The sequence below is a fragment of the Dipodomys merriami genome, unplaced genomic scaffold (genome assembly GCF_024711535.1).
Source record: "Dipodomys merriami isolate MVZ:Mamm:240054 unplaced genomic scaffold, mDipMer1.0.p SCAF_108, whole genome shotgun sequence".
Classification (NCBI taxonomy): domain Eukaryota; kingdom Metazoa; phylum Chordata; class Mammalia; order Rodentia; family Heteromyidae; genus Dipodomys; species Dipodomys merriami.
The window spans coordinates 4,026,807-4,098,895 of NW_027202360.1; the positions used below are offsets into that span (position 1 = coordinate 4,026,807).

At 38.6% G+C, this 72,089-nt stretch overlaps 1 pseudogene; it reads right to left on the bottom strand.

Annotated features, from left to right (window-relative positions):
• Positions 1–35,731: 35,731 nt before the first annotated feature.
• On the bottom strand, positions 35,732–35,828 carry LOC138815183 (U6 spliceosomal RNA; annotated as a pseudogene).
• Positions 35,829–72,089: the final 36,261 nt, after the last annotated feature.

Below are 72,089 nucleotides of genomic sequence, written 5' to 3' on the forward strand. Positions count from 1 at the left end.
AAGCAAGATAGCAAGCTAGAAAATTTGGTGTGTATCTCTGATGCCATTGATGATGGGAAGCCTAAAAGGACAGATCAGGTGCATGTTTTTGTGGAAAGGGAAGCACTATCCTAAAATTAACCACAGATATGATGCCGGCCTGCAAGAACAATATACCCCAAGTTGAAATCCCAACATTTTCCACAACCAAAATAAGTATATACATTAACATCCGAAAACTTAATAAATCTGTTCTTTGTTCTAATATCAGCTTTGTCTGATTATCATATGATATGACAGAATAATTTCTTCATTAAACTTATGATAATTTAAAAAGACCTAGAAAATTCTTTCTCGCTTATTAAGTGCAAATGAATGGCAAATTGCCTCATTTCTTACATATTTGACTACCACTATAAATTTGTCATATGATTATTATTAATAGTAATATATTCTGATTTATTACTTTACTTTGTAACAGTTTTTAAACTTTTTGCTTTTCGGCTGAAGTTGAAGCATTTAAATAGTATCTTCAAAGTATATTCCTTGGATATTTAGGGGAGTTTTTTACAATGTTTTTAACCAATAGCTTCTAAGAATTCTTAATTGGTATATTATTTGGTTTATTTTTAATTTCAAATTAATTTTATTGTAACGGTAATGTACACAGGGGTTACAGTTACATAAATGAGGTAATGAGTACATTTCTTCAGGAAGGAACATTGTTATATATTCCAACGATATTTTTGTACACTCAAAACAAGAACTATTGATGCTTTTGCTGTTGCCATTGATCAATGGGTACTTTTGCTTTTTTTGTTCAAGCATTTTTTAATATAAAATTGATTTACAGAGCGTTTACACTTAATTAAGTCAACTAAAGAGTATACTTCATTTTCTTTTCTTTTTTTTGGGGGGGGGGTCAAGTTGTGGGGCCTGAAGTCTGGGCCTGAGCCCTGTCCCTCAGCTCTTCAGCTCAAGGATAGCGCTTGAGCCACTTGAGCCACAGCACCACTTCCGGCTTTTTTCTTTTTGCTTTTGTGGTGCTGAGGAATCGAACCTAGGGCCTCATGCTTGCAAGGCAAGTGATCTACAACTGAGCTACCTTCCCAGCCCCTACTTCATTTTATTTTCTAAATTTCAAATTTTGAGCTTAAATGTTTCTTTTTGTTTCTTTAGAGTAATTCTTTTTTCAAAGTTTAGAATCAGTTAATTTAATTTTGCATGATTTTTACACATGTAAATTATTCAGACACATATATTTTGCTTTTATGATATTTAACATGTGGCTATTTAAAAATTAATTTCTTAATTTTATATGGTTAGTGAATCTAAATATATTTATTTTCTTATAGTATAAAAATATTTGTCCAGGTAACAAATACTTACAGTATTTTCAAGAAGCACATACTTTACTAAGAAAGGCTTCATTACTTGGTCACTTTTTGGAAGTACTTTTATTTGAATTAAAAAAAAAAAACTTTGAGCTCGGCATGGTGATTTGTGAAATCCATTTTCTAGCTATGGTGGGAAGTGTAAATAGAGTTTGTAATTCAGGAGAGACTGGGAAACTATGAGACCTTAGTATAAAACTATTCAGAGTGAAATTATTATGGATATAGCCATCCCTAGCGTTATATACAACACCTCGCTATCATATTCTAAATCTTGAGTTAAAACACCAGTAATATCAAACATTTGTTAAAATAAAAGGACACATGTTTCAAAATGTTTATTATTTAAAACTTATGGGCTGGGAAGGTGGCTCAGTGGTAGAGTGCTTGCCTTGCATGCATGAGGCCCTGGGTTCGATTCCCCAGCACCACATAAGCAAAAAAAAAAAAAAAAACAAAACCCACAAAACTTATTTGCAAAAGTTCTCATGTCTTCTATTAATTTTCAATTTACTTCATCTATTAAAATCCAAGTATATTGTGACTATTTACTTTCTACTAAACTTTTAAATACTACGAGCAATATTATTATTTCATATATTAACATACTTTTACAGTTTGTGATAATTTCCTCCGTTTAATATGATAATATCAATATTGAAAATGTGTGTATGTGGTGTGTGTGTGTGTGTGTGTGTTTATGTGGTTTTTGTGTGTGTGTGTGCTTTGTGTGTACTTTGTAATGCTTGGGAGTTCACACCATTGCTTCACATATGCAAAGCCAATGGTTTACTACTGAGCTATACTGTCTAGTTATAATCCAAATAGTGTTTTAAACCATGACTTTCATTCCTAGTATGCTTTTTCAAAATTATATATGATAACATGTGATCCATATTCTATCCACGCTAGCAATTTTTATTGTAATTTAGAATATTTCCACTTCCAAACTCTTGTGTTTGTTATTGATAAAGTTTTACTTTGCTTCTTTCTCTCTTCATTCCTTTTCCCTTTAGAGTTTAACTATTCTCTCTCTTATTTCTTTGAAAATTATCATATTCCTATTAAAACATGCATATACAACGCTTTAATTTCTATTTTAATTTTTCCCATTTCCACTGATTTTAGTACAAGCTATTAGATGGATTAAAAAGAAACTTCTCTCAGGACACTTTATTTTTCTCCTTCTCTTCTCTGAAGTCTTTCTGGTTTTTGAAACACAATAGCAATCACATATAGCTACTATGTGGCCCATCATTCTTTCTCCTCTCACTTTCCTCTGTTGTACAGCTCAAGTTATCATTCAGCTTTGTTATGCTACACTGTTATCTAAATCTTAACTAATTCCTGAGTTAATTTTAGTTGTTTCAAGTAGTCTCTGAAGACATTTTTCTATATATAATATCTGGGGTCTTGTGTTTTTTGAAGGTACAAAATATGAGTGACTATCAAACATCTAGATATCTCTGTAGAATATAGGTCCACCTGCTCAATAAACTCCTATGTAAATTCAAGTAATACAGGTCAGTCAGAACAATCTTGTAAAATGGTGTAGCTTCAGCCTTCATACTAGCTTTGAAAACCTATGAAGGTACAATTCACTTCCAAAGCACTAAAATGTATACAATAAAAGGAGATAATATATTGCAAGTGAATTACATGTGATCCTAAGCAGATTGCCAGTGTCTCACACCTGTAATCCTAGCTAATCAGGAGACTGAGATCTGAAGATTGCAGTTCAAATCCAGCATGAGTAGGAAAGTTTCTGAGTCACTTATCTCTAATTAACCACCAGAAAACTGGAAGTGGTGCTGTGGCTCAAGAGGTACAGCACAAGCTTTGAGCTGAAGAGTAGAGGGACAGTGCCCAGGCATGGAGTTCAAGCCCCACTACCATCAAAAGAAAAAGAAAAGAAAAAGAAAGAAAAAGAAATATGATCTTAGCCACCAGTTCATTGCTAGAATAATTTCTGCTCTCTCAACATGGCCTTTTTTTCCCCCAGTTAAGTCCATAGTCTTATATATGACTTGCTTGGAACCAGAATTATTCTTGCATTCTAGTTTTTACAAATTTGCATGATTAGCTACCATGATTTAGAGCTAGTAGAAGAAAGAGAGTGGCCTCATCCTTCATGTTCCATTTAGGAGTAATGCTTTCTCTACATCACTCCCATAGGTCTAAATACTGGCCTTGGCTTTATTGTTTCAAAGTTGTCTTATTTGCAGAGTCTTCTATAGTTTATTGAACCATTATACTTAAACACAGAACTTCTCTTTCTCCTATTCCTATTGTTTCTCTTTCTGTTAATTTATGTACACTTGGGTAATAATGAACAAAACAAACACTGACAAAAAATATTTCTGAGAACCTACTTCCCACTTAAAATTGGTCTTAATTTACAGAGCATTTAGGAAATTTGAACTTAATGTACTCCAGGATAATTCATGTTTTTTTTTAATTGTGAAAATGGTAGACAGAGGGATTAGAGTTACATAAGTAAGTTAGTGAGTACATTATCTAACGAACATTGTTACCTCCTCTTTTGTTTTTCCCTGCCATCCCTTTTCTCCCCACCTCCCCAACTCTCCCCTTTCATCCCCAACTAGTAAAGTTCATTTTCAACATAGTGTCTTGTTCATCTCATTGTAACAATGGGTCATACTGTGTACTTCTTTCAGCATTTTATTTCCCTTCTCCTCCCCACATTAGAAATTTGTATATGCAAGTTGGAGCTCACCGACCTCAAATACATTGGAAACGGGTTATACCATGGAGGAAGAAAATAGAAGAGAAACAAAAAAATCACATAATACATGGTAGATTGGTAGTTGGGGTGGCTTTGCTAGGGCATGTTAGCTTGGTGAGGAGAGGAAGAAGTCTCGAGCCACACTCAAACAGATAATGAGAAATGAGACAACCAATGGCTGAAGAATTTCAAGAACAAAGGCAGGGACTTATAGGTAACCTCTAGGGGCAGTGAGGGCAGCAAGGCTGGGCATGTGGTTGTCATGCCTCCCTAGAATGCCCTTGGAAGTGAGGGCCAACTCTGCTGTGGGCTAAGCCTGGCTCTTGCCTTGAAGCAGGCACCAGGCAGGAATTGTCAGCACAGCTTCAGCCTGCCCCAAGGAGGTGGCCTGTTATGGGTGCTGTAGCCTGGGCAGCTGCTAGGAGGCTATACTCAGCAGGGCAGAGGAAACATGGCTGGTAGGCTCCGCTCCAGCCCAGCCAAGCTCAGGGCCACTTGGGAAGTTCCAGCTCTGGATCAGGACCAGGAACTGCTCCTCAGACAATAGGGCCTCTGGGGACCTGTGCAGTGGCCGCCACGTGTGGGTTGTGAACCTCCTTAGAATGGCCGAGGAGTCTCAATGGAGAGGTGCATTTGCTTCTGTGCCTCTCCCATCTTCTGGATTCCTGCTCTCCTCCTGCCTCCTGCCATGTGCAACTACAGGAGTCAATTTCTCCAATCCACTGAGAGGCAATCCCGGAGATGTTCACAGGACTTTCCAGCTGCTTCACCATGCATGCAGGGCTCACAGGGTGCCATCCTCCAGGCAAAGTTTACCACCATTTCAGCTTGGCCGCCCCTGTCTAAGGACCACAAACTGCATTCTTACACATAAATCCAGGGGTACACAAGGCCATCCTGCAGTCTAAGGCATCCTTTCCTTCCTCCTGCTCAGGTGTGGAGCAGCTGTGGAGCCAACTCCAACATCATGATTGATTATCTGAAAAGAAGAGGAAAAAAGCTTCATTGTTCCAGATACAGCTGCCCCTGGGGTTCTCTGTGTACACTAGCCTTGTGCTTAGCTAAAGATCCCCAAAGACCACCGTGGAGCCAGTTGTCACGTGACCACATTAGGGTCATTTATTGCAAGGTCGAGCCTGGACTCACAACTGTCACCATTGCAGTGGGTCAGAGTTGAGATCCCCGACCCTTCTGTTAACTGGGTAATCTTATAACAATCTTATTGGCTAGCGAGTGCAGGCTAAGCAATAAGCAATGATTTGTGGAGGAGAAGGGGAAAAAAAACAAATCATTTAAATAGGGATACAGGTGGACCCATTGCAACAATGAGATGTACAAATTCTTATGGAGAAAAACTAACTCTACAACTTTGGTGAGGGGAAGGGGGGAGGAGGATTCGAAGGGGGAGCAGGGGGACAATGGGAAGGGATGGGAGGGGGAAACAAAGGAGGAGGCTACAATGCTTGATAAGAAATGTACTCCTTATCTTGCCCATGTATCTGTAGCTCCATTGTACAGTATTTTCACAATAAAAAGTAAAAAAAGATAAAAAATTAAAAATAATCTGTAGCTTTAGGTATTTCCTGTCATCCGCTGAAGGCTATTGCTAGGGGAGTTATGGGCAGAACTTTATTGTGACATTTCACGGTTTTTCCAGGAACCTGAGTTCTGACTTTCAGTAAATGTCTACTTACAATGGGTACTTTCAGTAAAGGCCTTCACAATGGATAGTTTCGTAGTATTCGGTGTCTAAGTCCAGAATGCCTGTGCTTTGGCAAAGATCTCTCACTCGGTGTGTGTGTGTGTGTGTGTGTGTGTGTGTGTGTGTGTGTGTGTGTGTGTGTGTGTGTGTGTGTGTCTGTGTCTGTGTGTGTCTGTGTGTGTGTCTGTGTGTGTTGTGTGAGAGAGTCAGACACAGCTGAGGTTTGGGGTAAAATTCTCCTTCCCTTCAGCATTGAGTTTTGGTATCTATTGTTTGTCCCACCTCCCCAATTTTGAGTTCTAAAGTTGTCCTTCTAAATACTTTTATCCTTTGATCTTCTTGATATTCAGATTCCTAAGGTCTGCTTGTGAACTTCAACATTTGCTTCATGATGGTGATGCCTTTCTTCCATCTTTTATGAAGCCATTTGCTTGTCTTTAAATACCCACTAACAATAAAGCACAGCATGCAGTGGCAATTGCTGTTTGCACTCTGCAACCCCTGTTTCCTGGTGATTTTGCGACCCTTACCCAGGAACCCCAATGCCTGAGACGTTCACAACTGGCACACAAACAGGGACCCTGCAGTGTTGAATACAGGAAGGGATATTCAGGTAAGTACTTTTAATGACATGGTGATGGAACAAGTTAAGTCTACTCCGTACTTACATATGCTAAAATATTTACTTGCAGCTTATGGTGTAACTATGTCTTCTTTTGACATAGAAATGTCTATTAATGTAGTTAGGGAATAGAATCCTTGGTTCCCCGTTGATGGGGCATTAGATGTTGCTAATTGGAAATGAGTAAAGTATTGTAGAATGAGATGTTCGAGAAGGGGAAAGGAATCCTGTTAGATTTTTGTCCATTTGGGCTATTTTACATACCCTTTTTAAAGATTTAAATGAGAAAAGATTAATAGCGGACTTAAAGAAAGAGGCAGCGCCTTCTATTGTAGGTTTACTATTGGACTCGGAGGTTAAGGACGCAATAGATAAGGCTGCATCACAATTAGGAGAAAAAACAAGAGGTAAAGAAAGCTGAAAATGAACAAACTGAAAGCGTAAATAGAATGTCTGAGCAAATGGAATTAATTTTATCAAGATTACTACATATGGAGTTAGAAATTAGCAGAGTGAAAGGCTAATCTGAGAAGGTGATAGTAAAACAGCCTTCCACTCCTCAGCTTGCAGAAGCAATTTTTACCGCATCACTCCTTCACAAAACAGAAGGCTCAGTGAATTTGATGAAGAAATGCCTATTTTTTCTTATCCTGTAATTTGACCATCTCCTATGAATGGTATAGCTCAACCAACCAGATATGAGGGTGTTGTTGTCGATGATATTGGTAAACTTAACAATCAGTGGCTTATGGTCCTCAGTCTCATTATGTTAAGGGATTACTTAATAAGCTTGCCCGATAATCTTGCTCCCGAGGATTGGAAGATGCTTTGTAGAGCTTTGCTTAAGGAACCTGAATACCTACAATGGCAAATGTAGTTTACTGAGTTATATACAGAAAGGACTAGACAAAATGCACAGAGCAATAATCCATGCCTGCAGATCATAACCTGTCCTGTGTTGAGTGGAACAGAACCATATGCAGATGCTCATATGCAATTGAACTCTCCTGAAGAGATCCATGAGCATTTATGAGACATAGGTATTGAGGCATGGGGGAGGATTCGGCTGGTAGGAGAGCGTTATGGCTCCTGGACTAAAGTAATTCAAAAACCTAATAATTTTTTATTATTTTTATCACGATTGACACTGACCTTGGAACATAATGTTGTGGGAGAAGCTGCACAGCAACAACTACTAGGCATGTTGGCTTATGAGAATCCTAATGAGGACTGTAAACGAGCCCTATTGCCTATTAAAAATAATCTGGGGATGTAAATACATATTTAAGGGCGTGTAAAGACAATACATCCGAATCCCGGCGTTTGCAGTTGTTTGCTGAAACTATGCCCACTACCTGGTATGCTTTACAACCATCTAATCTAAAATGTTTTGGATGTGGTCAAATGGGACATATAAAGAAGAACTGTAAAAAGGATACTGATGTTAACAAGAGAGGACCAGGAATTTGCCCTAAATATAAAAAGGAAAGCACTGGGCAAGAGTGTGTAGATAAAAAATAGACAATAAAGGAATTCCGATAAAAATGCTTACCCTATGCAGGGAAATTCTCCATCTGGCCAGCCCTGGGACCCAGGATTAATAACCAAGGGTAGCCAACCATTTTTCTTCCTCGTCCCTGCCACAACCCACAGCACCGCAATGGACATGCCAATTCATTCATCTACTGAGAGGCATATTGGTTTAAAACATGCTTGCATGTAAGTATCAATTATGGTCATTCAAAAATGACAGATGTCACCCCCCCAGACATACTAAAATCATGATTTCTAAGTAAGATAGGATTTCATAGTGGTACAAGTGTTGAGATATATGGATGAGTCTAATGTGTATCTTGCACTGAATTAGGCAGGAAGATATCCAATATCATATGGGATAAAAAAAATGCTAGTAAGAAGATATTCCCTTGAGAAAGATATAGGAGGCTGACAGAAGTATGGAGAAATTCAGATAATTTTGAAGGATTTAGAAATGCAAGCTCAAGTATGTCTCTTTAATTGGAAGGGCAAAAGAAGGGGAAGAGAAGAAAATAACTGAAAGCAGATCATTGTCCCAACGTAGAGTATAAAAAAATCATAACCTATAACTTCCAAGTTAAAAAGAGACCAATATAATTCGTCCCACTTAATTTAGATACATGCAAAATATTTACTTTGCTTTTTCCCACTTTAATGCTCCAAAATAAATGAAGACTTATAAGAAACGTTATGTAATTGTCGTTACTTCAACCTGAACACTAATTGTGATGAGCCCTCTTTTTCTCAATATGCTCTTGGAAAATACTCCCTAAATTGATGGTGTTGTGACTGATTAGAGAGTCAGTGTAACAGGTTTCTACTTGTATGATAATCCCAGAATAGTTTAATGCAGTTTTTTCTCAAGGTATCGAAGTATATTGTCTGACGCTGTACTTTGAACACACCTTCACACCTGAGCACATTATTTGAAATTGTATATCAGCATTTCCTTGGCACATTCTATTTTGTGCCTTTGTTTTTTTGCATGTTCCTTTTGATTACTCTATTTCTATTTCATCTGTAAAAACTGCTAAGAACATTGTTCAGCTACCACTTCTTGTTTGCAAACACCCATTCTATTTATGAAGGTACTTTGTCCATGTTAACCAATAGGGTAGTACTCACTCTCGGATAAAAGTTCCACAGTGTAACTCTATGCCAACATTAGAAGATGTAGAATTTAAGGCATTTTGAGACAAACAGTGATATTTGAATTGAAAGTCTTCTTAGAGACATTTTCTTGGAGCTCATTCATTCTTCTAAGGTCAGAATAAAAGCATTTGTTCCCAAATTTTAAAATAAAAAGGATCTGTTGAATTAATGGATCTAGAATTTTATGGCTTCACATTCATATCTCAAAATTTCATCAATATGAATTACATCTCTACCAGTTCACCAAAACACTGTTCTTATTGAACTTGTCTATGTCCTTTTAGTTTTCAAATCCAAATAGCATATTTCCTTCAATGTTTCTGTAACAGTTTTGACCTTTTCTTCCTGCAAATTCTTTCTTTTCTTTTCTTCTGTAAATCTGTTTCTATTGCTTTTTTATTTCCTTATCTCTTTCTTCCAATCTTGTCCACACTGGTGCTCACATTGCTACACTTATGTCATAACTTTTCTTTTCTTCTTCCCTTTAATAATGCCCCCAATTTTATCATTCTTTTTCATATTCATGGTCATGGATATTTTGATGATATCTAAACAGATCAATCTTTGCATCTGTTTAATATAAACGTTAGAACTATCAGAGAGTTTTTTCCCCTAAGTCGATCATTTTCACCTGTAATCCTTATCACCAAGAACATGACTAACACATTTGCCTGGCCATAGATGTAGAACCCTTTAGATTTCTTGTTACCCTTCTTCTCCCACGCATTATGTAAGATGAACGATCAAGGTTTTCTCAGTTTCTGTTACTAATTTGATTTCGTTTTTTTGTTTTTATTTTTGTTGGTCATGGGGCTGGTACTCTAGGCCCGTGTGCTGTCCCTGTGCTCTTCAGCTCAAGGCAAGCACTCTACCTCTTGAGCTACAGCACTACTTTCGGGTTTTCTAGTGGTTTTCTTTTTACTTTCCTAGCGAGTCCATTAAACCTCCCTCTTGAATTTGGTTGTTATGAATACCCAACTTCTATGTTAATGAGGACAAACTCTAATGTAAAACTTTGTCTCCAAAAACCAGTCCAAGAAGCTGTGATCACAAATATTTGACTATACTTTTTTCTTTTTTTAAAAATTGAAAGTCTTCTTTTGTCTCAATTGCCAACAAAAATAAGTATTCCACCACGTTTGGGTTCAATCGTTTCTAAACTCAAAGATATATTTTGGTAACAAGATGCTTAGAGGAAACCAAAGTCTACTCCACTTTTTATCTTTTCTCTTAAGTCTCTCCTTAGTTATAATATCAGGAAAAGTGAAGTTATTCTTTGCAAAATTATTTCAATTGATTATTTTTCTCTTGGTCTTGCATTTGTTCAACAAGATGTATCGAGGAGAAAAGAGTTAAATCATCCATACCTTGGATGACAGTGTCTGTTACAAAGGACAATGCTTCTATGTCCTACTTCTATCTCCTCCTCTTAGCTCGTTCCTGATTTCCAATGAATCACAGCTTCTTGGCTTCAAGTTTAGTGAAGCTGAAGGACTATATGGCCTCCCCCATTGCTCCATCTTCATTGTTTCTCATTTAAAACTCTTTTAAGTTGACTCATTCAGATGTGTAATTTATTTTCATGTCTTCATTCAATCTGTTCTTCATCATAGTGAGGCAAATAGGCTCTGTAAAATCACTTTAGGTAGCTAAAATATTAAGAGAATCTATATCAAAAAGTTTTGGCCTCTCTACACTTTTGAAGCCAATATGCTTAGCTCGGGTTCTAAAAAGAGTTTTCTTACATTTTTCATTTCCTCAATTCTTTTCTGATCCCAAAATTTTTTGGCTTATGCAATAAGAGAAGTATTCACTATCTCATCTTAATAAGGATATTATTTTTGTGAGCCACTTAGAAATGTGAAATCAGTGGTTTGAATTATCCTATCAGATTTTTTTTTCTTTGTTTCAGTGCTTCATGTGCAAAGACATTGTGGAAAGAATTACAAACAGAAAAATGTAAGCCCAATACATTCTTTCATTGTTCAGGACACTTTCTCTTAAATATTTTGACTCAAAATATATTTTTCAGAGAATTACAGTTTGGTAATTAAAGGTCAATTCACAAATTTTGATGTCTGTTTTTTTTTAAAGAACTTTGAATTTAAATTCCACTCAACCTTGTTTCACAAACTGAAAATATATTTCCTGGGGTAAGGACATTTTCAAGGGAACCTACAGGATTTCCAGCAAGTTTTCTGAGGTTTATTGGCTTGTTGGTTTGTTTGTTTAATGAGCCATCTTCACCCACATTGCTCTCTCTCCACCAAGTCTCCATGGATTTCTTTGCATGAAATCCTCTTTTCCCAGGCAATTTAAAATTTTCTTAATAGGCTAAGTTGTTAAAAATGCTGAAGAATTAAAATTTACCTGTCATAATTGTAAAACTCTTTTGAAATTCCTTTATCAGAATCGTGAATTCACCAATCCTAATTCCACCTTTTCCATCAGAAACAGTTAACCTTGTTTTCATGATATAGTGTCCATGCAACGATTCTTTTCCAATGGCTTTGTTATGCATATATATTACAATATAAGCTGAAGCAGAGCAAAATGAACTCCAAGATATGAAAACAAAGGCTTTTTTTTCTTTTTGCGGTTGCTGTTTTTAATGTAGTATATGATATCTATTTTGTTTTGGGTTTTCTCCCTATGGTTTATCCCCCTGATTTTGGTACCCTGTATTTTGTGTATACATTTACCTTAATTAGGGAATGGAAGAGGAAAAACAAAATGGTGAGAAAAAAGACAAAGGGCAAACCAATGGAATAGCAATGCTCACAAGACAATATATGGGAAGTGTACATATCAACTTGTGAGAGGTATTGAGAAGAAGGAAAACTGTGAGAAAAATGAGGGAGGAGGTAACAAGTATGAAAAGTTATGTATTAAGTACTTTTCAATTACTGACGGGATCATTGCAAGATATTGTTAAAGCATGCATAGATGCCTCACCAGCAGTCACTCAAGGAATGGCATATGCTGCAGCAATGAAAGGAAAACCATTCAGTGCTTATGAACAAAAATTACATAAGACGCGACCTCAGGCCAGAAATGGGGTCTGCTTCTCATGTGGCCAGTCAGAACACATGAGTAAAGATTTTCAATTAAAGCAAAATAAACCTAGTAACAATAAAAAGGGTAAAGTGCCTGGACTTTGTCCACCATGAAAGAAAGGCAATCATTGGAAAAATGAGTGTAGATCAAAATATCATAAGGATAGAATTCTCCTAACAGCAGAAGAAAAGGACACAAAAAACAAGAAGAGGGATGTTCCCTCAGCCCATTAAACGAAAGAGGGGACACACCTACTGTTACACAAAAATCCCCTAAGGGATCAGTTCCATTAAATCCCTTGTCTCCTCCATTTACAGTATGGGATTTGCCAAGAGCTACTCCAGGAAGTGCAGGGTTTGATCTGGCAGCAAAAAGAGATTACATCATCTCTATCATGCATGATGTTCAGCTAATAGAAACTCAAGTTTATGGTTCTGTAATTGAAGGAACTGTGGGCTTGATAATTGGTAGAAGCTCAAATTATAACAAAACTTTGAGGTATTACCCAGAGTAGTTGATGCAGATTACCAAGGGGAAATTAGTGTAACGGTAAGGTCTTTAAAAAATATGCAAATACATATGGATCAAAGATTAGCTCAAATCTTAATTTTAAATTATGTCCATCTTCCAAATCAAATCCTAAAACAAGGTCGAGGTACAGGAGGTTTCAGTTCCACAGAAACTGTGGCCTGGGTACAATCTATTTCTAAGGATCGACCCATGAAAACTATAAAAGTGGATAGAAAGCCGATAAAGGTCTCTTGGACACAGGGGCAGACCCAACATGTATTTCAGGAAAAGACTGGCCCTCATCCTGGCCAATTATGAAGACAGAATCTACATTAATGGGATTGGGTATGGCTAACAATGTTGCTCAAAGTTCAAAAATTTTAAAGTTGGAGTGTGAAAATAGATTTGGAAACTTTCAACCTTATATTATATCTTCTTTGCCCTTACATTATGGGGCAGAGACATTTTGCAAAACATTGAACTAAAATTCGTTACTTCAGATTCCTTTACTGTACAAAATTTTTCATAGGTGCCGCTGATGAGAAGTTTGCTGATGCAATATCATGGAAATATGATCAGCCTGTGTGGGTTGATCAGTGGTCCCTAACTCAAGAAAAGATACAGGTTGTAGGACAATTGGTAAATGAGCAAATACAGAAAGGATATTTAGAGAAATCCAATAGCCAATACAAAAATTGGAATACTCCAATTTTTGTAATTAAAAAGAAATCTGGGTAATGGAGGTTGTTACAAGACCTCAGAGCCATTAATAACACCATGTATGACATGGGGGCTCTTTAGCCAAGACTTCCATTTCCTGTGGCTGTTCCTAAAGGACATTATATAATAATCATGTATTTTCAGGATTTTTTAAACAATAAAATTGTATCCTAATGATTTTCAAAGATTTGCATTTCATGTGCCCTCATGTAATTTGAAAAGGCCCTGGCAGAGATATCAGTGTAAGGTCTTGCCACAAGGCATGAAAAATTCTCCTACATTGTGTCAAAAATTGGTGGATAAAGCTTTACAAAAAACTAGGGAAGAGTTTTCTAATGCTTATATTATTCATTATATGGACGGTATTTTAATAGCTGCTGAAAGTAAACATTTAACAGAACAAACTTTAACAATTAACCATTGAGCAATTAACCAACTTTGGTTTGCTTATTTTCCAGATAAAATTCAACATAATAAACCTTTAAATTATTTAGGAAAAATAATACATCATGTCACAAAAATGAGTATTAGGCTAGATAAATTAAAAACATTAAATGATTTTCAAAAATTACTACGAAATACAAATTGGGTTAGACCCTACTTGAAAATTACCACAGGAGAATTACACCCATTGTTTGAAGCCTTAAAAGGGGATTCTAATCCTAAATGTAAGAGACAATTCACTCCAATAATGTTAGAAAATTTTCATTGGTGGAAGAAAAGTTACAAGCAAAAGTGGTCCAATTGGACTATAATAAAGACTGGGATATTATAATATTAAAGACATCTTATACAAGATGTTTATGGCAAGATGGAGTCCTGGTGTGGCTTAACTTGCCTCACAGTCAGACAAGAATGATAGCTTCTTATGTATATTTGTGCAGCCAACTCATTGTCAAAGCAAGGAGTAGGTCCTGAGAGTTACTTGAGAAAGAAATGTATAATATAATTATAACTTATAATAAAAAACAATTAAAATATTATTACAGAATGATGAGAATTGGCAATTAGCATTATTAAATTATACAGGACAAATAATATTTCATGTTCCTCAACATCCTTCATTAAAATTTGTGGAAGAGGTAAAAACCATTTTTCCATTAGTGGTAACAACACTTTTCGAGGGAGCTCTAAGAGTTTTTACTGATAGGTTCTCAAATGGAACTTCAGTGGTATACATTCCAGACCACTTCCCTATTATTAAAAGGGATCTGACATTTCAGAGCAACAGACGGAAATTATTGCTGTAATTTTAGCTTTAACCATATTCCCCAGCAGCATAACATTTACACAGACTCTAAGCATGTGGTTAACTTATTTCCTGCCATAGAGACAGCTCTTTTATCAGGACAATCAAAAATTATAGACTTGTTACAACAGTTACAAAAATTAATTCAACTTAGAAAAAAAATATTTATTGAACCCATAAGAGACATACAAATTTACCAGGTCCTCTTTCATTTGGAAATAGGATGGCTGACTTATTAACTAGAGAAACCATCATGCTTTATTTGTAATTAATCACCTTAATACTAATCAACAAAATCTTACACTTTTGCAAAAACATTGGAGCTAAATTGGATTTAAAGTTCAGCCAAAAGTTAAAAGATTTGCTCACAGGCACCTGGAAAGGGCCTGATGTATTAATCACCTAGGGAAGAGGGTATCCATGTGTGTTTCCACAGGAGCCGAGTCACCCATCTGGAATCGCAACCGACTTGTGTGCCCTACAAAAATAAGAGAAACCCAGGGAAAAAAAAACAAAACAGAAGATGCAAATGAAGAAAGCGATGCCAAAGCTCAAAAGTCTTCATCTTCACCTTTCTCCTCAACAGGCGAAGACAACAAAAGAAGCTCAACCACCAACCTGGGAATAAATTAAGAAGCTCAACCATTCTGTGGAGGAGATTGTTGTTTCTATAGGAAAGACTATCACTGTTGAAAATACGTTTCTTGCTATGCTTGCCATTATTGCTGTGCAGGCAGTGTCTGTTTCAGGAGAACAATACTGGACATATGTTCCTAATCCTCCTCTTCTACATCCTGTGGGAAGGGGTGGGGGGATGAGGATATAATACAAGTAATGACAAATAATAGTGACCTGCTAGGGGGTTTGGAGGACTATTCTAATTCTCATATGACTTCTCAAAGAATTAATTATGAAGGAATGATAGATACCACTCCAATTTGCATAACGCTATCAGGAGAAAATCTCCACGGGTGTTTGCCTATAAACTATAGAACTTTTTTGACTGATCCCCTTGATCAATCCAATGATAAAAAGTTCAAAAAATGATTGATGTGGGAAATTGGCATGATGACATTAGGCTTTCATACTTATAACGAATCCTTTTTCATTCCCAAGAGGAATATACATTTAGGTAACTGCCTACAAAAATATCATGACAAAGATCAGTTTGGGGATGTATTAATTACCTCACCGAAATGGTGAGAATGTGGATTTCAAAAGGCCTCTTTTTACAACCCTTTGGGGCACCAGATAGTATTTTTGATTTTTCCATTGCTAACCCTGATTATGATTATGCCGCCTACTTAAAACATAATTCAGGAAAGTTTAATGGCTATGCTCCTGATAGGCACGGGGAACCCCTGAAAAGATGGCTCACTCCAGCGTGGGTGGCTTCCGTTTTGGTGAGTCACTCTCCCTTTCACAATAAAATGGGCATTCATCTGTATTTGTTTAGACTTTTTGCAGCAACAAACATGATTTTACTGAAAAAGCCCAAAGAAACTAAGAGTACTACAAGTACTCTTAGTAAGAGCATGTGTAGATTATCCTATGGGAATTTTAGCTAGAAAACTAGATAATTTAATCATTATTAATCAAGGAAAATCTTATTATATTAGCTGTAAGGATTATATTTTTACTAATTGTCTTACTTCTTCTCTGGATAAAACATATTCTGTAATTTTTATTTTAAAAAGACCTTCATATGTAATGTTACGTGTAGATCTATAAAATGACCCTTGGTTTAAAAATTCTGCTTTACAAATGCTGAAAATTCTGGATATTATGTTGCAGCCAAAACACTTTGTTGCGGCCTTGATTTTAGGAGTAAGTGCTTTATTAACAATAATTAGCTCTTTAGCGATTTCTACAGCAGCCTTAGTAAATGAAGTAAACACTGCTCATTTTGTTACTGATTTAAACAAATATGTTTCATTAGCCCTAGCAGAACAACAAATTATAGATAAAAAGTTAAAAATGAAAATAAATGCTCTGGAGGAAGTGGTTCTGGCTATAGGTCAGGAAGTTAATAATTTAAAAACACAACTCTCAGTTAAATGTCATGCTAGTTTTAAATATATCTGTGTTATGGTTTTAAAATATTACTTTTCTTTTAATTGGAATGCCACCAAAAATCATTTGTTGGGAGTCTGGAGAGATAAAGATATCTCTCATGTTATGGAGGCTTTAAGGATAAAATTACAGCAGTTAGTAAAGCTCATTTAGATGTAAAAAACTTACAATCTTTGGCAGCATTACTTAAGCATAACGTGGAGGCCCTCAATCTTCTGGATTGCATTAATGTAATAATTATAATTACCATTGTCAGATCAATTCTCCCAATTCTTATTCTTATATTTCCAATCATTTTCCGGATGATCTTTAGATTTATCTCTTCTGTGCACCAAGACATTCATGAGCTTCAATTAAAAAATAAAAAAGGAAGAAATGCCATGACAATTCCTGCTGAATCTGCGTGAGAGATCACGCCAGACAAAGCATAAGCTTCATGGAAGCATGCTTGCAGGAAGAGGGTGTTGGTTCAAGGCTTCCTATATACTTGGCTGGACCTTTATTGCCTCTACCTTTATTCTAACTATATTCATCTTGGCTGTACATTTGTTTCCTTTATTCTCATTTTGGCTATTTTTCTATTGATCCACGAACAGAGCATGTGAAGCCACTTACCCTCGTGCCTATCCTTGCTCTTCTCTGCTCTCTCTCTCTACTTCCACTCCTCTTGCAGGCCGCCTCACATCCTCTGCGCATGTACACCTGCCCCTGGGAGACCCTGGCCACTGCTGACTCCACAGTGAGGCCCCTGGACCCTGCCTCCTCCTCCCCTCTGCCCAGTCCCCTCTTCCCCTTGGCTCCGCCCCCTACCCTTGCCCAAAAGATCAGCCCTGACATGGCTTCCAGGCCATGGGAATTACAGCCTCACCTCAGCTCTGCACTCCCTGCCAACCCTAGCACTTGCTCAGGGGATCGAACCTCCCCTCAGCCCCACCACTAGAGGAGATTCTCCTCCAAGCCTCTCCACTCCACATATCAAGAACGTGCACAATGACCCAGTTAGAGAGAGAGACAGAGAGAGAGACTGAGAGACTGAGAGACTGAGAGAGATTGTTGGGGAAAACTACCTCTCAAGGACTCAGAACATAGCACCCTTTGAGATGACTCAGCACACAGCATACTTCAAAAAACAGCACAAAGCACACTAAGTAAAAGACTCAGCACAATGTGTCTTTTGAAGGACTTAGCATATAGTAGCTTTGGGATGATTCAGCACACAGCACCCTTTGAAGGAGGGAGTCCATAGGCACGCCGTGTATAGGACTCAGTGCATGGCATGCTTTGAAAAACTCAGCACGTAGCACTCTTTCCCAGGACTCAGCATATAGCACACTGTGTTAAGACTATTTAAATACTTATACTTCAGCAGAAAAGCAACATGTTTAACAACTGTTACAAATAAAGTAAGAAATCAGAATATATTACTATACTAATCATTGAATGGATTTTTAGTGGCAGTCAAATATGTAAAAAATGAGGCAATATGCCATTCGTTTGCACTTAATAAGTGAGAAAGAATTTTCTAGGTCTTTTAAAATATATCATAAGTTTAATGAAGAAACTATTCTGTCTGTCATATGACAATCAGATAAAGATGATATTAGAGCAAAGATCAGATTGTACTAAGTTTTGGGATGTTAATGTATGTACTTTTTTGGTTTTGGAAAATTGTGAGGATTTCAAAATGGGGTATTGTTCTTGCTAGGCTGGCATTATGTCAGTGGTTAATTTTAGGATAAGGGTTCCCTTTCCACAAGAACATGCACCTGATCTGTCCTTTTAAGTTTCCCATCATCAATGGCATCAGAGTTGCACACCAACTTGTCTAGTTTCCTGGATCCTGCAGTCCTTCCAATCTTAGTCTCTAGATAGTGCAGGATGGTGGAAATGATCCAATGCACCCAGCTATAGATTGAGAAGGAACTCCCCTAAAATTTGGCCTGGTTTCTGTTCTCAAGCCTCCTAAGTAGTTAAGAGTACAGATTGGAGCCCCTGGTGCCAAACAGTAACAATATTTTTAAAGCAATTAGACATTTATATGACAGGTTTGTGATTACCTCAGGAAAAGAATAAAAGAGCAATGAAGCATAGAGGACAAACAGAATTTTAGCTAGCTACTCAGAGGGTGAATCAGCTTAGCTAGCTACACTGGAGGCCGAGATCTGAAAACCACTTTTCAAAGCCAATACAATCATGAAAACACATGTGATTATCTCCAAAAAACCAGAAGTGCAGCAGTGGCTCAAGTGGTAGACCACTACCTTGGGCACAGATGCTTAGAGCAGGAATGATGAATGCATGCATGAGCACATGAACATGCATGTGTGTGTACAGGCACGTGTGTGTGTGCACACACACACAAATGAGTATTTCAATGCAGAGTTCTTTATTTTTTTTTACCTTGCTGTACTTTATTTCCCTGTATTAGTTCACAAATTAACAAAATCAGCTAAGCACCTATTTACATACAACTCATCATGTTTCTCTAAAGTCTAGTCTCTTTTTGGCAGCCTGCTCTTATTTGACCCAAAAGTAAATTATTCAAGAGATCAATTCATCTCCCTCATCTCTGTAATGTTAGATGCTTGTTTAAGTTCTTCCTAGCAATATAATTTTGTGAAATCCTACATCAAGCAGCATATTTCTTTCATGAAATGGGAAGCCTCTGGAAAAAAATAAACGATAGGTTTTACTCCTCCTGGCAAGTATCTGGAAATTTATAATCTTCATATAATCCATGATATGTCTGTGTATGCCAAAAACGGCTGTGAAAATAAAAAGACCCTTCTAAGCACATAGAATTTGTGTACCATTAATAGGTCTGAAGGTTTTTTTTTTTATTCTGAAAATACCATATAGAATAGTTTCAATTACATGGTCAAGATAATGAGTATATTTCTTATCAAGCATTGTTGCCTCTTCTTTTGTTTCCACTTCCTATCCTTTTCCATCTCATCCCTCCTGCCCCTCCCCCCCATTAGGCCCCGCCTTGCGAAAATTTTAAAGTTCATTTTTCGACATAACATTTTGTACATCTCATTGTTACAATGGGTCCAATTCTATCAATTTTTAAAAGATTTGTTTTTTTCCTTCCCCTCCACAAACTATACCAACATAAAATACAGTGAAAACAGGAGCTATATTGTGGGGAAGGGACATACAAAGCAACAAAAATTCATCTTATAAATATGTTAGAAACAATCGCACGAAAGAAAAAATATTTGAATGCTTATCTTGGGGTACATTTCACCTAACATCAACGAATCTTACCTTTTCTGCTTGTCTCAGACATATCCTATTTATTACCAATAAGGGAAACCATGGGGCCAATGTGTACTTGGGCCTGGATTACTTCACTTAATATAATTTTCCAAGACTTTCATTTTCCTAACAATGGGGCAATGTCATTCTTTCTGATGGAGGCAAAAAATTCCATTGTGTATATATACCACAATTTATTGATCCATTCATCTACTGAGGGGAATGTGGGTTGGTTCCAAGCTTAGCTATGGTAAATAATGTTGCCATAAACATAGTTGTGCTGAGAGCATTAGTGTGGTCTTCTTTGTGATCATTTGCGTAAATGCCCAAAAGTGTGATTGCTGGGTCATAGGGGAGCTCCATATGAAGTCTTTTGAGGAACCTCCATACCCCTTTCCAAAGTGGTTGAACAAGTTTACACTACCACCAACAATGCAGTAGGGTTCCCCTATCCACATCTCCTCCTGCATGTGTTGTTATTACAGTTCTTGATTATAGCCATTCTAACTGGTGTGAGGTGGTATCTCAATGTTGTTTTGATTTGCATTTTTTATAGCTAGGGAGGTTGAGCATTTCTTCATGTGTCTATTGGCCATCTTTCCTTCCTCTTCAGAGTAGTTTCTCTTTAAGCCTTTAGCAGACTTATTTATTGGGCTGTTGATTCTTTGAGGATTTGTTTTTGGGGGATTTAATTTTTTGGAGTTCCAGATATATTTTAGATATGAGACCCTTGTCCATTGCATGGCTAGTGAAGATCTTCTCCCAATTTGTGGACTTTCTATGGATCTTGCTAGCTATGTCCTTTGCCATATAGAAGCTCTGCAATTTCATGCAGTTCCATTTGTCAACCTTTCTATGATTTGTTGTGTTTCTGGGTCTCTATTAAGCAATTTTCGGCCTGTACCAAGGAGATCTAGGGTTTCTCCTATTCCATCCTGTAATGTTTTCAGAGTGTCTTCATATTGTGAGGTCTTTGATCCATTTGGAGTTGATTCTGCTATAGGGTGATATATAAGGATCTAGATTTATTTTTCTACAAGTAGTTAACCAATTTTGAGAGCACCATTTACTGAAGAGGCTGTCTTTCTTCCATTCTATTTTTTTCAGCTCCCTTATCAAATATTAGATGGCTGTAGGTTTTTAGGATCATTTCAATTCTATTCCATTTGTCCTGATGTCTGTTCTTGTGCCAGTACCAAGCTGTTTTGCTTACTATGGCTTTGTAGAAGAGTTTGAAATTTGGTACTGATTTTCCTCCAACACTGTTCTTTCTGTTAAGTATCGTTTTTGCTATTCAGGGTCTTTTATTGCTCCATATGAATTTTTGGATTGCCTTTCCTATGTCCTTGAAGAATGAGGTTGGAATATTGATAGGTATCACATTCAATTTGTAGATAGCGTTGGAAAGTATTGCCATTATCACGATTTGATCTTTCCAATCTAGGAACATGGGAGTTTTTCCACTTTCTAAGTTTGTTTTGATTTCCTTTTTCAGGTATTTAAAGTTTTCATCATAGAAGTCCTTCACTCCTTTGATTAAGTTAATTCCTAAGTATTTTATTTTTTGTGGGGCTACTACGAATGGAGTTGCTTTCCTAATTTCAGCCACAATTTTCTCATTGTTTTCATACAGAAAAGCCATTGATTTTTGAGGGTTAATTTCATACCCTTCTAGTTTGCCCAAGTTTTGAGTAACCTTGAGTAACTTGGGAGCGGGGTCTTTAAATACAAGATCATATCATCTTCAAAGAGGGAAAGTTATACTTCTTCTTCCCCTATTGGGTTCCTCTTTATGTTTGCATTGAAGAGCAGTAGAGAGAGTGGGCCTCCTTGTCTCGTTCCAGAGTTTAGAGGGAATAGCTTTAGATTTTCACCATTGAGTATAATGCTTTCTGTAGTTTTGTTATACACAACCTTTATTGTATTGAGGAATGTTCCATAAATTCCTAATTTTCTAGGACCTTCACCATAAAGGGGTGTTGGATCTTGTCAAAGGCTTTTTCTGGAACTATTGAGATAACCATGTGGTTCTTATCCTTGCTATTGTTGATGTGATGAATTATGTTAATTGATTTGTGCATATTGAAGCAGCTTTGCATCCCTGAAATGAATCCTGTTTGCTCATGGTGTATGATTTTTTGGATGAATTGTTGAAGTTGATTAGCCAAAATTTTGGTGAGAGGATTTGCATCAATGTTCCTCAAAGAAATGGGTCTATAGTGCTCTTTCTTTGAGGAGATGAGGGTTATGATGGCTTCATGGAAAGAGTTCGGTAGTGAACTTTCTCTTTCAATTTCATTGAAGAGTTGGAGGAGTATTGGTGTGAGCTCTGCTTTGAAGGCCTTGTAGAATTCTGCTGTATAACCATCTATTCCTGGGTTTTTCTTAGATGGGAGTTCTCTTATTGCTCTTTCTATTTCAATGCTTGATATGGGCCTGCTAAGACGGTTTAACTCATTTTAGTTTCTGCATGTCAATATTTGCCAGGAAAATGTCCATTTCTGTCAAGTTCTCAAACATATTAGCATAAAATTTTGAGTAGTATTCCTTTATAATGTTCTGAATCTTGGTTGTTTTTGTAGTGATGTTTCCATTCTCATCTCTGAGTTATTAATTTCAGTGTGTTCTCTTCTTTTTCTTTTTTAAGGGTCTGTCAATTTTGTTAATTTTTTTGAAGAATCTTCTCATTTTGTTGATTCTTCATTTTTTTTTTTTTGGATTCTAATTCATTTAATTCTGATTGAATTTTAATTCTTTCTTTCCATCAACTGGTTTGGGGTTTATCTTGATTCTCTTTTTCAAGGAGTGTCAGATCTCATTAAATTGTTGGTTCCATGTCTCTCCAATTTGTTAATATAGGAACTCAGAGCTATAAACTTGCTTCTGAATCATGCCTTTTCTGTGTCCCAGAGGAGCAGAAAATCTCTGTGCTAGTTTTTGTTGAATAATATGAACATTTGAACTTCGATTCTAAGCTCTTCCATGACCCACTGGTGTTGAACAGTGTGTTTTTCAGCCTCCATCTTTTACTGGACTTTCTTTGGTGGCTTTTTGTGTTGAGTTCTAATTTTATTTCCTTTTGGTCTGATAGAATGCAAGATATGAATTCAATGTTTCTGAATTTTGACAAGTTTGATTTGGAAAATGTTCCATGTCCTGCTGATCTGGGATTTCTCTGTTGAGTTTTTGCCGACTTGATCTATTTAGTGGGGATAGTGGTTTGTTAAAGTCCCCAACAATTAATGTCGTTTGATCTATGTGAGATTTAAAGTAATATTTCTTAGATAAATTTGGGTGAAAGAGATATCCCTTAATTAGTATGTAGTAACCTTCTTTATCTCCTCTCAATAATGTTAATTTGAAGTCTACTTTATTTGATATTAGGATTGCAACTCCTGCCTGTTTTGGGAGGCCTTTTTCTTGGTAGATTTTGTTCCAGCCTTTCACTTTCAAAATGTGTTTGATTTTTATGGGCAAGTTGTGATTCCTGAAGGTAGAAGATAGAAGAATCTTGCATTTTAAACCAAGTAGACAGTCTATGTCACTTAATTGGAGAGTTACATCCCCTAATATTGAGAGACAGGACTGAGAGGTATTTGGGTGCTCCTGCCATTTTATCCACCTTCTTAGGTGCTGCGCCTACTGGATTCTTTCTATGGTTCTTGGATTCTGTTTGTATGTGGTTTCTTGGCCTTTATTGTGGTCATGTTGGTTTTCTAGGTTTAGGACATCTTTAAGTATCTTTTGTAGAGCTGATTTGGTGGAGATTTATTGTTTGTTTTTCTTTGCTATGGAAGATTTTTATTAGACCTTCAATTATGAAGGAGAGTTTAGCTCGGTACACTATTCTTGGTTGGTAGTTGTTTGTCTTTAGAGCATGGCATACACCATTCCAGGCTCTTCTTGCTTTAATTGTCTCTTTTGAGAAATCTGAGGTGATTCTAATTGGTTTTCCTTTATAGGTGACTGATCTTTTCTCCTTGACAGCTTTAAGGATCTTTTCTTTGGTCTGAATTGATCCTGTGTGGCTTATAATTAATTGGACGATGGGAAGTCCTGTTCTTGTCTGGTCTATTTAGAGTTCTAAAAGCTTCTTGTATCTGAATATGCCTATCTTTTTGCGTGTTGGGAAGTTCTCTGCTGGGATCCTGTTGAACAAATTTTCTAGACCATTACCTTCTGTCTCTATGTGCTCCTCTACACCCATTTCCCTCAGATAAGCCTTCTGATGGCGTCTTCCAAGTGTTGAATAGATCTATCATATTTCTTGAATTTGTCTTGGATAGTTGTATGTTCTTTCTCTATAATACCTAGGCTGTCTTCAATGCCAGAGATTCAATCTTGTGCATAGTCTAACCTACTGTCAAGACTTTCTACTTTATTTTTCATTTCTTTTCTTTTTAATTGGTCGGCTGTTATGGCTTCAAATTCTTTGTTGGAGCTTTGTTTTAGATCTTGAATGAAATTCTTTACTTCCTTAATTTGGTGTTCAGTGTTTACTCTCAAATCACTTAGTTGATAGGTTATGGTTTCCTTGGACTTCCATTCCTTCTGTTGGGCTCCATTAAACATTCCCACTGTGGTCTCCCTGACTCCTTTCAGGTGACTGCTTATGGATTCCATGAATGGCTCTATTGATCTTTGTCTATGCTCATCCAGCTGTTGCAATTCTTGTATTACTCTTTGATTAGATTTCTCACGTTCATGTAACTTCTGTAGTTCTCTTTGACTGATTTCAGCCTGCTCACACAATTCCTTTATTTCTCTTTGAGTATTCTCAACCTGCTCACGCAATTCCAGTATCAATCTTTGAGTAGCTTTCTCAAGCCCATGAGCTTCCTGTTTTGATCTTTGGTTTGCCTCCTCTCTCTCCATAACAGGTTCACACTGAGTCCTTTGCAGGGTTTCAGTCTTTTCATTCACCATGTTTACCAGTAGTGTTTGTAGAGCTTTTTGGGAACTCTCATCTGGATTATTCATTATCTGTTCTGTCAGCTGATTATCTTGAGAGGGAATTGAGATACCCAGACTTACCATTTTCCTTGTGTTTTTCTTCCTTGTTCTGCCCATTTGGGATGAAAGTAATGCCAGTTTTGTGCTAGAACACCATTTTAAGGCAAGCATCAACCAAAGTCCTGTAATTGAATAGTCAAATGTCTGAAGATACAATGTAGTTCAACAGACACAGTCCATTCAGCATTAAATAACTATGTTTTAATGGGCTAAGAATACCAAAGAATAATTTGACAAACCAGAAATTATTAGGTTTAGGGAGAAAGGTGGGGAAAACAGGGTTAGAGGGATGTGGAAAGGTAAAAGGAGAGTGAAATTAACCAAGTCCTAATCTCACAGAGGGAAATGGATTGGAAAGCATGATAGAAAAGAAAGAAGAAAAAAATTTTTAAAAAGAGACAAGAAAAAATGGAAAGACAAATATTTAAATTTAAAAAGCGAAACTCTTAAAAGTAATAAAAATTTAAAGAAGTAAAATTGAGAGATGAACGGTGATGAGAGGAGGGGAGGGATAGAATGAGACCTGAAAAACTAAAAAATAAAAATACTTCAAATAATTTATAGGTATAAATAAATAATACTGCTATTAAGGAATTTAATCCTAAGAGGTTTTGAATTGAGTAATATATTTTTGGATTAAGAATGAACACAATTGGGGATAAGGTCTTATAATTAATGACAGGTATATAGGAGGTGAACAGAATAACAAATAATTCATGCAAAAAGAACAAAGATGAAAAAGTAAAATGAATGAGAAAGAAAGAACAAAAAAGACCAACAGGTCAGTAAACATTTTTTTAAAAAGCACACACACACACACACACACACACACACACACACACACACACACACACACACCTAAAATAAAAGTTATAAGAGGAAGAAAAAAGATTAATGAAAACAATTTTTATAATTAAAAAATAAAAATTTAAAAAGATACAAAAAAAAACTTCTTTGATTTTGTTTTTCGGGGGTTGATGGGAAGATCCTGTATCTCCCTTGTATCAGTAACTAGTCTCTTGGTGGAGTCTCTGGTTTGCTTGTGGTGTTTGGTTTTCTGTGGCTTGATTGGTTTCTTAAGTCAGTTTGTTTGGGCAGGTAGAAAAAATTCTGTTGGTTTACCCAGAAGTTTGTGATCGCCTCCCAGGCTAGTTCAGTGGGAAGGAGATCTGCTTTGAGTATCACAAAAGAGGGAGGTGGCAGTTTCCTCTAGTTTGGAGTTGCTGTGATAAGGCTGGGTTCTAAAGTTGAGGCCTTTCAGCAAACAGTAGCTTTTCCCTGAGGGGCTAGCTTCTGAGACATTCACAGAGCCCAGCCTGGAGCCATTCTCAGGGTTTATGGTTTATGTTTACTGAGTTTCAATTGATTGTCAGGGCTGTTGTATGGAGGGGCAGCCTCTAGCTCTGTTTACCCAGTGAAGAAAGCCACTCCTTCGTGGGTGTAGCTTTCCCTGCCTTGTTGTGGTGACTTTCCCATGGGTGGAGTTGAGAATGGCAGGTCAGGGTAGGTACTTGTGACTCGCTAACTGACTCTTGTTTTCATCAAAACTGAGTTGGATCTAGCTACTTAGCCAGGCTTTTGTCTACATCAAAGGTGGATATCTCCGGTGTTGGGGGGAGGGGTGTCCTTCCCTCTTCGGCTCCCTATGAGAAGGAGTGAGGATGTTAGTTTTGTACTCACGCTGGAGTGTGGGTTCCTGGGTAGCCTCTGGTCTGCTATCTGCAGGATGAAGATATCTGCTACTTGTCAGTTCTTGCTCGTGTAGAGTAAAATCTGCTTGCCCGCTGCATCTGGCACATTTGTCCCAGACTCTCTGGGTTGTAGTTATGGCCACTATGGATGGCAACACAGCCACCACAGCAACCTCAGGCATGGCTGCTGTAAAATCCTCGGATCTGTCTCCTTACCTGGATTTTCCCTCTCTGCCCAAACTCTCTGTACTGTGATGGCACACTTGGTGTGCCTAGGACTGTTCATTGGAATACTAGAACTGCTTTCTATGCAAGAGCTTGTTTAGACACCAGATTCTCCTCCGCCATCTTCTCGAAATTTCTGAAGGTGTTTAAATATTACTGGAATTGTTTTGGAATAAATAATGTTCACCTTGACTATCTTGAGAAAGAATTGGTTTCTCAGCACTATAGGTAAGAACTTGAGTGAAAGAAACAAAAGGAAAAATGAGGAACAACTCAACACATACATTCAAAAGAAACAAAACAGCCCAAGAAAACACCAATTAACTCAGTACTCAAGAACTTGCAGGAAATGCAAAGATTTTTTTTTTTAAATAGCTATGATAAGCTTATGAAAATCCTGACTACGAGGGAGTCTACTATTGTGAGGATAGTGGTTAAAGCTCAGACTGGACAGAAAGATCGGTACACAATGCCAGGCACTTGTTATTCTAAATTCCAGGAATAATAACATAAAGTAGACTGAGCCCATGATCATACACAAGTAGGAAGCGAGATTCTATCTGAAAGTTAATCAGGATAATTTAGGGCTGGGAGCATGCCAAAGTGGTAAGAACATCCATTTAGGAGACACAAGACACTCAATTCAAATTCCAATCTTATGTGTATTAAAGAAAAAAAGCTATGACTTTAAATATTGCAAATAATTGCAAGATTTGAATATTTGAGTGGAGAAAAATCCATGAGAGAGGTAGAGTTTACCCATGTTGTAATACTTTCTACTTAAGTGATAATATTATGTGGTACTCCAGACATAACAGAGTTACCTTGCAAATGAGCATGGATGTGCATTTGGGTGAAGAAAATACTCTATTTACACAGGTGTATATTAAATACTTTTGGGGGGTAGATTTTAGTTCTTGTACTAAGATCCTGGGTGATATCTCTGAGTCTTTTCTCTCAAGGCTATCACTCTACTACTATGAGCCACAGTTCCAATTCTGATTTTCTGTTGGTTGTTTGGAGATAAGAGGCTCATGGACTTTCCTGACCAGGATGGTTTCAAACCATGATCATCAGATCTCAGCCTCCTGAGTAACCAGGATTCCAGGCCTGAGTCGTCCATGTTTTTAATAATTTAGTAAATTGTACAGTTACAGAAGTTATAATTTATCATTATAACCTTTATAATATATGGGTTTATATGTATATCAATTCATACATATAGAAATATTTTAACATAGTTTTTCTATCTGCAGTAGATTTATGAAATCATCCTTCATTATAAAATAACATGGAAACAAGTTTAATGAGGAGCAAAACAAAGGGAATTGTCACATGTTTCTTGTTGTCGAATGAAATATGAATTGTGAGAATCAGTTTGAGAAAACCATTTAACAAAATGGATAATGGCTATTAATTCCAATCCCTTTATTTGCCCATATTTTGCATCCTCAAACATGAGTGTCAAAGTCAAACCACACTTTTTTTCCTTTGTATTTAAATCACATGTTATAATTTAGGGGATAGGTGAAGGAATCAAATAAAGATTAAAATAATACTATGTGAGGCTATGAGTTAGAGCCGAAAATCATTTTAAATATGATAATAGCTAATTTAATTCCATTTCTCTTACTTTTGCTCTATTGTCATATACCTCATTCCCACCTTAGGAAAGTACATAGAAGGTTCTCACTAAATTATGTGTAAAATTATGAAAAATGTATTAAAAGAATATGGGCACATCGGGGCTGCGAAAGTGGCTCAGTGGTAGAGCTCTTGCCTTGCATGCCTGAGGCCCTGGGTTTGATTCCTCAGCACCACATAAGCAAAAAGAAGAAAGCCAGAAGTGACGCTGTGGTAGATTGCTAGCCTTGAGCAAAAATGCTGAGGGACAGCAACAGAGGGGCCCAGAGTTCAGGCCCCTCGACCGGAAAGAATACAATAACAACAACAAAAGAATATGGGCACAGCGTGGTTTTAGCTGATTGGTACCTGTAGGGGGTAGTGAGTTTTTCAGGACCTGAAAACCGTTGTGATGTAGATGAAGGAAGGGATGTGCTAATTCTGGAAAATTAGCTAGAGGATTGCTCCCAGTAAAATAGTGATGAATTTTCCAAAAGTTTATAGTAAAATCACTCTCACAATCATGTTCACTACTGCACTATTCACCGTAGAGAATTTATGGAAACAGCCCAGATGCACTTGTTGCACATATACACAATTGGATTGCACCCATCTATTATAAAGACTGTTACAGCATTTGCAAAGAAATGGATAGAACTAAAATTATGTTAAGTAAACGAAGTCACAGCCAGACACAAAAAGAACGCGTATTTACAAGCCAGAATTTTATGCAAGTTAAACAACAATATTAATCAAAACATGCTATTTGTAGAGGAATATTTAACAGGTGTAATTTCTTATAAAATTGAATTTTTAATCCAGCAAAATGAATACCAGGAAGTTACCACTTGGAAAATGTGAGGGGAAATAAAAGGGAAGAAATAAAGAGACTTATGGAAGTAGAGAGTGAAGCCATAATATTCAATGCAGATATTATGAAACTAATAAAAACGAAAGTGGGTTGAGGTTTGGAAGGATGTGAGAAAGTTACGTAAAGATCCATTGTACTTATAAACTGATTCATTGAATGGAAAACATTTCGTACAACTATTTAATAAAAGTATAATTAAAAACAATGGAGACATCTGATCTTAAACCATGAGTCAATATGATACTTTCCTTCTCAGAAATTTTCTTTGCAGGTATTTTCCTCATAATGACAGAAAAGTGAACAACGCAATGTATATCAATACATCACTTTGCATATCCTAAACAGACAATATAAAAATGACAGTAAAAATATTAGAATATATCACATGATAAAATAAAAGGTAGGAAGTATCAAAATCTGATTGATTTTCCAAGTACTTTACCTTTGGTATCTAATTTAATCCTCACAATAATCCCATAAAGTGAAACTATTTCTATTTTTAATTCTAATATGATGATATTTAAGTCTTCAGAGTTGGAATTACTAGTACAACATTCTACACACGGTAAGTGTTAGCCTGCGTTTCATTCCCACTATATGAACTAACCTCATTCTATTTTATAACTAAATGCCAGCACTCAGTCTACTAATTCTAGGAAAATTCCCAAAATTATTGTGCACACTCTAATAATATTTCCTTTATCTTTGTTAGAAAATAGGTAACTAAGCCGGACACCGGTGGCTTACGCCAATAATGCTAGCTACTCAAGAGGCTGAGATCTGAGGATTGTGGTTCAAAGCCAGCTCGGGCAGGACAGACTGTGAGACTCTTATCTCTAATAAACCACTAGTAAACTGGAAGTGGCACTGTGGTCCAAGTGGTAGAGCACTCGCCTTGAGTAGAAGAGTGCAGGGACAGCACCCAAGCCCAGAGTTCAAGCCCCATGACCAACAACAAAAAAATAAAATAAAATAAGTAAATGTAATATGAAAACTCCAAGATCATAATCAATTTATACCTCCCTGGTGAAAGGAATTCCTAAACTATAACATTCTTGATTTCTAGCTCAAAATAGTAGAAATCATATTTTATCCCTTCACTCAACACTGCACTGCCTGCGGACCCCATCTCTGGTTAACACAGTCTTACTGAAAGAATGACCTGCCCAATTCCTGATGGAAACAGACTGCAGGTCTTTTGGAGCAATCATTTCCATATTGTAGCTCACCTAAATTGTTTACCATTAGAAGTATGTACTACTTTGAAATGTTATTAAAGAAAGACTGATATAAAATCACATTTGACCACAGATAAATATTTTACCTTTCATATACCCAAAAATGTAGTCTTACCTATCATTAATGTTAGGAACGAGAGGTTAAAAATCATAGACACCAAGACCTAATTATGAATTAAATACTCTCCAGCTTGAGAATACAATTGGTTTAAAAAGACATCAATACTACTGAATTTTTAAGTCCCTATGATAATGATAATGATTCGCTATGATAATCATAATGATAAACTATTAACACTTAAAAATAACTCATTTTCTTGGGAGTAGGACAAAAAGCACAAGGTTAATCCTAATCATTTTAAAAGACCTTTATTTATACTAAAAGTTCACTCATAACTATAAAGATTCTAAAACTAACTGAAGTAGAGAGGAAATAATTTAACTGCATCATCTACATTCAATGGACTATTAATAGAAAACAAAATTATACTAATAATTAGCTTACCCAATTCACTGAATTCTTTTATTCTATTCCATTTACTTTCATAAAAACTGGGTTTTCATAAAATGAAGCATAAAAAAGCATATATACCCACTTACATTTTCAGATCTTAACAATATTTCAGAAATTTTAGCTCTACAGTCAATGAACTGAAATAATACTAAAATATTCAAAGGATTTTCAGAAATTGCAAGACTTGCTCTGAGATGTTATGTATATTGGAACAGATATTCAAAAAGCCTTATTTGTTAAAGTTGCCGTAGTTTCTCCCACAAAAGAGCCATTAGTAAAGATACCTGTGCATGTACAAAACACCTTCAAATGCATCCACAATCTGGACATAACACTTGCTTTTTCTTTGTTCGTTTTTGAAAGGAATATCTAACAAGCATATCCACAATACTTGTTTTCAATGAATAAGATGGGATATTCAAACTTAATATGGGTTGGATTATCTCTTAGTGAGAATAGATATAATCTTGCAAAGAAAGTGATTTTCAACAGAAACCCGGAAAGAGTTTATCCAACTTGTGTTTCACAGGAATAATCAGAGAGTAATACCTGTTTGGTCAAGTCGGTCCAAATCACTCCATGAGTGTATCTTAAAAGTATAACCAATTTAAGAGGTCAAATACGTATTTTGTACGGACAATCATCTTATATCAACAACTTACTAACTAATTATGTCTGTATCTTCTTACCTAACATTCAATAAGAACTGAAAGCTGTCTCTTTTTCTAACTTAATATTGTAAATGCTTTGATTATGATGTTATTATTAGACAAATAATATATACAAAGGTTGGTTCCACTGAAATGACATGACAGAACACTGATAAATAAAAACATTGCAAAACAGTTAGCTTTTTTCAGCCTCACCCTGTCCACATTGGCAAGCAACATTGCAACAGCATGCGTACACATATACACATACACACATGTTCGCACATGTACACACACATATACACACATGCTAAATTCAGGGTTGTGTACAAAAAAGTCCACATAAAATATTAGTGAATAGGACAAATGATAATATACCTTATTACAAAATAATACATAAACCATTACCACGCATGTTACATTTTACCTGCCTCCCCACATGTGACCACTTAATTTAGTTTTAATGAATTAATTACCTTATTAATTAATTTATTTGTTTGGTGCTAATACTAGGGCTTGAACTCAGGGCCTGGCTTTGTCCCAGAATTTATTTTTTATTTCAGTTTTCTCAAGGCTAGCATTTTACTGCTTGTACCACAGCTCCATTTCTAGCTTTTGCTGGTTACTTTCAAATCAGAATCTAATGGACTGTTTTTTCTTGGTCTCCTTTCAAACCACAATGCTCAGATTTCATCTTTCTGATTAACTACTACTAAAGACATAAGCCATCAGTGTGGCTTCTACTTTTTCCTATATAGTTATCTAATGCACATACTTAGATGGTAATTTTAAAATGAGAGTATAGCAGCAAGATGTAAAGTGATGATACTGTCCTGTCAGAAATTCAAGTTAGTAATGTAAATTTATTCTTAAAACCATACACAAAAAATACCATGATATAGTGTAAGAGAACCCACCATTGAACATATGAGCTTTAAGAGCTTTCTAATAGATCCATTATTTATTGGTACCCAACATTAGAAAAATGTATGAGGCATTGGTAAAATAGAAGTCCTTTGCATGACTACATACATTCCTTGTTTTTATAAGACACTTTCTTTCATCTAAAAAGTAGGCCTGTCTATTGTCTTCATGTGATTTTGATGATTGAAAGTGCTCAGTGAGAAGGTCAAAATGTGTTAGTAGTCCTTCACTATCAATTCTCACTTTCTTCTTGGAGAATATAATGATCAAATCAATAGTTCAGAATGGGCAAGCAATACTTCAGAATCATGCTTCCAGTGCAAGTGGATCACCAGTAAGAAATCATCAGTACCAATTTCCACAAAGTTTTGTCACAGATACAATCTCCCTGCCTTCTCTAGCTGCTTTACTGCCCTCTTATTCCTTCATTGTACAAGAAAAGTATGATTCAGCTGATTTCAGTCAGATCTGTTACTAGAACTAGAAAGGATTTATTTTACTGTCTGTAATTTGGTAAAGATATGTCTCTTTACGTAGGCTACTAAAAATGTATTTACTAACTTCAAGTAAATACATAAATTCGATTTCCATCTCTTTTAAAAAATAAAATTTTGTTTGTTCTACAAATTGATCAGATGCATGGATTTTGTGGCTAGCTACGTCATTACACATCTGTCTCTTTCTTTCTCTCTCCCTTTCATGGTTCTCATAGATAATATGATTGCTCCATAATTATACTAATTTATTTTGCTTTTATATTTTTGGTTGTATCATTTCACTTTTTGCTCTGCCATTTCCCAAATCATTTATATAGAAGGCATTATTTCCTATTTTCTCATGCCTAGAATAAGCTGCACATGAAGACATCACTGGTCCTCATTTTCAGTGTGTACATTTGAATATGGAGGAATATCTTTGCTCTCCATCAATTCCCTACTCTCCAGTTAGAATAATTTCGAATAGTAAAATTGGAAAAAGAGAAAATAAATCATGGTGAATAAACAGTTGCAGAAAAGTCACCAGATATTTCTGACCAGTTCAACCAATGTGAACTATTAGGGAAATACATGGACACCTCATTCCCACTGGCACTCAAAGTCTCTGGTTAGGCAATTCTTAGGAATATGGGGAACAAGATGAAAAAGTAAGGAATGGTATCAATTGCAAGAAAAAATATTGGAGAAGGATCCAACCGTATTTCTTCATTGGGCTGCCGAAAATATTCAGCTTACTACAGTGCGGAGACTTCTTTCCCAAAAGGCTACTTATGTGAATAGTAGGGATGATGATGAGTATACCCCTCGTCGAGAAGCCTACGGTGGACACTTAGACATTGTCAGTGAGTTGGTGTCTCAAGCGGCACATGCAATAACTGTAGATGACTGGACACCCCTGAACAGTGCATATACGTGGAATAATAGCAGAGTAGCTTCTTTCTTACTTCATCATGATACAGATACCAATGCCCAAACTAAAGGACTCTTTAAAAAAAAAAAAAATTTGGTCTGGTCGTGGGGCCTGAACTCTGGGCCTGGACGCTGTCCCTTATCTCTTCAGCTCAAGTCTACTGCTCTACCACTTGAGCCACAGCACCACTTCCCGCTTTTTTTTCTGCTTATGTGGTGCTGAAGAATCGAACCTAGGGCCTCATGTATGCAAGAAAAGCACTCTACCACTGAGCCACTTTCCCAGCCCAAATATTTTTGTTTGTTTGAATTTTGTTGTTGTTGTGGTTTTTTTTTTTTTTTGGTCGGTCATGGGGCTTGAGATCTGGGCTCGGGTGCTGTCCCTCTGCTCTTCAGCTCAAGGGGAGTGCTCTACCGCTTGAGCCACAGTAACACTTCCCCAAACTAAAGGACTCTTGACACCCTTATATCTTGCTGTTGAGAATTGAGATAGCAAAGATACTCTGGATCGCCTTCTGTTGAACCATTATATAAATCCATGCCTGAAGAACAACATAGAAGAAACTGTATTTGATATTGCCAAAAGGATAAGTATGTATCACTACCTCTATGAAGTTGTGAAAGACTGTACAAATTGTTCACCGAAGTCCTAATGGTCGGGATAAGTTTCTTAAATTTCAAAAATGCAAGTCCATCTTTTGTGTCCCTACAAAATATTTTCACAATCCAAATAAGAGCAATATCTTTATTTTTTTTTTTTTGGTCGGTCATGGGGCTTGAACTCTGGGCCTGGGTGCTATCCCTGTGATCTTCAGCTCAAGGTGAGCCCTCTACCACTTGAGACACAACTCCACTTCCAGTTTTCTAGTGGTTTGTTTGAGATAAGAGTACCACAGACTTTCCTTCCCATGCTGGTTTTGAACCATGATCCTCAGATCTCAGTCTCCTGTGTAGCTAGGATTTTAGGCATGAACCACCAGTGCCCAGCAGCACCAATATTTTACTGTAAAAATTCATGGATTCCGCGGAGTTCTTCCAAGTGAATTGCCTGCCTTGGATGGAAAAATGTATTCAATAGATTTGTAAACATGTATAATAATTTCTTCAAAGTTTGTGATTTTTTAATAAGAAATAATTTTAATTTACCTGTTGAAATGAGTAGTACAGAAACTAAAATATTTCTCGTGCTTGTCTGAAAAAGTATATTTTAAAATATTCTATATTCTATGTTTGCATCATGTTCATAATTTATTTTCTCCTAGATATACTTTGAATTATATATTATTTTATAATATATAGGTTCATTAATGTGTCCTTTCCGATTGCATTCCATATAGAAACAGTTTTATTCCTTTTTTTCTACGTCTTAATATTATTTTTCTTTGGGATAAAATGACAATGTTGTCTAATTTGAAAAGTTTTGTAAAGTTTATGCTATGTAAATGCCTTTCTGAGGTGATTTAATACACTGATGTCAAACTAAATTTAATTATATGAATTACGTGTATTGTTACACTTGTAATTTTGTAATCATCTTTTTAATCACTTTTTTTCATTTCTTGCATCTGAAGAATGAAAAATATGGAATACTTCTCAAATTTTCATATTATCCTTGTGCAAGTGCCATGTTAATCTCTGTATTGTAATTTGAGTATACGTGTTGCTGAAGCATGTAGTATCCTCTAAATTTAATAGTTAATGATGCAATCTTTATACAGGCTTATATCTATGGGTGCCTACTTGTAACAAGGAAACCTTATTGTTCCTAACAATGCTATCGATCTTATTTCCCTAAAATTCTGTGAATAGTGGAAAAAATTATATTGATCAGTCGATTGTTCACATTTGCAAACTTTTTTTGCCAATGAGTATCTTAAGTCTTTTTATTTGTAATTTGATCATACTCTCTATTATTTATAGTTAGGTCCAAAGGTGATGGCTTTTTCAAGTACTTATTTATCCAACTTTGTGGACCTAATGGATTCAAAGTAAGCGTTGCTTAAGAGCTACTTCTAAACTTCTTCAGCTGACATTTTCCCAAATGAGGTGTTACTGGAACAAATGTCTACCTGAGCCTTTACCCTTCTTCCATGTGTGAACAGACCAACCAGAATACCTTACCCTGACAGCAAAGATTTTCTTACTAGAACAAAACTAATCTTGGTTACAAGGGATCATAGAGAGATGAACAGTTCAAACAGAACTGTTCAGACAAGAAGGTATTTTATCAAAATATAATTGTTTATTTTACTTTCCATTTAAAAGTAGCTAAAGCCAAGAAGGTGAAAAAATTGTTCGTATGCATGATTACTTAATGTCCTGGCCTGTCTGTAAGTTCCTGGCAGGAACTTACACTACTGCCTTTTTATCACCAAATATTTTCATAGTTGCAGGAGAAGTGCATATGTTTCTCCTCGTTATTAGGCATTAAATTGATAATGTTTTAATCACAGTGTTTCCTCTTGCTTCCATGCTGTAAATCTACAAATGATAAAGGTTTAGGTCTAACTGTATCAAACACTGAAGTAGAGATAATAGAATCATACTTTAAAACAGAGTTGCCTTTGATACAGTAACTACACCAGAACAATACAAAACGTGTGTCTTTTAATCATATTATATATAGTTATATATTTTATATTTATATGTGCTGATTTTATATTTCACACAATGAAACTTACTAGAATTAGTTGATAATTTGACAAATAAATTGATATTTATTTACTCCAATAAATAGAATTGGAATATAAATATTTAGGTTTCAAATATATATTAGACTAGAAAAAGTATCAATGCAATCTTTTTAGTATAAACTTGTGATACATTCAAACTGTTCTTGGTCTTCTGAATCCACATGATAAAAAAACAATGTTTTCCTCTAATCTGTAATGATTTTACTCTGCTGCTCTGTTTATTTTTTTAACTTGCTTGTCCTAAAAGGTTTTTGTCCATATTTCTGAAGCATTCTTACTGATTATGCCCAAATTTTGCTAAGATGTCTAAAAAATATTATTCTTGTGCATTACCCATGGGTCCTAGGATCCCAATGCCCAGTTACCTGCATCAGCAGATAATAGGGAGCCGAGGCGAGACTCAGCCCACTCCCTTGCAGCTTTGAGGTAACCACCCCAGACGGTGCTTGGCGGGACCCCTGGGCTGTGCGCGTGCACGAGCCAGGTAGAGCCCCCAGCCAATCCCATGACACCTGGTGATGGTGAAAGGCAGGCGACCAACAATAGAAAGACCCGCGTTCCGATTCTCCTATATAAGCGGCTGTGTTTCGGGTGCACGCTCTCTCGCGCCCAAGCTCTCCTACAACTAAAAGGCTCTCCAATAAAGCGTGATCTGAGAAGACTCCTGGTGTGGTGGTCGTTTTTCCTCGCTGGTCGAGTAGACGGTCACTACAACTGGTGCTGAAACCCGGGAACGAACCTGGGACGGGACCCGCGCAAGAGGCCGAATTGGAGCCAGAACTCAACACGTGGAGAGGAGACATCGGTAAATATCCCCCGGTATGCTGTTCACTGTAGATTTAGATATTTATTGGTTGCTTGCATTGCTTCTTCCTTTGTGGCTTGTCTTTTTGATGGTGCGCACTTGCCTCGAGGAGGGAGGGTTTGATTTAATCCAGGAAGGATACAAAGTACTAACACGGCATCAGGATAGTCTATCAGAGTCAGCATACAGTAAGGGGGAGGAAAATAGGCCTAAAAGAAAAAGGGAAAAAAGACAAAAGGATCCTAAAGAATTAAAGCAAGAGGGGCTGCAGCCCTCACAAAAGTAGAAGGGTTTCAGAGAGGAAGGGGTCTCAAGGAGACCCCCGTGCCCTTCTTTAAAAGCAAACCGGTTCTCAGCCCTACATGTGGAAGGGCGGGACCAAGAATATAGTAATCTTGTGAGTGACTCAGAGGAAGAAATGTTAGAGGAGGAGGGAGAGCAGCTCAATCCAGCTGATAGTGAAGAGTTAGAAGAGGCTGCGGGGGAGCACGAGGCAGACAGATATGGAGGGTGGCGCCCCCTAGGGGTGGGAGTACCGCAGCAGCCAGGAAGAGGAAACGGAGCTGCCCCTCACCCGTCGGTCCCCCTGCCGTGCCCGGCAGGGAAGAGTCACTTTATAAAAGGCAGCACCTGGTCGCCATTAGCGGCCGCTTTTCCAGTCTTTGAAAAGCCAATTACTAATGAGAGAATTCTTGAGCCAGTTTCCTACTCCCAGTTAAAAGATTTAGTTGAGGCAGTAAGGACTTATGGAGTGACGGCCAATTATACCACTGCCTTGCTTCAAAGGCTAACTATTAATGCTATGATTCTGTGGGAGCAAAAACTGTTCAATGTTTTCCTGAATTAGTGGCTAAACAGGCAATTTTGATCTGAGAAAAAAAAATAAAAATAAAATAAAAATAAAAATAAAAAAAAATAAGAGGCAATTTTGGGTATAAAGTATTGTTTGATGCACTTTGCAAAAATTCCAGATAAATTAATTATTCCATACACCCGTGAGCAAGTTGAAATTTTAGCAGCCACAATGGATATGTGGGCAATTCTTTTTTGCTCATTTCCAAATATAATTGATAATCATTATCCTAAGCATCCTCTGCTTGCCATAGTTAACAAAAATTTAGTGTATTTTCCTGTTGTCACTTCAAAGGAGCCCTTGGTTGATGCTCTAACCATCTTTACGGATGGATCAAAATCTGGACAAGGTGCCTTTTTTGTTCAAGGACACAAACAGCCGGTAGTCTTTAATTTTCGGCCGAATGTCCCACAGGCTGTTGAATGTTTAATTGTGCTTGAAGTTTTTAAAAGATTTGATCAACCTTTTAATTTATTTTCTGATTCATTATATGTTGTAAATGCCGTTGCTTCTCTTGAAGTTGCTGCTTCAGTTAAGCAGGCCAGTACAATTTCTAATGTTTTGTTACAGATTCAATCCCTTATCTTAAACAGAAAACATCCTTTTTATATTGGACATATTCGTGCCCACTCTATGTTGCCGGGCCCGATGGCAAAGTGTAATGATTTGGTGGACCAGGCAACTCGGGCTGTGGCTCTGGTCACTGCTGATCCTGTAGAATTGGCAAAAGACTTTCATAGATTGTATCATGTACCTGCTAATACCCTTAGGAAAAGATATAATTTGTCCAGGCATGTGGCAAGAGATATTGTTAAAGCCTGTAAATCTTGTGTTACCTTTCTTCATCCTCCCCATGTGGGGGTAAACCCCAGGGGGTTGAGACCAAACGCCCTATGGCAAATGGATGTTACTCATCTGACGGAATTTGGTAAGTTGAAATATTTACATGTGTCTGTGGACACCTTTTCTGGTGTCATTCATGCCACACCTCTGGTAGGAGAAAAGGTGTCTCACGTCAGAATACACTGCTTAGAAGCTTGGGCAGCTTGGGGAAAGCCCCTTAGACTCAAGACGGATAATGGCCCTGCTTATACTTCCCATGGTTTTTGCGCCTTTTGCGCACAAATGCAGGTTGCCCACACCACCGGATTGCCCTACAATCCTCAAGGACAAGGTATAGTGGAAAGAGCTAATAGAAGCATAAAAGAAATGCTTCAAAAACAAAAAGGGGGAGTTGCTGAGTCCGCGTCCCCCAGGGAAAGACTTTCTCTTGCGCTCTTTACCCTTAATTTTTTAATTCTAAATGACAACGATCAGTCTGCCGCAGATCGGCATATGACAAGAGACTCCATGGATACTAAAGACATGGTTATGTGGAAGGATGTTATTAATAATAAATGGTATGGACCGGATCCGGTAATAACGAGATCCAGGGGAGCTGTTTGTGTTTTTCCACAGAGTCAAGAAGTACCTCACTGGGTGCCAACGAGACTGACCAGGCCGGTGGAGACTGCAGCAGAACCCGCTCTTGAAGATGCAGCTGATCTTCCTGCTGTTAGCAACAGTGCTAATAGCAATCCCTGTGATAGCTAAACCGATGATGCTGTGGGCTGTTACAATTTACTGACTGGATTGCCTCTGTGGTGTCCTTTTTCAAAGAGTGGGTGGGAGTCAGAATGTTTTTAGCCTGCTGCTTGGGAGGATGCGTGGTCTGCCTATGGTTGGTCTGTCGCCTTCGAGCCCAAACCAGAAGGGACAAGGTTGTTATCTCGCAAGCATTAGCCGCTTTGGAGAGTGGATCCTCACCCCAGATCTGGCTGTCGGCCCTAAGAGGCAGTTAAGCCTTACCATTCTGCATAGCCTTAGCACCCCGAGGGATCAGGGGATCCCATTGCACCGGGACAGGTATGCAATTTGCAATTTGGGACAGGGTGCAAGGCAAGTGCACTGCACTTGAGGAGATGGTTCTCATCTCCTCAAGAAGAGCATGCTGGGTTGCAAGTGGGTTGATGGCCAAGATCCCACCTCTGCAAAAAAGGCATCGGACGGGCCTGGTCATCACTGGGGAAGGCATGCCCCTCAGGCGAAGGCCAGTGCAAGGTCCTAATGTTTTAGACAGAGGCCCAACCTCTACTCTTACCTGTTGCCATAAAACAAAGAAGGGGGAACTGTAGGGAGCCGAGGCGAGACTCAGCCCACTCCCTTGCAGCTTTGAGGTAACCACCCCAGACGGTGCTTGGCGGGACCCCTGGGCTGTGCGCGTGCATGAGCCAGGTAGAGCCCCCAGCCAATCCCATGACACCTGGTGACGGTGAAAGGCAGGCGACCAACAATAGAAAGACCCGCGTTCCGATTCTCCTATATAAGCGGCTGTGTTTCGGGTGCACGCTCTCTCGCGCCCAAGCTCTCCTACAACTAAAAGGCTCTCCAATAAAGCGTGATCTGAGAAGACTCCTGGTGTGGTGGTCGTTTTTCCTCGCTGGTCGAGTAGACGGTCACTACAACTTTTCACCAAGGCCCATGCAACATATCAACACAAAGTAATTGAAGACCCATCTCAATTTGAATTTCCTATATTTCAGGGCCCCAATTCCTTGAGTTGCAGGAATTAGCAGTAATCAATTGTGAAATGCAAGTCAACTTAAAATGAAGGATGCGATCACAAAATTTGAGATAAAGTACTGTAATTCAAACATTCAACTTACAGATGACCAGCCCATATGAGTGAACAAGTTCACAAAGTGTCATGAGATTATATTTAATACTCCTCACCTATGATTAACGAAAGATTTTATTCCAACATTAGTGGGCCAAAAAATAGTTCCTAGAAGGATAGATCTATAATTGGTCTACCAAAGCCCGAAAACTTGACTTAGAGGTCAAATGTAATTCAGAAAAACATTTGAAGCACTAAGGAGTGCTTCAAAACACTGGGACTTCAGTACAACATGGTTCTATGGTATAAAAATGTCACTCTCAAACCAATGATAATCTAGATTTAATCTCCTGAAAGTTTATTCCTTTTCAAATAAACTTTTTTAAATCACTTTCGCCAAAATAACATTTGACAAGTTGATGATACTTAGTGACATTACAAGTTTTTCAAGTGTAGGGAGCAAGTTACAATAGAGTTGAATTATTTACACAGCACTAATGCCAAACATGTTCAACCATTCATTAAAGTGTAGAAATAGTACCACCCACAATTTGTGTTTTTCAGTATGGGCCTTTCAGAAATGTGTTTAATATGTCAGCCTCCTAATTTCAAACCCAAACGTTAGCTAATAAATTTCATCATTTAATAAGGTACATTTTAAACAATCACAAATAGTTGCCTTATCATATGTTATTTTTGTTTTCCCTCTGTCTAACATAGTAAGAAATATGACTTTAAGTCTTGAATATGGGTACTAATCAGAGATATGACAAACATAATATCTGTCTTCTATTTCTATCATATTCCTATCTAGGAATAAATTTTAAATTTCTTCTTTTTCCAAAACTTATAGGTAGTAGAAAATATTATTCCATGTAAAATAAAAGAATCACACCATTGTACAAAGCCATTTATAAAAATGCATAGTTAGGAATACATTCTAAGCCATTTTTTAACTTTCTTTTTGACTAAAGATTAATCTTTCAAAAGGTTGAGAAAAAAATCATGTTTAGGTGCTTCCCGTCTCCAGTCTTGCAAATTGTTGCTGCAGATGAATGAATTATGGAAATATAAGCTGACAGCATTTCAAGAATATGCAGGATTCAAACTCCATGGAATGTATATAAACCTTTCAAAGTATTAATAGACAGTTTAACAGAATGACTATCAGGAAGTTGAAACCAAAGAGGAATTATAGTAAAGACATAGAATGAATGAAAAATGAACAAGGAGCAAATACAGCTAGAATACTGAATGTATACATACGATGAAGGAAGTGGTCAATTGGAAATAAATCTTGGAGAAAGTGTTGGTTGAGAATGATAGAAGGAGTGACTCTGATCTAGGAGCATTGGACAATTAGATTGATATATTTAATTGTAACACAATTGCACAAACTTTTAAAATTCAGTTAAAAAACACAACTAGAAACAAAAACACACAAAAATCACAACCAAACAGCAATCTCTAGAGAGTAGGAATATGACCACTCAAAATTTTAATCAGTTAATGAAGGGCAGTCTTGGGAAAAGCAAACAAACCTGTTCAAAGAGGGAAGTTTGGGATAGGAGAGAATTTTGAACAGAATTAAATAGATTGTCTAAGGTTATAAATCACCTATATTTGCTGCATACAGTATCTTACTTCTACGAGTTTTCTGTCTGAACTGGATAATCCAGTCCTGAGACACACTTGGTAGCTTGTGAGGTAGAATGAAAGAAACAAGATCAAGAACCCAGTACTCCACTGGAGAGAAAACAATCCTCTATATTTTCTCTAATCGCTCTTCACTATTCTTTCTTCATACTTTTAAGTCAATTGATTTTGAATTATATTTTTCCTTCTTTCTTCTGGCAAAGTAATTGGTCAAAGTAATTTCATCAAATATTATTTGTCATTTTCTTCTTTCATGCTGTTTAATTGGCCAAGTGAGTCCATAAAACTTCCCTCTTCTTTTTGGTTGCCATGAAACAACATCTATGTTAATAAGGAGAAATCTAATGTAAAACTTTGTCTCTAGAAAACAGTCCAAGAGGCTGTGATCACAAATATTTGGCTATATATATGTTTCTTTTACCTTGAAAGTCTTCTTGTGTCTAAAGTGCCCACCAAAATATGTACTACATCATTTGTTGGTTCAATCAGAATTGTCTAACCTCAAAGATAGATTTTGCTAAGAAGATGCTTAGAGGAAACCAAAAAATACTGCACTTTTTATCTTCTAGCTTAAGATTCTCCTTAGATACCATATCAGAAACAGTGAAGTTATTCTATGCAAAATTATTTTAATAGATTATTTTTCTCTTGGTTTTGCATTTGTTCACAAAGATGTATGGAGGAGAATAGAGTTAAATCACCCATACCTTGGAAGAAAGTGTCTGTTACAAAAGGAAAATGTTTCTATGTCCTACTTCTATGTCCTACTCTTAGCTCTTGCCAGAGTTCCAATTAATCACAGCTTCTTGGCTTCCAGTCTTGTGAAGCTGAACGACCATACGGGCTCCACCACTGCTACATCTTCATTATTTCTCTTTTAAAACTCTTCAAGTTGCCTCATTTGGATGTGGAATGTATTTTCATGTCTTCACTCAATCAGTTCTGCATTGTAGTGAGCCGAATGGGCTCTGTAAAATCACTTTAGGGAGTAAAAATACTAACACAATTTACATCAAAAAGTTTTGGCCTCCCTTCACTGCTGAAGTCAATACGGTTAGCTAAGGCTTCTAAGAAAAATTTTATTATTAATTTTTCCATTTGCTTAATTCTTTTCTGAACTTTTTGGCATATGTAATAAAAGAAGTCTTCACTACCTCATATTAATAAGAATATTATTTTTTGTGAGCCACTAAGAAATGTGAAATCATTGGTTTGAAGTATCCAATCAAATTTTTTTCTGTGTTTCACTGCTTCACGTCCAGAGACATTGTGGAAAGTGTTACAAACAGAAATGTGTAATCCCAAAACCTTCTTTCATTGTGGAGGGCAATTTCTCCCTAAATATTTTGACTCAAATTATCTTTTTCAGAGAATTACTGTTTGGTAATTAAAGGTAAATTCACAAATTTTGATGCCTTATTTTTTTAAGAACTTTTAACTTAAATTCCAATACAACCTTCTTTCAAACAGTGAGAATATAGTTCCTGGGTAATGACAATTCCAAGGGAACCTACAGGATTTACAGCAAGGTTTCTGAGGTTTGTTTGTTTAGTTTGAAAAATAGCGCCATCTTCATCCACATTGCTCCCTCTCTACTAAGTCTCCTTGGATTTCTTTGCATGAAAGCCTATTCTTCCAGGCAATTTAAAATTTTCTTAATAGGCTAAGTTATTAAAAATTTTGAACTATTAAATTTTACCTGTCATAAATTTAAAACTGTTGAAAATCCTTTATCAGAACCGCAAATTCACCAATCCTAATTCCACCTTTACCATCAAAATGTTAACATGCTGTTTTCATGATATAGTATCCATGCAGCTATTATTTTCCAGTGGCTTTGTTATGCATATATGTAACCATATTAGCTGATGCTAAGCAAAATGAATTCCAAGATATGGAACCAGATTTTTTTTCATTTGTGGTTGTTGTTTTTGATGAACTATGTGATTTCTGTTTTCTTTGGGATTTTCCCCTATGGTTTATCCCTGCTGTATGGTGAGACAATGGTGAGCATAATGGTGAGACAAAGGACAAAAGGCAAACCAATGCAATAGGAATATTCACAAGAGAATATGTTGGAAATGTACTTTACAAATTGTGAGGGGTGAAGCGGTGAAGGAAAACTGTGAGAAAAATGAGGGAGGGTTCACAAGTTTGAAATGTTTTTCATTCACTACCTTACAATTACTGTAACCTCACTGTACATCAATTTGTTAATAAAATTGAAAAAATAAGCTGCGTAAAATGTAATTTTACTGTATTGGCACAGTAAATATTATTCTTTATGTAGTAACATTTTAAAAATCAATACTATTTGGCTTCTAATTTGAATTAATAACCCCTTATTTATCAGAGGTTCATCAACTTGAACGTTATCCAACTAGACAATATTTTCACAATATACTTGCCAAATTTTTCAAAAAAAGTATAAATTTAGTACTTTCTCATTCTAAAACAGAAAACAGGGTCTGGGAAGATGGCTCAGTGGTAGAGCGCTTGCCTTGCATGCCTGAGGCCCTGGGTTCGATTTCTCAGCACCACATAAGCAAAAAGAAAAAAACCAGAAGTGGTGCTGTGGCTCAAGTGGTAGAGCGCTAGCCTTGAGCTGAAGAGCTGAGGGACAGCGCCCAAGCCCAGAGTTCAGGCCCCGTGACCAGACCCAGTTTAATACTATGGAAACCCATAATTTCAAAAGTAAGTAAGTTTTTAGGAGGACAGAATATATGTGTTCTTCAAAATTCCTATGACTAACAACTACTCATTTTTAAATTCTCAACATTCCTAAGAGATTCAAAACAGTACCTGTTTGCAGGTTATGTAATTCTGCAATAGATGCAGTTTCCAATGGGGTGTTACAGATTGAGAAGTAAACAGAAAAATAGCCACATTCTTGTAGAGGATAAAACTGTGAAGCATGTGTAATAATTAATTCTTCAAGAGTAAGCAATTGTTTATAAGAGTAAGCTATTATGTCTATGACCATCAATCCCAAGATTTATACCATAAAGTCATCCTAGCCCAACAGTTTTCAACTTGTAAGGGACACCTTAAAATTCCTTAATTCACATCATGAATACCTTATCTCTATTTTGAAAAAATACTACACCTCTGCTAATGTGACACCCTCCTTGTTCTGAAAAGAACACCACAGTACATTGATCTGCATCATTTTTCCTCCACTGGTATTCTTGAGATCAGAACACTTGCAAATATTATTGATATTTAGACTTTTTTAACTATCATAGATATTCAGTATGCTAAGATAGGAAAATTATGATTCAAAGCCTTCACAGACAGGAAGGTTTCTTAGAATTTTATCTCCAAAAAACTTCTCTGCAAAAGCCAGAATTAAGTGGCACTGAGGTTGAAGTGGTAGGGCATGAGCCTTGAGCATAAACAGGATCAGAGACCCTGTCTATGCCAAGCGTTCAGGATGAACCAATAAAAAAAACCAAAATTGAAAACAAACCCCAAACCTAGCATTTTTCTCCATATATACAGAGGCACGTAAATAAGGAAATGGCTTCCTGTGGTACATATAGGTAGAAGAAAGAAGATATCTCACAATTACTCTCTTCACACCATATTAAACCAAACCTTAAAAAATTGGTTTTTCTAAATGTATAAATTAATGTCATCCATTTTTGGCAACTCTGTCTAGATTATTCATATTAACATGGTATACATGAACTCTGTGAATTATCTATTAACTATGTTCTAATTATAACTGTCGTGAAAGAATATCTAGGCAAATAGAATGCCAGAATTATTTGTGAATTTTTCAATTAATTCCTCTTCTTTAAAAGAATTTTGTAGTATCCTATAGAATATGAAATTACAAACAAATCCGCAAATATATATTTAAATCTAAATTCTAATTTAACAAGGCCTACAAAGTCCTACATTACACGAACTTTGCTATTTCTCTAGACTTAAGCTTTTGTAATCCTTCAAAATTTATTTGGAATCCAACAGAATGAGAGATGGGAATCATGAGCTATTTTGCATCTACGAATGTTCTGTAATGATGAGAACATTTAAAACACAAGTGAGGATATGTATGAGGTGCATTCAATAGGAAACTTGACTTCTCAATACATAATGACAAAATTAGGCCAAACTTCCAAACTGTGTATTCCTTTCTTGTTGTTTGGTTTGTTTTACTGAGACAAAAGTATTCTATCTGGTCCAGAGAAGGTATCGTTATGTAATTCCACTCTCTAATCTCTTGTCTGAGTGCTAGAATTCCAGGCTTGTATCACATTTCCCTGCCATAGTTTGTTTATTTAATCTAGAAACAGACTAGAAATTCTGAACTTCTCCTATGATTTTATCCACTAGACTGACTGCTCAGACTGTTTATGTACTATTTTCAAAGGTATTTTAACATTTGACACAGGATATGAACATTTTCAGATGCACCTGAAGGCTTCCCTGATTCATTCCACTATGTATCCTATCCCGTTAAGAATGATTGCTTGACTCTCTTACTAGCTCTGGTCCCTACCTATGTAATATTCTCAACTTCTGGGGGAAAGTTCACTTGAGGGCTTTCTAATATTAAAAATTATCACTTAATTCTTGTCTTACTCAGGACCTATTTTCTATTGTTTTCTAACTTTTCTACATATTCTGAGAGTTGTTTCATTTGTGTATTTTTGTGTGCACCTATAAGTGCCTCTGTGTGTATGTGTATGTTTGTATGTATGTATGTATGCAAAAACTTAAAGCTGTAATTCAGCAATCTTGCTCGTGCCTGGTATCCCAGCTTTGGCTGGTTAATTATAGGTAGTGTCTCAAAGCCTATACTGTCCAAGCTGGATGCAAATTGAACTTCCCAGACTCCTTTACATTCTTAGGTTTTATTTTTCCAGGAGTATCAACTTTTAAACTTCAAACACTTTTGTGAGTGTAAAGTCTAACTGTAGCGCAGATTTTTAACTCAAGAATTCATATAAAGATAGATGAACATATACATTACATATCCTGAGTGTACACTGTTAGAAATGTGATCATAAACCAAGTTGTTGTGAGATCTGAGGATTGGGTTTTAAAGTCAGCACGGGTAGGAAAGTCCTGGAGACTCTTTTCTCCAATAACTACCAGAAAACTGGAAGTGACACTGTAGCTAACATGGAAGAGCACTAGCCTTGAGCTGCGTTTCAGAGGGAAAGCGCCCTTTCCCATATTTCAAGTGCCACGAAAAACAACAACAATAAAAAGGAATATAAGAAAAGGAAAGAAAAAGAAATGTGATCTTAGCCACCAGGTTCATTGTTAGTATAATTCCTGTTCCCTCAAGATAGACTCTTTTTTTCCAGTTAAGTCTATTCTCCCATATGTGACTTGCATTGGAAAAAGAATCATTCTTCCATTCTCCTTTTTGCACATTTACATGATTAGCAAGCGTGATTTAGAAAGGGAGTGGCCTCATGCTTCATGTTCCATTTAGGGGTAATGCTTTCTCTATATCACTCCCATAAATCTACATACGGGACTTGGCTTTATTGTTTCAATTTTTTATTTGTAGAGTCTTGTATATTGTATTGAACACTTATACATAAACACAGAAATTCTTTTTCTCCTATTATTGCTATTCTTTCTTTTACTGTTAACTCATGTACAGTTGGGAAATTAATGCACAGCATATAGACTCACAAAAAATGATCTGAGAACCTTCTTACCATTTAAAATTCACCTTAATTTACAGAGCACATGAGAAGTTTGAACAAAATATTCTCATGGATAATGTATTTATAAGCAATTTAAATTGCATTTGTCTTTACTAAGTTGTCTCTGAAACACGTGTTACCTCATGTCCAAAAGTGTCTTTGTGCTATTTCAATGAAGCCAGAAAACATTCATTTTTTTCTGGAGCAGCACCATAAATTGTTACTAGAAGTAAGTGGAAGTAACTGTTACTGGATGTGGAAACTGATCCCAGGAGAGGAAGTTAACATAGAGAAATGACAAAGTTCTAGTTAACTATTGCGTTCCTTTGTACTGTACAAGAAAAGAATCCTAGGCTGGAAAGAAACTCTGTCCCTGACTTTTTTGAGTGTGTCCTTTACTCATATAAAACTTGTCTGTAAACTTCTGGTTGAGAGAATTGCAAAAGGAAACCATATGCCATTTGAAGGCAGGCATAGAACAAAAGGAAGTAACTTTGTTTTAAAAGTTTTCTACTGCAAAGAAGCAAAGACATGGAGGTTTTAAAGTGTCTTATGGATGGATGTTTCACTCCTGAGATGATTCTCTTGTTGCAGGAATCAGTTTTCAATTCCTTTAGTCTGGTCTTGAGTTTTCCATAGCAATAAGAATTCCAAAAAAAGCAGGATCCAGTGAGTATGATCAGCAAAAGCAGCCTCTTCTCGGACTACCACTATTTTAAGGAGAGTCCCAAAGAAATACCCAGGGTTTGTTTTGTTTGCTTGTTTGTTTAGTTTGTGCTGGTTCTGGGGTTTAAACTTAGAGACTGGTCCCTGTCCATGAACAGTTGTCTTTCTTTCCTACCTGGCCCAAACCTAGTACTCCACTGCTTGAGCCAAAACTCCACTTGTGGCTTTTTTGGTGTTTAATTACAGATAAGTGTTTGACAGACTCTCTTGCCTGGGTTGGCTTTAAACTAAGACAGTAAGAAAGCTAAGTGACATCGACTCTATGGACTTCTCTTTTGAACCAAGAAATATTAGATGAAGTTTATTATAAAGCTAATATTTGACAATTTTTAAAGAAGAGAATATGTTTAGCAAAGAAGCCATAACAAATAACTCAGTAAAAGTAGGTGCACTACTAAATCATTTGGGAAGATTACTATTGACTTCATCATTCCTTTGGGGGAAACTTAAACCTATATTTGCACTTTTTTGTTGGTTGTGGGTATTGAACCTTGATCCTGGGCACTGTCTCTCAGCTCTTCAGCACAACTTGAGCACTCTACCACTTTAGCTACAGCACAACTTCCGGGTTTCTGGGGTTAATTGAAGATAAGTTTCATGGACTTTCCTGACCAGGCTGGCTTTGAACCACAATCCTCTGGACTCAACCTCCTGTGTAGCTAGAATTACAGGCATGAGCCAACAGCACCCTGCTCATATTTGCATTTATGTGCATTAATGTCATTATGTAGACAAAGAATGGAAATATGAACCATATGATGTGACATTGCAGCTTTTCAGAATAATTAAGGTAGCAATAAATATGTCCTCCTTTTCCATTTTGTTACATAAATGACTCATGAGCTATGGGACTCTTACATTAGCATCCTCTTTCATCTTTGTAGGTGTATTTAGTATTAGGAAATGTTCATAGATAAATACAGCAAGACAGATTTTTAGAAAGCAAAGGAGATCAGGTATAAAAGATCAGCATAGAAGGAGATACATTCATCACTCAGAGATTAAGAACTAGCCTAGGAGATTTTGAATGCCAAAGGCAATGAGGAATAAGCCTAGTTGATAACTACTTCTTTAATAAGCAAAAATGGTTCCCTAGAACGGTTTCTGCTATACCTTAGTTACTATCATTTATTCTTTCCATCTGGAGTTATTCCTTCTCTTCTGTCACAACTGTTAATTAGCCTCTGCCTTTTTGGTAAGATGACTGGCCAAAATAGTTTCTGAATCTCACTTACACTATCCTTCACATTGTGATTAGCAGTAACCCCACTCAAAAGCCTGGAATCTTTGAATTTCCAGAATTAATCTTCACCTGACATCTAAGCACATTCCTAGCATTAATTGCCGTGACCTAATGAACAAAACATTTTTTCAACACAGTATCCTAACATAGGTAAAGTACATGTATTAGGAACTATTGTCAGGTATCAGTATGGAAGGTGCAATTATATATTCCAAGTATGGGTTCTTTATTTCGCATTTACTAACTAAATGTTCATTGTTGTTGTTGCTGTTGTTTTGGCAGTCCTGGGGCTGAAACTCGGTGCTTGGGAATTATTCTTCAGTGTTTTTTTTCCCTCAAGGCTAACCCTCCACCACTTGAGGCACAGGAACACTTCCAGGGTTTCCTTTTCAATTTATGTGGTACTGAGGAATTGAACCCAGGGTTTCATGCATGCTAGGTAATCACCATACCATGAAGCCACATTCCCAGAACCATAAATGACTTTCTTAAGATGGCATTACATTTTCATTCTATAACTCTGCATCATAATTTTAGCCAGGAATTTTTGCTAGAAAAGAGCATTGAACAGAGTACTGAGTCCAGTAAGGCTAGATGGACAATGGATAACTGTCACAGTGTAGCCAGGGTACAGAGGGACTTACCTCATGGAGCTGGTACCACAGACTGAGCAAGACAGCTCCTGACCCACAGCCTACCTCAAGAATGAGAGGACCACCTTGGTTCCAGCCACATGGAGATGCTGGGCCACCTCCTCCAGCACCCATTGAATCAGTTCCTGAGAGAGAAAGCGAAAGAAAGAAGGTCAGAATTACACTTAAGCCAGGTGATGGTGGCTCAGGCCTATAACCCTAAGTACAATGAAGACTGAGATATGAAGGTTGTGTTTTATAGCCAGCCCGGGCAGGAACACCTGTGAGACTCTTATCTCCAAAGAACCACCAAAAAACTGGAAGTGGTGCTGTGAATCAAGTGGTAGAGTGGTAGCTTTGAGCTGAGGAGCTCAGGGAGCTGCCCTAGGCCCAAAGTTCAAGCCCCATGACTGAAAAGAAGTGGACTTCCCACCACAAGAAGTGGACTGAATAGCACCCATTGTCCTAGGGAGCATGGCAGAGAAGTCAGGCTGAGCTTCCTGTCAGCTGGGAGTCATTTATAGGTCACCAGGCTTCTCTGTGCCTCAGTTTCTCCAGCTTCAAAACTGAACGAAGTGAAGGATCCCGTTACTCATGGGGATAGAGTAATAAAGAAAGAGAACCAATGACTGAGCAGGTCACTACATATCTACCATCCCAACTACAGAAGAACGGGCCTCGTGGCTCAGGCCTGTCACAGATAGGAGGACCATGATCCAGCCCAGAATGAGCATGTATTAATTCTCCATCTCAGAAATTCCCAAGACAGAAAAGCTTGACTCGCATGGTAGAAGACTTGACTGGCAAGCCTAATGCCTTGAGGTCAAACCCTAATATACCAAAAAGAACCAGAGTCCCAGTGCCAGAGACTCATGCCTATAATACTAGATACTCAGGATGCTGAGATCTGAAGATCACAGCTCAAGATTTAAAATAGGGTTGGCCTCGCACATCAGATGGCATTATGAGAAGACCCAGAGTCTGACCTATGCTGTTGCGCTCCATACTAGCAGAACTCATATCCTTACTAAGAGTTGGCCATGCTCTCTGTCCTCCTGGGAAGCCATCCCCCGCAGGCCACACTCCCAGGTCCTCCCAATCTCCAAATGCCACCAACCAGGCCCAAGGGAGTACACAGCTCCATTGCACACAGATCCCTTGTTCTTGTAATTTAACTGTGCTGTGTCCCCTTCAAGCCTCTCACCCTTCCAGGCCCCCAGACCTCAGCTGTGAAGCCCATACATGCCCCAAAGATAGCAGGTAGAAGTTACCAAAGTATTCGGCCTCCTTGTTACAACCCACTTCTACACACACACACACACACACACACACACACACACACACACACACACACACACACACACACACACACACACACACACACACCACACACACACACACACATCCAGACAGGTGACAGAAGACTCCTACATGCAGCACACCTGCAATTTGCCAACTGATCACTCACCTGAGCACAGTCAGGCTGTATAAGGACAAAGATTATCTCTCTGTCTCTCTGTCTCTGTCTCTGTCTCTCTGTCTCTCTGTCTCTCTGTCTCTGTCTCTTTCTCTCTCTCTGTCTCTTTCTCTCTCTCTTTCTCTTTCTCTCTCTCTCTGTCTCTCTGTCTCTCTGTCTCTCTGTCTCTCTGTCTCTGTCTCTCTGTCTCTCTCTCTCTCTCTCTCTCTCTCTCTCTCTGTCTACAGGTGAAAGTTTGACTGAGCACAGAAGACAAGGGTTCACACAGCAAGGGTGTCTATCTTCTGCATCCACCTCCTACCATCCTCAGAAAAAAAGGAAAAAAAACCCAGAAGGCAGGTGTAGACATGCTGCTCCCCACCTCTGACTAAAGCCACTGGGTTCCCACCAGGGAGTGGAAGGGCACAGATGTGCTGCTGTGTGGTTCCCACTGCTCCAGGCCAGGGGATCTTTGGCGCCCCCTCCTCACCCAACCTGCACCCAACCTGCATCTCCCCGTATCCTGGACACTAGCCGCTGGGGATAGGGGTGGCATCCTCGGGTCAACCCCCACCCCCACCCCTGGGGAACATTTGTGGCAGGGCGTGGGCCAGACTGTGGGGCACAGGGGAGGCGTGGTCCCAGTCGGAGGGGAGGTAGTGGTGTCAACAAACAGAGTGAATCAAGGTGCTACTGAGCAGCAAGGAATGTGGGCGTGGCCACCATTCTTGTATCCCATTGGTCAGAAAGAACCATGAAACAATAGAGGTGTGGCTGGAACCTTCTGATGCAGGCAGAATGGGTGGAGTCAAAATGAAGGCAGCCCCTTTCCCAGGGAACTCTGTCAAATCCAGTTGAGGACAAGAGAGTGACCCACTTTAGCTGGATGGCTGCACACATTGTTGTGTATGTCTGTTTGTTCCCAGACTTGAACTCAGGATCTGGGCACAATCTGTGAGTTGTTTTTGATCAAGGCTAGCTCTCTAAGACTGGAGCCACATGGCTTTACTTCTGCCTTTGATTGCACAAGTTGGACAGGAGTCTCAAGGATTTTCCTGCCTAGGGTGACTTTGACCATGATCTTCCTTTCACAGCCTTGTAAGTTTTAAGGAGGACTGCTGAGAGCCACTGATGCCTGGTTTTGCTGATGTTCTTGGACAGACCTTTGAGTTCCCTATCCTAAGGTTTAAGTGGTAGGAGCTGGAGCCCACAGCTTGAATCCTGGTCCTGACACCAACAAATGGCAGGAGATCCTATGAAACTCATTCCTATTCATATGATTACCAAAGGAATGTGATGTATGTCATGATTAAATGGGCAGTACTTGAATGATTCGAGGATAAAATTATACACAATTACATAATAGGACACTGGTCGATATTAATTAATACTTTATGAAGCATTTAAACAATCACCTTCATTAAATGGAGGCCAAATGAAATACCTACGAATTGGGCATCACATAGCATAGAGATGCCATTTTTTTCTGCCAGGACTGGGATTTGAACTCATGGTCTAGGTAACCCTGCTGTTGCACTGTGTGGGAAGGGGAAGCTTGCCTCCTTGAATTCAATAAATTCAAGTCTGTTTCTTAGGCCTGAAATCGATGCCCACCACTAGAAAACATACTATTTGTTTACATTTTAAATATAGGATTTATATTTTTAAACATATGTTGATTCCATATTGCATTCAGTGTAGTTATTTTATTTTTTGTTTTATTCATGTACTGACTATTTTATTAACTATTATGACACATAGAACAGTGATTACATTGATTACATAGGATATAGTTTTGCTTATGTATTGCACTTCCTTCCTGACACCCAGGACTTCCACAGAAAAGGAAAACATGTGTCACCATCAGCTTCTTACTACACGATTCATTTTTTAGGAGTGCTGGCATCTGAACTCACAGCCATCAAGGCCCAATTCATGAATGGGTGAGTGTCAGCCTGCCATCCTGTGGCAAATTGAGCAGACAGGCAGTACTGAGTACCTGAGATCGAGCCCCAGAGGTTGACAAAATAAGAACAGATTGACATACAGATGGTAGTAAATGTATATCTTTATAGAGTTCCAGAGATGTCTATATATTATTCAGTTATATAGACTACATTCCTACCAATTCTTGGGTATTTATAATGCCTCCATGTAATTAATCTTATTGTTTTCATGGTTAACAAACTATTAAGTAAATCAATCAATATCCTGAAATTATTGCATTCTGTATGTAATGTTTCATAAATATTAAATAAAGTCAGTCTTCTGAAATGATGCTGTCTAATTTTATCGGAGCGTCATTCACCATCAACTCATTCAACTGTGACATTGATAATATTTCCTTGTTATTCCCATGGATGGGAACAAGTCTCTTAGTATCTCCTGCCATTGATTGGTGTCATGACTGGGATTCGAAATCAGGGCCTACATTGCAATGTGGACCTATGACTTCCTCAATAGTCTGACAACCTTCAGCAATGAAAGGTGAAGTACCCTTTGCAACAGTGTCATTCAGGCCCAGGAGGGTCACCGTGCAAAAGAAGAAAACATAAAAAGGCCATCTCGCTGCATTTTTTTCTGTACATTTTTGCCACACAAGGCCTGGGGGTCTAGGATCCCAGGGTCTACTGTGGGTCCAGTGGCTGCACCCCAGCAAATGGGGTCAAAGCTGAGGTAGACTTACCACAAGCCCCCTGCTGAGTTCAAGCCCCTTGCTGAGCAAAAAAATAATTAAAAGAGATTAGCTCCCTGGCTTGCAATTCACCCTGTTTATCCTGCCAGGCTTTGGATTTGAACTCAGAGTCTAGGTGAATCTACAGCACTGTGGAAGAAGCAGAAGCTCACCGTACTTGAAGATAAGAAAGTCAGGCCTGTAATCTAAGCCAAAATTCAAGCCCCTGCCTTGGAAAACATACTATTTATACACATTGTAAATACATGATTTGTACTTACCTATGAATGTTCAGTCCATACACATTTGGTGTGGGTGTTCCTTGTACTTTTGGTTTTATTCACTTATTTTCCATTGATTTTTCTATGATGACACCCATTCCCTTTATTACATTGATGACATCCTATCACATGGAATATAAATTTGTAGACATGTTCTCCGTCATGCCAGACACACAGGACTCTCAATGAAAAGGAAAAAAGTTTCACACTTGGCTTCTTACTGCATGATCCAGTTGTTGGTAGTGCTGGGATCTGAACTCAGGGCTTAGCAGGACCAATTGTTGAATAGTTCAAGGTGACCAAACCAGCCTGTGAGCAACAAAGGGGTTAGGCTATTCCCAGCAACTGACATGGATCCCCAGGGTGGTCCATGATAGTCATAAATTAATAATTTAAACATAGGATCTATATTTACATATATGTGTGGACAGCATCTTGCCTTTGGAGTACTTTTCTCCTTATTTTCTGTCTTATGTAAGTATTGTGTATTTTACTGAATAAAGTAACAGATATAACAGAACTTACATGGAAGACAACCTATTGCCCTGGCTATAGGGTTTCCTATGCATTCTCCATCCAAGCTGAGACCCAGGACTTTCATAGGACAGGAAAACAGGTGAATCGATGGGCTTCTCACATCAGGATTCATCTTTTGGCAGTGTTGGGATTTGAACTCACACTCTATCAGGACCAATTGGGAAAATGGTCAAGGTGAGGACACCAGCCTGTGAGCAACGAAGGAGATAGGCCATTCTTAGGAACTGACATCGAGTTCCATGGAGGTCCAGATAGTCATAAATTCATAATTCAAATATAGGATCTATATTTACATAGATGTGTGGACAGCATCTTGCATTCGGTGCACTTCTCCTTAATTTGTGTCTAATTCATGGAGTTATTGTGTATTTTACTGAGTATTGTGACAGGTATACTGTGCTGACATGGATGACAATCTGTTCCCATAGTTATATGGTTGCCTATGCATTCTACATCCTAGTGAATGCCCGGTTCTTTCACAGGAGAGGAAAACATGTTCAACGACTGGCATCTGACAACAGAATGAATCTTTTGTCAGTGCTGGGATTTGAACTGAGGTCTGGGTAGCTCTGTTGCACTTTGGGGCAAGGGAAATCTCACCATCCTTGAAGACTAGAATGTCAGGCCTCGTCAAGGGCCTGATTTGAAGCTCCAGTACTGGACAAAATAACAAGCCTGCCTTTTTTAAACATAGGATCTTTCTTTACCTACAAGTTTGTCATGCATCTTGCATTCAGTGTAGTTATTCTTTTTATTTTGTGTCTTATTCATGGATGTATTGTGTATTTTATTGAGTATGGTGATAGATATAACTATGCTGACATGGATAACAACCTTTTCGAAAGGCTATAGAGTTGTCTATATAGAATTTCCATCCTCGCTGAGACCCAGGATTTTCACAGGACAGGAAAACAGGTGGATCGATTGGCTTCTCAAATCAAGGTGAATCTTTTGGCAGTGCTGGGATTTGAACTCAAGCCCTAGCAGGCCCAACTGGTGAATGGGTCATGGTGAACACAGCAGCCTGTGAGGCACTAAGGAAGTATGTCGTTCCCAGGAACTGAGATGAAGCCCTGGTTGGGGCCAATATGGTCATAAATTTATCATTTAAACAGAGGATCTATATTTCCATACATGGATGGGCAGCATCTTGCATTTGGTGTAGTCATTCTCTTTATTTTGTGCCTTATTCATTGATGTATTGTGTATTTTCTTGAGTATAGGATGACAGATATAACTGCGGTGACCTGGATGACAACCTATTCCCATGAGTATAGAGTTGCCTGTGCATTCTCCATCCTAGCTGAGACGCCGGACTTGCACAGCACAGGAAAACTGGTGCAGTGACTGGCTTCTCACAACAGGTAAATTTTGGCAGTGCTGGTATTTGAACTTTGGGCCTAAGAGGCCCAACTGAACAATGGGTCCACGTGATCACACCAGACTGTGAGCCACTAAGGAGCTGGTAGGGTCCCAGGAACAGAGATCGAGCAACAGGGAGGCCACAATTGTCCTGAATGCATCATTTAAACATGGGATGTATATTCAAATCCGTGTGTGGACTGCATTGTGCATTTAGTGTAGTTATTCTATTTTGTATGCTATTCATGGATGTATTGTGTATTTTCTTCAGTATATGATGACAGGTATAACTTGCCTCACAAGATAACAACCTATTCCCATGGCCACAGGGTGGCCCATGTATTCTTCATCCTAGCTGAGACCCAGGACTTGCAAGGAAAGGAACACAGGTGAAACAATTGGCTTCTGACATCAGGAGGAATCTTTTGGCACTATTGGGATCTGGACTTGGGGACCAGCAGACCCAGTTGACGAATGGGTCCATGTGAGCACACCAGCCTGTGAGCTATTAAGGAGTAAGGCCGTTCCCCGGACCTGAGATGGACCCCTAGGTGGGGGGGGAGTAGGGTACACAGTAGTCATCCATTCATAAGTTGAAGGTAGTATGCAAATGAGTACACATTTGTATGGAGTAGGAGAGATGATAACCTGTGATGGAATCCAATCTACCATGTGTCTACTGATTCTTGGATCTTTCCAGATGTCTTCATTTCATGACTGTGATGATAATTGTCACACTTAATCAACACTGCTTTACAAATAAGTGATACCCCATGAGTCTTGCCTATCATTTCCTAGACACATCATGCATGAACTACTCATTTGATGAGATCGTTCATATTCCATGACTTTTCCTGGTCCAGAAACCAGTTTCTCAGGATTTCCTGCCATTGTTTTCTCATGGGGGTGGGCTGAATTCAAGCCTCAGGCATGGAAAACATACTCCTTATATACATTTTAAAGATAGGATTTATAGTTCCATACAGATGTTCAGTAGATACTGTGTTTGGTGTGGCAGGATTTATACATCCATACATTTTATTCATTTTTTTCTTTTTTTGTTATTCATTTTATTTCTTTTTTATCCATTTATTTACAATTTATTTTATTGTCTTTGATGACACCTATACCATTTATCCATTTATTACGATTTTTACATCATATCACATACCATCTACATTTGTAGATGTGTTCTCTATCATGCCTGACATCCTGTACTCTCCCAGAAAAGGAAAACATGTGTCACACTCGGCTTCTTACTCCAAGATTAAATTTTTGACAGTGCTGGGATCTGAACTCAGGGACTAGCAGGCCCAATTCATGATTGGGTGAGTGTGAGCACAGAAGCCTCTAGCCAATGAAGCTGTCAGGTGGTTCCCAGGCACTGAGATCAAGCCCCAAGTTTAGCCAAAACAGCAATACATGGCTAGGCAGAGGTGGTATACAAATAAATATATATAGTGAAAGAGTTCCAGAGCTGTCTATCTATGACTGAATGACATCTACTACATTCCTACCAACTCTTATGTATTTATTATATCTCCATTGAAACAATATTATTCTTTTCATGTTTAATAAACTATTAATTAAGGTCAATCAGCATCCTAGGATTATTGCATCCAATCTTAGACTAGACAAATGCATGAACTACTCTTTCAATCTGTATTCTTATGCATAGGAACGAGTCTCTTGTGATCTCCTGCCATTGGTAAATGTAAGGATTAGGATTTGAACCGAGGGCCTATGTTGACATGTTGGCTTTTGGCTTCCCTGATAGCCTGCCAGCCATCAGCAACGGCAGGCCAGGTACACTTTGAAACCATGTCATTCAGACCCAGGATGGTCACCATGTAAAGAAAAAAATTGTAAAACCCTGAGCCCTCTACAGGTCCCCACTTTTTGTGCTGTTCTGCTTTTTTTCCTTCCTGCAAGCCCTCTGGCCCTAGGGTCCCAGGATCAGCTTTGGGTCTCGAGGCTGCACCCCAGCCTAGGGAGAGTGAAGCTGAGTCAGAGTTACCATGACCTGAGTTCCAGCCCCATGGTTGGCAAAATTAATTAACTAATTAATTAATTAACTAACTAACTAACTAAATTGAAATAATAAAGCTCCTTGGTTTGGATTTTCTGCCAGTTTTCTTTAATAGACTGGGATTTGAACTCAGAGTCTTGATGAATCCGTAGCAATGTGACAGAAGGCACAGAGTTGCCAATATTTGAGTTCAAACCCCATGCCAAGACAAAAATAAATAAGTCACTGACCTCAGAAGGGAAGTTAGTTGTGAAGATGGGACGGAAGGGATGGTAGGAGAAAAACAAATGAGGAGGCAACAATGCTCAATAGGAAATGTACTCATTACTTTGCTCATGTAACTGTGACCCATCTGTACAACATTTTTAAAATAAAAAACATACAAAAAATTATGTAGTGCTCAAGAAGCACTTTGGGGTTAAGGGATGGATATCTGAATAGCTGTACAAAATTCTACACTGATTTTTTTTCAGTGTTCAGTATGGAACTGAAAAACATAACTGTTTTTCTTACAAATATTAAGTCACTGTCTTGGAACTGGGGCCAGTATTTCTGCCATTGCTGGGATTTGAGCTCACTGTCCATGTAACTCTTTTGCACCTTGGGTGAAGGCTAAGATCCCTGTCCTTGAGGAAAAGATTTTCAAGCTAGAGTTCCCAGGGCCTGAATTAAGACCCTGCAATAGAAAAAATTTTTGTGTACATGTGTAATATAAGATATATAGTTAAATATGTATGTTTATTTCACAGTATGATTATTATTATTAATTTTGTATTTAATTTTTATTTTACTCATTTTATTGTTTATTGTATTTAGTATTATTATACACATAATATTTATTATGTTGTGTATATATATTATAAAAAATACACAATAATTCAGTACATTGACTAATTTTCATTAATACTTTATTAAGTTTTGAATAATAATACTTAATTAAATGGAGGCATTTGTCAAGTCATCACATGGTTAGAGTCTGTCCCCAGTATGAGTTTTGTCTTATTTATGTTTGGACAACTTCCTATACGGATTTGTTTAGATGATATATACTCAGAAGCCTTTTCTTGTGGATAGGCAATTTGAGGGATAAAATCGTAAGGTTGGGTCTGGAAATGTGGCTTAGTGGTAGAGAGCGTGCTCAGCATGCATGAATGCCAGGGTTTGAATCCTCAGTGCTACATACTCAGAAAAAGCCAGAAGCTGTGGTGGGGCTCAAGTGATAAAGTGCTAGCCTTGAGAAAAAGAAGCTCAAACACAGTATCCAGGCCCTAATTTCAAGCTCCAGGTATGGCAAAAACAATAGTCCAGATTTCAGTGGCTCTGGAAACCTACTTTCTCAGGAGGCTGAGATCTGAGGATCACAGTTTGAAGACAGCCTAGGGAAGGAAAGCCTGTTAGACTCTTACCTCCAATGAAAAATCAAAAAACCCCATGTGGCACTGTGGGTCAAGTGGTAGAGTGTTTGCCTTGAGCTGAAGTGCTCAGAGACAGCGCCCAGGCTTCAGTTTGAGACACACAACTGGAAAGAGATTGAGGGATAATCAAAATAATTTTCCTATTTGCTACTTATGAAAATATTTTTAGGAAAATGAATGCTGATGTACACCAGAATTGGAGTCAGACCTCAAGGTTAAAGTGAAGCACATCCATAACCCCAGCCTCTCAGACTCTAGCATTATAAACTTGTGTCCTACAGGGTTCTGAAAGGCACATTGTTGAAAGGCTTAATTTGCTCCCCAAGCACTTTGTGATAAGCAGTTGACTTGTATTGTCAATGTCATTACAGTTCTGACCCTAGCAGAGAACCAATACCTCATGCCCATCACCCTAGCTCAGGAGGCTGAGGTCTCTCATAGGGTGAAACCAGCCAAGGCAAGGAAGTCTAGGACATTCTGACTTTCTGTTCTGAAAGTTCAGATGCTTAAGAAATTCCTGTTTCACTTGGTGATGAGAAGTTACTTGCACTCTAAATGTTCTTGGAGTTCTTGAGTACAGAAGAAGGAAAGAAATATTATTGACCCAATCAGGGTTCAAATGAAGTTCTCAGGATCTAAGCCCTAACTCTGTTAGCAGGAAGAACTCCAGTGTAACACTGTATTTGAAGGACACAAAACAGTTTCAAAAACCAGGCTAGGTGCAGAGAACTAGGCCTGCAGGATTAGGAGGCAGAATATACACATTCATCACAGAAGTGAGCTGCAAAACCACTTCATTCATTCCAGGCACAGCCAGCAATGGGGCAACCTGAAACATTTGTTAGAGTTACAGCAGGATCAGGCTTTTCTCAGTCTCTTCAAACAATGACTAATTAACCTTCCTTCCTCACGTGAAGGGAGCCTCAGGCTATCTTTATATTACCAATAGAGAGCAAGTTTAGTGCTGGAGAGGGGAGGAACAGAGTAGAAAAACCCTGCTCTCTCGTCTTAGGGAGTGGGTTTTTGACTCTCAATTTGTCAAGTTTGAAGGCCCTTCTATCTCTGCCAGTCCATTCTCCTTACTTCATTCTCTACATCATTAATGCAAATCCCCAGTCCAAGGAGGGGCAGGGCCATTTCTCTTCTGTCTCCAAGCACCTGAGTTAGAAACTGGCTCTGCCCTCTTGACTCTGGGGCTCTTGGATGCCTGAGAAGTGGGACAGAGACAGTCATCCTGCTCTGCATTTGTGTGAAGGTGATGCTGGTGTCCTGGCACACTGCAGAAAGCCTCATGACTGGTAAATTACCCTTCTTTCCTACTGACGTCAAAAACAGATTCATCTATCAACTTTCTTTCTTTCTTTCCTTCCTTCCTTCCTTCCTTCCTTCCTTCTTTTCTTCCTTCCTTCCTTCCTTCCTTCCTTCCTTCCTTCCTTCCTTCCTTCCTTCCTTCCTTCCTTCCTTCCTTCCTTTCTTTCTTTCTTTCTTTCTTTCTTTCTTTCTTTCTTTCTTTCTTTCTTTCTTTCTTTCTTCCTCTCTCTCTCTCTCTCTCTCTCTCTCTCTCTCTCTCTCTCTCTCTCTCTCTCTCTCTCTCTCTCTCTCTCTCTTTCTCTTTATTTCTTTCTATCTATTTACCTACCATCCTACCTAGGTAGCTATCTCTTTGCCAGTTGTTGGGTTGAATTCAAGGCCTGGGAATTGTCTCTAGCACTCTGCTACTTGAGCCACAGCACATATTCTAACTTTGTCTGTGTACAGGTGCCTGAGGAATCGAACCCAGGGCTTCTTGCATGCTAGGCCAGCACTCTCTCATTAATCCATATTCCCAGCTCCTTCATTTTTTTCTTAATGGTAGTTTTTACATAAGTATGCTACCATTTTATGTTCTCAAGTTTAATTTTCTGAATACCGGTTACTTCTAAGAAACCTGATATCTTCCCCTGTCAGATTTGTGATTGTTCCTGGATTGCCCTCATAATAAAATGTAAATAAAGGCTGCTGAGAGCTTCAGTGTGCATCATATAAAGACACAGGCCTAGAACCCTGGAAGAGAAAAGCAATGGGCCTGAAATGAAGAGAATGATGCAGTATGCACAACTAGCATATCTGAAAAATAAACCAGTAAATAAAAGCAGAGTTTGCACTATGGGAGGTAATATATATACACACATAAGTAGGTAGGGCACTGATACATAAACTTGGCCTTCTCTTTTTGAATTTTTTTGTGGCCATCCCAGGACTTAAACTCAGGGCCCAATGTGTTCCTGAGCTGTTTTCCTCAAGGCTGAGTCTCTACCACCACCACAGCTCCACTTCCCGCCAGCTGGTAGTTAATTGGACCTAAGCAATTCCCAGGCTTTCCTGCCTGGTCTGGATTGTATCTCCTACTCAATTTTCTCTCTCAAAGCTGGAGCTCTACCCTCTGGGCCATTGCTTCACTTCTGGTTCTCTGGTGGTTTATTGGAGAAAATAGTCTCACTCTCCTGCTCTGCTGGCTTGAATGGCGTTCTCCTGAGAAGGCTTCAAATGGTTTCCTCAGGAATTCACTGAGGAGCCACTCCACACAAACCCTTAGTCTAAGTCTCGATGAGTACGAGAGAAAAATGGAAACATTGTTATACCCCAGTCGCAGGACCCCCACCAAAAAGACCACCGAGTGTCAGACTTTACAGCTGTTTTAAGGTTTTATTTAAACGGGCTGCAGCTCGGGTCTCATCCTACACTCCAACACAGCAGCACCTAGGAGAAGAGCCCCAAGGTAAAGATTTGCAGCGTTTATAAAGGCACTCAACCAACCAGGTGTTTGGATTACCACCACGTGTTGCTCTGCTAGAAACAAGCAACAAGTGGTCACTGCCTCAAAACTTTAACCCTTCATTCCCCCCCTTGACTTATGGTCTTGTGGCTCCAGCCTCAAACTAAACTCCAATAGCTCTTGATCTTTAACGGGTATGGTCCCTAACTGACCTTAGCCATACTATTAAACAACAATACTAATAATAATCAGCTCATTTTTCTTTTCTTGAGTTGTATGCAGAGTGGTTGGGTAGGATGCTTGGAGACTTCCCATGTTTTCCCACAGTTGTCCAGGGCAAAGGGGTCAGCTGGTCTGGGGTGGGAGCAGTGGATCCAAGCAGCAATGCCATCCACCTTAAGGGCAGTAGGTGTAGTCAGTAGCACCATGTAAGGTCCCTTCCACCGTGGTTCCAGAAATATCAGGTTGTGTCTTCCAACAAACACCCAGTCCGCTGGTTTAAACAAATTGGGGGGGGGTAGGAATAGAAGCAGAATCTTATAATGCTCTAAGCTGGGTCCACATCCTCTTTTGCACCATCTGTATATAGTCAAGCTTACACAGAAATTCAATATCATCCAAATCAGCAAGCAATTCAGTCTGAAGGGTAGGGATAATGGTTGGAGGGTGTCCATACATTATTTCAAAAGGAGTAAAGCCAAGCTGATAGGGTGAATTTCTTATTCTAAACAGGGCAAATGAAACAGCGATGCCCAGTCTGGGCCAGTCTCCAAGGCCAATTTAGTTAAGGTCTCTTTTAGAGTCCAATTCATTCTTTCTACCTGCCCTGAACTCTGTGGTCTATAAGCACAGTGCAATTTCCAATCCATCTCCAGTGCCGCGGCTATTCCCTGACTTACTTTTGAGTCAAAGGCTGGTCCATTGTCCTACCCAGTGGTGGATGGGAAGCCATCCCTGGGTAGGATTTCTTCCAGGATCTTCTTAGATATGACGTTCACAGTCTCATGCTTTGTTGGGTAGGCTTTAACCCATCCTGAAAAGGTGTCTACAAAAACTAGCAAATATTTATATCCAAATTTTACAGTTTTAATTTCTGTGAAGTCTACTTCCCAATACATACCTGGCCTATCTCCATGGAGATGTGCTCCTTTTGTAACCAGTTGATTAGGGGCATTGGTGAGCTGACAGGCTTTAAAATTTTTTAACAATGTCCTCAATGAGTTGATTTCCTTGCCTGATTTTTACTTCTGAGAGTAGGAGCAAGTTCTCCATTCTTTGGGTTCCCATGTGAGAGACCCGATGGATTCTCATAAGAAACCTCTTGCCCAATCTTTGTGGCAAGATAAGTTTCCCCTCACCAGTTTTCCACCAGTCTTTATCTCTTTCTCTGTTTGGGGGTTTATAGGCCATGGAAATTTTCTTTATCCACTTCAGGTCTTCTTGGGAGTACTGAGGCTCAGGAGGCAAACCTTGTGGCCCTGGGCTGGACGTCCACCTCCTTAGCTGCCTGATCGGCCATGTTATTTCCTTTGGTTATTGAATCATTACATTTTGATGGCCAGGAAAATGCATAATGGCAATATTTTCTGGTTCCCATAAGGCCCGGATGAGGCTTAAAATTTCTTTTTCGTTTATAATAACCTTTGCCTCAGCTGTCAACAGCCCCCTCTCTTGGTAAATGGCTCCATGGACATGTACAGTGGCAAAAGCATACCGACTGTCCGTGTAAATGTTTAGTCTCTTCCCTTTTCCCATCTGTAGGGCTTTTGTTAATGTCACTAGTTCTTCTCTTTGTGCAGACCTTTCCTGGGAGCGTGCTTCTACCCACACTATATCAGTGTCCGTGGTGATTGCTGCACCAGCATACCTTTTTCCCTCTCAAATGAAACGGCTGCCATCTGTGAACCAGGTATGCTCAGCATGCGATAGTGGCAAGTCCAACCAGTCTAGCCTCGTTTCTTCAGCCTGGTCGCTCTTTTCACACTCAATTTCATGTTCTTTGTCCTTCCATTCCTGTCTTTGCTACTGTCTCTCTCTCATTGTAAACCCTTTCCACTGCAGCTACTAGATCCCTTATAGACTTTTCACTAAGTCTGTCTAGAGCCTGCAACTTTTGCTTTATGTCTGGTGCAGCTTGATTTATATAGGCAAACATAATCATCTGAACCGACTCCTGTGTCTCAAGATCATATCGGTATATTGACTAAAAGCTTCCATGAGCCACTCAAGATATGCTGCCAGACTTTCACTTCCTCCCTGTCTAACATTATAATCTTTGGCCATATTAGTAGGTTGGCAAGCTGCCACCTTGAGACATGCCAACAGAGCCTGGCGATAGACGAGGAGTCGCTCCCTACTTTCAACTGTATTGTTGTCTCAATTGTTTGTTGGATCTCAGGAAAATAGGCAGTGATCAGGGCAGGATCCATGATAGGTGCCCCTGTGGGGCCAGGGATATGTTCCGGGCTGCCTCTTGGATATAGTCTCTCTCTTCGGTGGTAAAAAGGACCTGTAAAAGCTGACTAAAATCATCCCAAGTGGGCTGATGAGTAAAGAGAATAATTTCAAGCAAACAAATTACATCCTGGTGTTTCTCAGAAAAGAGGACATTTTGGGTGTGCCAATTGTGTAGATCACTGGTAGAAAATGGCCAATATTGGAGTTGCTGTTGACCATCTGCATCCACAGGACCTATGGTGCTTATGGGAAAAACAGCTGCATTAGAAGGGGGGTTGATCCCACTTTGTCATGGAGTGACTGGCCACTCAGAAACTTTAAGGGCAGGTGCCGAGTGTTTTATAGCTCCCTCCTCCTCTTGACTATTCTCAGGTTCTGCAAAAGGAACCTGGAAAGGAGAGTATGGGGGAGGAAACATTTCTTCTTCCAAGTTATCTCCCTGAAAAACCGGGGGGTACCTTTTCTTTCCCTCTGTCTCAGTTACTTTTTGTAAGTCTAGGAAGCTAGATGGAGTGGTGCCTATAGTTTCCAGTCCCGTCAGTCGTACAGTCCAAAAAACAATAAACAGCACAAACAAAACACAGGCAGGCCTGACAGTTACAAAAAAGGGCTTACAAAGTGGAGATCTCCCAAATTGGTCCACTGACTACAGTCATGGTGGGGTTCCACACCCAGGCCACACAGCAGAAAGAGCAGAGCCACAGTGGGCGAGTTGGGCCTCTGTTAGGAGGCCCTCTTGGTCAGTTCCAGCCCAACACTGAACCGACCCCCACCCCACAATTCACACAGCAGTGTTCCAAGGACTGCCCCCCACCCCACACAGCGGGGTTCCAAGGACCCCCGCCCCAGAAGAGGATCTTGGACATCTCCCAGTTCCTCCAGGATTGTGGTGCAAGCGCATCTGCCTCAACAACCCTTTACAAATAGGAGTGGCCATCCTCACAAAGGAAAACGAAAGTAAAACAGACAAATGACAGGACAAGACAAATTAACAAAGACAGCTCTGTATTTCCTTTGGAGTCTGAGATCTCAGGGTTCTTTGGGGGGATCCCGGACAAGCCCTCACTAATATGTTATACCCAGGTCTCAGGATCCACGCCAAGAAGACCATCGAGAGTTAGACTTTACAGCTGTTTTAAGGTTTTATTTAAACGGGCTGCAGCTTGGGTCTCATCCTACACTCCAACACAGCGGAGCCTAGGAGGAGAACCCCGAGCTCAAGTTTTGCAGGGTTTATAAAGGCACACAACCAACCAGGTGTTTGGATTACCACCACGTGTTGCTCTGCTAGAAACAAGCAACAAGTGGTCACTGCCTCAAAACTTTAACTCTTCACATGAAGATGCTACTAGTGTGTTCTAGACACTTAACGTTGGAGACACAAAACACTCATAATTATTAGATCATTTTATAGGCAAAGGGAGCAATGCAGACTGTATGAGAATCACTCCAGCTTTCAGTCCTTATATCCTGAGACAGTAAATTCACAGCAGCTCAATGCTAAGTTACAGAACTGGCATGTACTGTGGATATTTGCTCCCAAATCCGGTGACACTCATTTTTCACTTTTAGCCTCAAACCTGTGACCAGAGGGGAAGATGAGGAGAGAAAATCCTTCTAAGGGAAAGCAGCTATAAATAACATTGGATAGTTTGCTTATAAATTAAAACCTTGACTTCTTAACAGAAGTCAGATTGTCCAGATTAAAAAATGAAGAAGAGAAGAAATAAGGTGCCAGTGGCTGCTGTCTGTAATCCCAGGACCTCAGGAGGCTTAGATGTAGAGAAACTTAGTTTGAATCCAGCCAGTATTGGTAAGTCCATGACACAGTTATTTCTAAGAGATCACAGAAATACCCAGAAGTGGTGCTGTTACTCAAGCTTAATGCAGTACCCTTGAGCAAAAGGAGCCCAGGGACCATGAATAGGATCATATTTCCACCCCAGGACCTGCCCCCTCAAAAAGAGCCTGTACTTCCATGTCTTTGTTTATACATTGTATTCTTATAGGTGAAATTCCCGAGTAGCTATACTGAATGGCACCAAAGTAGGAAATTTGTATTCAATACAATGAGTTCATAACAGAGAGACTTCTTTCCAGATAGTGCATGATCCGGGGCTCCCCTCACTGAAACCTGAGGGTTTCTCTGCATCACAGGCCTGCTGGAGGAAGTCTCTCTCATTGTCTGGACAGGCACACAAAAGTCCTCACTCCTGTACAGCTGGGTAACAAACAACTCCATCTGGGCCAGTTAGTGAGGATGAGTGTGAGTGGGCTCTGAAGGTCAGGAAAAAATGGCCTCTTTGTACCCTTAGCTATCTCTTTCCCCAGTGCTCTGTTTTAACAGGAGACCTTCATTTGTGCCACCTCTCATGGCAGGCCAAGTTCTGTGCACTTATCCTGCCTTTGTGAGACTATATTCTGTTGTTCAGTTACATTGCTCAATATAATTCAGGAGTCATTCAGGCAGAAAACTAAGGCACTGAACATAATGAAATGATTCATTGCAAGCAATGTTGGGCCTATGATGCCTTTCCTATGTTTCCGGAAGCTTGGGAAATCCAAGCACATGTTGGATATCACAAAGCTTCCTGTCATCTAGGACTTGTGAAGCTCATCAGGTTTTGAAACCTTTGACTTCTCCTAGCTGGTCCCTGGATGGCCAGGTTTTGGGGTTGAACATAAGTCCTGAGTGCTGATCATGAGCTCAGTGCAGAAGCCCAGTGCTTTCCCATTTTGTGTAACAACATCTCTTCTGGTCTGTGAGTATATGTGTGGGTGTGTATGTGTATACACCACGGTGTGTGTGTGCGTGGGAGGGTATGTGCGTGCACACATATACATGGGTCCTGAAGCTTGACCTCAGCACCTGAGTACTGTACCTAGTTTCTCTTGTACAATAATATCCCTCTCCCACTTGAGCCACAGAGCCACTTCAGGCTTTGTCCTAGTCATATGGTCCTGAGAAATGAAGCCCACGATTTTATATATGCAAAGTATTCTACCACTAAGGCACATTCCCAGCCCTGTATTTCAGCTTTGTTAGTTTATTTCTGTCTTTTTTATTGTTGTTGTTGTCAATTGAAGGAGTTGAAGTCTTGATGTGGGTGCTGTACCAGACCCCTTCAGCTCAAGTCTTGTGCTCTACCACTTGAGCCACAGAGCTACTTCCGGTTTTCTTGTGGTTCATTGGTGCTAAGTTTCTCAAGGACTTTCCTGCCTAGGCTAGCTTTGAAACATGATCCTCAGATCTCAGCCTCCTGAGTAGGTAGGATAACCAACATGAGCTCAAGCACCCAGCTTCCCCTTCAGGTTCTTAGTAGTGAATTGGAGATAATAGTCTCACAGTACCTTTTGTGTCTAAGATAGTTTGGAACCCAGATCTTTAGAACTCAGCTTCCTGAGAAGGCAGGATGACAGACTTCAGCTACTGACCCCTTGGCCATAGCCTCTGCTGCAAGGGGGTCCAAGGCTCCACGTGGTGGAGTGCTAGCCATGAGCCCAAGAGATAAGGGTCAGTGCCTCAGCCCCGAGTTCAAGGTTCATGACCAAGAAAAAACCAAACCAAATCATTGTCAGCTGTAGACAACTCATGAGTCTTCAGTAATACATAATTTTGTCCCTGACATAGGGGCCTATCTGAGCCTCAATATTCTTGTCTGTATAATCATCTAAGTTGTGGAGCTCTTACATAGACAAGATGTAAGAATGCACCCGGTTAAGGACATAGCACATGGCACTCTTTGCACCACTCAGCACACAACATCCTGTGAAAGATTCAGCACCCAGCACCCAACGCAGGACTCAGCACTCTGCATCCTGTGAAAGACTCAGCACATAGCACCCTGTGCAGGACTCAGAATGGAGTACCCAGTGGAGGACTCAGCACATAGCTCCATTCCACAAGCTGTCATTAGAATTAGGGTGCTTTCATCAGTATCACCATTCTTTGAGGAAAATTTACAAACCATAAAAGTTCACATTTAATGGTTTAGTGGGGTGTTTTTCTGGGGAGAGGGGGTTAGCCATGGGGCTTGAACTCAAAGCTCTACCACTTGGAGCCACATTTTGAGGTGCCTCTCAGACTTCCTGCCAGGACTGGGTTTTAAAGCCCCTGAGCAGCTAGTATAATGGGCATAAGCCAGGATGACATGGGTAACCCGTGGAGCAGGGTTGCAGCAGTTTACATGTGACTAAGTCAGGTTAGGTGGCAGCTGTCAGCACCAGACTCCTAGCTTGTTCTGTAATGTGGTATTTGAAGTTCTGTCCTTCTATAGAATATCCTACCTTTTTTGGCATCATACCTGGGGCTTGAGTAAGAGCTTAGACACAGTTCCTAAACGTTTGTGCTCAAGGCTAGCACTCGATTGAAAGACAGCAGAACTTCTGAGTTTTCTGTTTTGTGGCACTGAGGAATCGAACCCAGGGCTTCGTGCTTACTATGAAAGCACTCAACCACCGAGCCTCAGGAGTGAACGAGGTATAAATAGATAGAGACTGCTGTATATAAATATTATATACACAAAAAGAGATTTCTGCATAATATTAAATTATAGATAATATTGCTAACAATATTTAGGTATTAAATTATGTCTCCATTTAATGAAGTGTCCCAGTTAACAATTAATAAAGCATTAATTAATAATTACTCAATATCCCATAACTGTTTATCTCATATATACATATATCCATACATAAAATTTGATATTTCATAGAATGAGAACAATGTCTATATATTATTAAATTATGCATCATGTGTTACTCCCAATTATTAGTTGTTTAATTATGTCACCTTGTAATTTTTTTTGTTAATGCTTAATAAAATATTAATTAAACTTAGTGCACATCCTACACTTATTGCATGTAATGTTATCCTAGAATCATTCACTACTAATTAAATCTGTTTATCATTTACTGTAGTAGTAACTCTTCTACCTATGATGTTTTCTACCTTTATTACATCCTATTACATAGCATATAGATTTGCATCCAAATTATACATCCTACCTGACACTGAGCAGGAAAACATGTGTCATGCTCAGCTTCTCACTCCAAGATTACATTTTTGGGAGTGCTGGGATCTAAAATCAGGGCAAAGAAGGCTCAGTTCATCAATGGGTGACTGCCAGCACAGCAGCCCCTAGCCAATTCAGCTGCCTGGCAGTGCCCAGGCCCTGAGATTGAGCCCTGTATGTTGACTCCAAATTGTGCTTAGAGTAGTTACTCATTTTATTTTTTATTCATTTACCATTTATTTTATTGACTGCTATAACACATGGAATATCTACTACATTTATTACATAAGATATAGAATTGCCTATGTATGAAACTTCACACCTGACACCCAGGAGTTTCACAGAAAAAGAAAACATGTGTCACCCTGTGTCCTACTGCATGATTCAATTTTTGTTAGTGCTGGCATCTGAACTCAAAGCCTACAAGGCCCAATTCATGAATGGGTGAGTGTCAGTACGCCAGTCTGGGGCATATGGAGCCTACAAGCAGTTCCCAGCACCTGAGATTTAGCCCCAGGGGTTGACAAAACAAGAACAGATGGACATGCAGATGGTAGTACACAAATAAATATAGATCTTTATAGAGTACCAGAGATGTCTATATATTATTTAGTTATATAGGCTACATTCCTACCAATTCTTGGGTATTTATTATGCCTCCATGTAATTAATATTACTGTTTTCATCCTTAATGAATTATTAATTATATCGACCACTGTCCCGACCACTGTCACAAAACAAGAAGTGTCCCTGTGGCTCAAGTGGTAGAGTGCAAGCCTTGAGAAAAAGAGCTCAGGGACAATGATCATGGACAACAACAACAAGGACAGGCATTGCATGTTGGCTTTGGGATTGACATGGGCCAAATATTGGAAATTTCAAGACTGCCAAGATAAAGCAGTACCTCCTTTAGTCCCATGCTCTTCTATCTTGTCCAATCCCTGTCCTTGTCCGTGCTTCAGGTCAGGATGGCTCTAGCTTGACACCAAGGCTCCAAGGACGAGGATCCCAGACCA